The 69,949-nt window shown below is 46.8% G+C and overlaps 5 protein-coding genes across 5 annotated transcripts; all 5 read left to right on the top strand.

The window, feature by feature from the left end:
- Positions 1-25,155: 25,155 nt before the first annotated feature.
- On the top strand, positions 25,156-29,157 carry LOC140455004 (tumor necrosis factor-like). Its single transcript, XM_072549681.1, has 4 exons — positions 25,156-25,607; positions 26,318-26,378; positions 26,818-26,883; positions 27,408-29,157. The coding sequence occupies exons 1-4, from the start codon at positions 25,431-25,433 to the stop codon at positions 27,818-27,820; spliced, it is 717 nt and encodes a 238-aa protein (XP_072405782.1). The 5' UTR covers positions 25,156-25,430; the 3' UTR covers positions 27,821-29,157.
- A 7,544-nt stretch (positions 29,158-36,701) lies between these two features.
- LOC140455003 (tumor necrosis factor-like) lies at positions 36,702-40,698 on the top strand. Its single transcript, XM_072549679.1, has 4 exons — positions 36,702-37,153; positions 37,868-37,928; positions 38,356-38,421; positions 38,949-40,698. Exons 1-4 carry the CDS (start codon positions 36,977-36,979, stop codon positions 39,359-39,361), a joined length of 717 nt encoding a protein of 238 aa, XP_072405780.1. The 5' UTR covers positions 36,702-36,976; the 3' UTR covers positions 39,362-40,698.
- A 5,684-nt stretch (positions 40,699-46,382) lies between these two features.
- LOC140455234 (tumor necrosis factor-like) lies at positions 46,383-50,356 on the top strand. The gene is made up of 4 exons (XM_072549959.1): positions 46,383-46,856; positions 47,569-47,629; positions 48,060-48,125; positions 48,652-50,356. The coding sequence occupies exons 1-4, from the start codon at positions 46,680-46,682 to the stop codon at positions 49,062-49,064; spliced, it is 717 nt and encodes a 238-aa protein (XP_072406060.1). The 5' UTR covers positions 46,383-46,679; the 3' UTR covers positions 49,065-50,356.
- Positions 50,357-56,091: 5,735 nt separating this feature from the next.
- LOC140455233 (tumor necrosis factor-like) lies at positions 56,092-60,065 on the top strand. Its single transcript, XM_072549958.1, has 4 exons — positions 56,092-56,565; positions 57,278-57,338; positions 57,769-57,834; positions 58,361-60,065. Exons 1-4 carry the CDS (start codon positions 56,389-56,391, stop codon positions 58,771-58,773), a joined length of 717 nt encoding a protein of 238 aa, XP_072406059.1. The 5' UTR covers positions 56,092-56,388; the 3' UTR covers positions 58,774-60,065.
- Positions 60,066-66,036: 5,971 nt separating this feature from the next.
- Positions 66,037-68,472, top strand: LOC140455002 (tumor necrosis factor-like). The gene is made up of 4 exons (XM_072549678.1): positions 66,037-66,260; positions 66,975-67,035; positions 67,463-67,528; positions 68,056-68,472. The coding sequence occupies exons 1-4, from the start codon at positions 66,084-66,086 to the stop codon at positions 68,466-68,468; spliced, it is 717 nt and encodes a 238-aa protein (XP_072405779.1). The 5' UTR covers positions 66,037-66,083; the 3' UTR covers positions 68,469-68,472.
- Positions 68,473-69,949: the final 1,477 nt, after the last annotated feature.

Genomic DNA, 69,949 nt, shown 5'->3' with positions numbered 1-69,949 from the left:
CAGGCTGAGGAAAGCCCACCCCCCCACTATATTTTTACAGAGGGTTCATTGCGAGCCTCCCTGCCTGTTTCGGGAATTGCACTGTCTCGGATCGTAAGACCCTACAGCGGATAGTGAGGACAGCTGAGAAGATCATTGGGGTCTCTCCTCCCTCCATTACAGATATTTACACCGCATGCTGCATCTGAAAGGCAAACCCCACACACCCCTCACTCAAACTCTTCGCCCTCCTGTCATCCAGCAGGAGATACCGGAGCATTCAGTCTCTCACGGCCAGACTGGGCAACAGTTTCTTCCCCCACGCCATCAGGCTCCTTAGAACAGTATGGTCGGACTCTTTCCTGTCTGAAATTCTTCACACGACTTCGAATTGCTGCTAGAAAAATGTCTGTTATGGATCATTCTTCAATGACACTGTAACCTGCGTGGTTTGCATTTCTTCTGCACTTTATGCCGTGTACGATTGTGTAGTTTGTGCTGCCCATGTCTCACCCTCGGCCCTGGAAGAACGCTGTCCCGTTTTTACTGTATCAGTTGAATGTGGTAGAAATGACAAATAAAAAGCTACTCTACTTTGTGGCCCATCAATTCTCGTTGGCTATTTGCTGTAACATTGCAGACCGTGCTGTAATTTCCACATCTCATGAGCAGATTTGAATAACAAAACCTCACTACTTTCACCAAGTTATTGATACTTTGCATAGAAAGATTAGTGAGAAGGTTAACATGGTGCGTGCCCCCTGGGTTTTTCTGGTAAGGTACAAACACCCACCAGTTTGTTGGAACAAGAACTAACCCCAGAAGGAAAAATAATTTGTGACAATAACCATATTTTACATCTAGCAGGGTTTGCCATTTGGATTTTCCAGTTTAATGTCACCTCTGCTGACTCACTGACCCAAGAATTTGTTAATATTTCCTTGTCGAGCAGTTTAATTTATTCAGTCCTACCTCAATTTACAAATAGAGGACTGCATTTATTAAGAGGTCAAATGAGGTCAGTGTTTCCTATATTAACATTTGGAAAATTCTAAGATTAAATTGCGTATGTGGCACTGGAAGGGAAGTCATTCAGTGTTTCAGCTGTGCTTGAGACTCCCCACCCCATCTTTCCCCAAACTCGCTTTGTCACTGCCACTGCACCCCTCTCCAAAGTCCTTGTCTAGATTCCCCTTAAAAAACATTAATATTATTTGTTTCAACCCTCTCTGTGTGGCCGAAGTGATATTTCCTGTTCCTCGGATACTGCCTGACCTGCTGTGCTTTTCCAGCACCACTCTAATCTTGACTCCCGTCTCTGTGTGTACTGTTGAGAGCCGTATGTCATTACAGAACATGGAACAATACAGCACAGGAAGTGGCCATTTGGCCCGTGACATAGTGCCAAACATGACACCAAATTAAACTAATCCCTTCAACCTCCCCTTGGTCCAGATCCCTCCATTCCTTGCACATTCATGTGTTTATCCAAAAGCCACCTAATCACCCCTATCGTATCTGCCTCCACCACTACTTCTGACAACTTGTTCCAGACTCTTACCAGTCTCTGTGTAAAAAAACATGCTCCTCGTATCTCCCTTGAATATTCGCCCACTCATCTTAAATGCATGCTCCCACGTCTTAGGCATTTCATAAATGATTACATAAATGATTTGGATGCGAGCATAAGAGGTCCAGTTAGTAAGTTTGCAGATGACACCAAAATTGGAGGTGTAGTGGATAGCGAAGAGGGTTACCCTCAGATTACAACAGGATCTTGATCAGATGGGCCAATGGGCTGAGAAGTGGCAGATGGAATTTAATTCATTTTGGGTAAGCAAATCCTAGCAGGACTTATACACTTAATGGTAAGGTCCTAGGGAGTGTTGCGAACAAAGAGACCTTGGAGTGCAGGTTCATAGCTCCTTGAAAGTGGAGTCGCAGGTAGATAGGATACTGAAGAAGGTGTTTGATATGCTTTCCTTTATTGAGTATTTAGTACAGGAGTTGGGAGGTCATGTTGCGGCTGTACAGGACATTGGTTAGGCCACTGTTGGAATATTGTGTGCAATTCTGGTCTCCTACCTATTGGAAATATGTTGTGAAACCTGAAAGGGTTCAGAAAAGATTTACAAGGATGTTGCCAGGGTTGGAGGATTTGAGCTACAGGGAGAGGATGAACAGGCTGGGGCTGTTTTCCCTGGAGCGTCGGAGGCTGAGGGGTGACCTTATAGAGGTTTACAAAATTATGAGGGGCATGGATAGGATAAATAGACAAAGTCTTTTCCCTGGGGTCGGGGAGTCCAGAACTAGAGGGCATAGGTTTAGGGTGAGAGGGGAAAGATATGAAAGAGACCGAAGGGGTAACTTTTTCATGCAGAGGGTGGTACGTGTATGGAATAAGCTGCCAGAGGATGTGGTGGAGGCTGGTACAATTGCAACATTTAAGAGGCATTTGGGTGGGTATGTGAATAGGAAGTGTTTGGAGGGATATGGGCCAAGTGCTGGCAGGTGAGACTAGATTGGGTTGGGATATCTGGTCGGCATGGCGGGTTGGACCAAAGGGTCTGTTTCCGTGCTGTACATCTCTATGACTCTGTGACTCTATTTCAACTCTGGGAAAAAGATGCTGACTGTCTATGCACTACATAATTTTATATCTATCAAGTCTTCTCTCAGTCTCTGCCACTCCAGAGAAAACAACCAGAGTTTTTCTTGCCTTTCCTTATAGCTCATACCCTCTAATGCATCCTGGTAAACCCCTTCTGCACCCATCCAAAGCCTCCATAATCTTTCTGTAATGTGGTGACCAGAATTTAACACAACATAAAGTGTGGCCTAGCCAAAGTCTTTTGAAGCTGCAACATGATGTCCTGCCTCTTGCACTCAATTCCCCGACCAATTAAGGCAAGCGTGCCAGTCGCCTTCTTTATCTCCCTATCTCCTTGCATGGCCACTTTCAGGGAACTATGGCCTTGAACCCCAAGTTCCCTCTGTCTGTCAATGCTCTTCATGATCCTGCCCTTATCTTTGTAGTTTTAACTACTGACCTAAGTTACAAATTTCTTTTTACAATTCTGTATTTGTCAATCTCTAACCCTTCATGATTGATTCAAAACATAAAATTCGTTTATGCAACCTCTTGATTCCTAGTATGCCATTTATTTATGAGGCAATGGGTTTGGCAATTTCTCAGTTTCCATCGTATAGAAAGTTCTGCAAACTTGCCACGCCACTCACATAGAATACAACTGGAATAATTCACACTGAATGTGTAGAATTATGATCGGTATTTACTCCTCCATGAGATGTGGGTGTTGCTGACAAGCCCAGCATTTATTGCCCAATCCTATTGATGGTGAGTAGGATGTCTTGTTCAGCCATTTTGGAAGGCAGGACCTGTGGATTGGTAGTCACATGTACACTCGTTTGGGTAAGGATGATAGACTTCCTTCCCTAAAGGATGGGCATTAGTGAGCTGGATGAGTTTTGACAACACTCAGTGATGATTTCATGAGGACAGAATCTTCCCAGGCCACAAGCAGTATGGGCTTTGGGGAGAAATTTGGGAAAATCAGGTGTGATTCTAAGAGATACCCTTCTTGACATTGAGACCAAACTATCATGTTTTCTAACCAAGAATTGGACTTTGAGATGAGATGTTCACTACCTTTGAGCGCAGGAGTTGGGACGTCATGTTGACGTTATACGGGACAGTTGCAAGGCCTCTTTTGGAATATTCCACCCTATTATAGGAAGGACATTATTAAGCTGGAAGGTTCATTTCCAGACGTTTCGTCACCATACTAGGTAATATCTTCAGTGAGCCTCCGGACGAAGCACTGCTGCTGATTCCTGCTTTCTATTTATATGTTTGGGTTTCTTTGGGTTGGTGATATCATTTCCTGTGGCGATGTCATTTCCTGTGGTGATGTCATTTCCTTTCTTTTCCTCAGGGGTTGGTAGATGGGGTCCAACTCGATGTGTTGTGCATATAGTTCTGGTTGGAATGCCATGCTTCTAGGAATTCTCGTGCGTGTCTTTAGCAGGGTGCTACCTAGCAGGGTGATGGAGTGTCTGGAAATGAACCTCCCAGCTCAGTGAGCAAACCTACATCCAGAACCTCAAGCTGAGCTACATATCTTCTCAAAACTCGCTAGAATATTACGAAGCTGGAGAGGGTTCAGAAAAAGATTTACCAGGATGTTGCCAGGAATGGAAGGTTTGAGTTAGAGGGAGAGGTGGGATAAACTTGAACTGTTTTCACTAGGGCGTAGGAGGTTGAGGAGTGACCTTGTAGAAGGTTATAAGGGGTATTGATAAGGGGAGTGGAAGGTGTCTTTTGCCTAGAGTTGGGGATTTCAAGAGCAGGAGCTTTTATTTTAAGGAGAGGGGAGGAAGATTTAAAAACGATATGAAGGACAAATTATTTTTACACTGAGGGTGGTTGGTGTGCAGAATGAACTAGGAGATGTGGGGCCAGTTACAGCTTTTAAAAGACATTGAGGGAAGTACATGAATGGGAAATGTTTGGAGGGATGTGGGCCAGGCGCAGGCAGGTGGGACTAGTTTAGTTTGGGTTGGCTGGGCCGAAGGGTCTGTTTCCATGCTGTAGGCCTCGATGATTCAGTGAGTATTAACCGGGATTAACGGTCACCACCGCCCTCTTTGTCTGACACTTGCGGAGAGCACACTGGGCCAGTGGTCTCGGGAGTTGGGGTGGGGGACCGTGAGTGAGGGAGGATGTTTGCAGGCGATTGGTCAGGAGTGAGTCTTGGTGGGAGGTGGGGGTGCAGCAGCAGAGGGACAGAGAGTGCGAAGTAGCTGGGGGGAGCAGTGTGACACCTTCCCTGGTGGAACACAGATGGTGGTGGACCTTGCTCCGATTCTGCTGCATCCTTCGTTCAGACACCCGAGACTGCGCTAACCCAGGCTACAACCTTGGACCAGGCTGGCAGGGTCTGGGATGGTGGTCTGGTCCTAAGCATAAGGCGGCATCTGTCCTCTGTGCCATGCCATCCAGCATAAACCTGTCTGTGAAGCGGAGCTCCAATTTCTCTTTATCTGCCATGCCTCAGGTGGAAGGCATAAACCCTGCAGTGCACTGACAGCTCTGACAGCACTGGGAGCAGCCTTTTAAAGAAGGCCAGGATGCCAGGGTCCTAGAGGTAATGACTACTTCTATCATGGGGAGAGCCAGACATTAGCATCGGGCGATGGGGGCACCACGCAGTGGGTGGTACAGCTTGGATGTGCCAACTTAGGGACAATAACATGAGAAAACTCCCTCAGCCTTAGGGAGAGAAACCTCCCCTCCGCCCCACTCCCTCAGGACGAGAGTGACACTTTACCAATTCCGGAAAGGTGGAGTCTGCAACCTGTCGCCCAGTCTCACGGTGAATCCCAGATTTTATTATTCAAACATAAATGCCACCAGCAGCCAGGGTGAGATTTGAACCCACGCCTCCTAAAAGCTGGGCCTGGGGATTGCCAACCCAGTGAGCACTCTGCTACTCTCGCCCTCGAATTGCGTTTGTTTGTCCCACCGTAGAGAGAATACAAGAGGTTAATTCCCTCCGGTTACACCCTGACATTTCATGCGCAGAAATTTCCAGTGCATATTGGCACCAGTCCCACTATTGTCTCTGGGCTTTCAGCAATTTGTTTCTGTGCTTTAAGCAATTTATCCAAAGTCTGCAGCTCGCCTGAAGCTGTGATCTTACCTGCTATTGCTTCACTTTCTGGTTTCTATTTATAGTGGCTTCCTATTCCAGTTCAAAGCTTATCTCATCAGACAGGTGTCCGTATTTACCTGGCTCTGATTGGATCTTTAGTCATGCTGCATACTTGCCAGATTAGACTGCCGTGTTGACCCAGGTTTAAGTGCGCAGCCTCCAGAATGTGATCACATCTCCGTTCTCACAGTCTGAAGGTCAAGGGTTAACGCCTCACCTCAGAGACTAGAGGAAATGGCCAAGGTCTTTTCCCCAGGGTAGGGGGAGTCCAGAACCAGCGGGGCATAGGTTTAGGGTGAGAGCGGAAAGATTGAAAGGAACCTGAGGGACGACCTTTTCCCGCATGGAATGAGCTGCCAGAGGAAGTGGTGGAGGTTAGTACAATTACAGCATTTAAAAGGCATCTGGATGGGTGCATGAATTGGAATGGGTTTGGGCCAAGTGCTGGCAGGTGGGACTAGATTAATTTCAGATACCTGGCCGGCATGGACGGGGTGGACCGAAGTGTCTGTTTCTGTGCTGTAAATCTCTCTGACTTGTGTATTGAGTCTGGGATGATAAGGGAGTTCTGCACTGTCCCGTGAGTAGGAATTATCTGCTGTCCATCACTTTCATCCCAAGCCAGTTTATCCAAGTGGGAGGCAATAGCCCAGTGGTACTGTTGCTTGGTTATTAACCAAGGCACTCAAGTAATGTTCTGTGGACCCAGATAGATATCTGCTGTGAGAGAGAGAGGATGGCTTTGAATTCGTATTAAGAGGAGTCTGGAATTAGAGTCTAATGAGGTCCATGAAACTACTGATTGTCGGAGGAATCCATCTGTTTCACTAATGTTCCTTCAGGAAGGAAACTGTTGTCTCTATCTGGTTTGGCCTACATGTGACTCCAGACCCAAGCAATGAGATTGACTCTTAGCTGCACTCTGAGCAATTAGGGATGGGCAGTTGACCAAGCCAGTGATGTCCATATCCCAAACATCAATGTACAAAAACACAGTGGCATGTATAATGAAGGACTTTTGCCCGAAACGTCGATTCTCCTGCTCCTCGGATGCTGCCTGAACTGCTGTGCTTTTCCAGCATCACTCTAATCTGGACTCTGGTTTCCAGCGTCTGCAGTCCTTGTTTTTACCTCTGCATAAACAGCCAGTGAGTGGGTCAGATTCACACCAGGAACAGTGTATACCTGGGCAGATAGGAGGGCAGCAGCACATCTCGTTAAGTCCCTCCTCCCTATTTGCTCCTTGTTCTCTCGTTGTGTCAGGGAGTGAGAGATGACAGGGGAGGAGCACCTTACTCCAGCAGCAACTGAATACATAACTGATACTCTGTCGTTAAGTGATGCAGTCCTTGGGGGCATGCGCTTTGTGGGGGAGTCAGTGCAGACTCGATGGGCTGAATGGCCTCCTTCTGCACTGCAGAGATTCTATGATTCCTTAACGATGGAGGAGTCCAATACACCAGAGTAAAAGATAAGGCTGAAGCACTGTCAAACATCTTCAGCTAGCAAGGCTGAGTGGATGGTCCATCTCAGCCTCCACCACTGGGTCCCCAGCATCACAGCCTTCAGCCAGTTTGATTCACGCCTTGTGTGTCAACAAATAACTGAGGGCACTGGATCCTGCAAAGTCTGCGGCTCCCAGCAACGTCCAAGCATTAGCATAGAAGACATGTTGCAGAACAAGCCACGTTCCTTGGAAAGCTGTCACAGTTCAGAAACAAAACTGACACCTACTCAACACGTGGAAAATAGCCCAGGCAGACCATGTAGACAACTGCTCAGTTACTGGCCCATCAGTCTACTCTTGACCATCAGTAAACTGTTGGAAGGGGTTGGACAGTGCTATCAAGCAGCACTTACTCAACACGTGGTGACATGGTGGCTCAGTGGTTAGCACTGCTGCCTCACAACACCAGGGACCCGGGTTCAAGTCCTACCTCAGCTTGCTATCTGTGTGGAGTTTGCACATTCTCCCCGGGTCTGTGTAGGTTTCCTCCGGGTGCTCCAGTTTCCTCCCACAATCCAAAGATGCTCAGGTCAGGTGAAGTAGTTAGACTAAATTGCCCATACTGTTAGGTGCATTAGTCAGGGATAGGGGAACGGGTCTGGGTGGGTTACTCATTGGTGGGTTGATGTGGACTTGTTGGGCTGAAGGGCCTGTTTCCACAGTGTAGGGGTTCTATGATATAAGGGTTAGCCCCTAACCTCAACATAGCCTTGGTTCAAACATGAGCAAGAGAGATGATGTCCAGCGGTGTGGTGAGAGTGTCTGCCCTTAACATCAAAGTTGCATTCCACTGAGTGTGGCATCAAGGAGCCTAAGAAAAGCTGGAGTCAGTGGGTATCAGGGTTAGAGCAATACCGGGCAGGTAGGAAAATAGTTGGAGGTCAGTCATCTCAGCTCTGCAGGAGTCCCTCAAGTCATGTCATAGGCCTAACCATCTCCAGCATCTTCATCAATGACCTTCCCTCTGTCATTATGTGAAAAGTGGTCATTTTCACTGACGCTTGTGTTATGTTTAGTACCCTTTGCAACTCTTCAAATGCTGAAGTGGTCTTTGTTTTCATTCACCAAGATCAGGCCGTACTCTGACTTGGGCTGATAAGTGACATGAACATTTGTGTTATCTGAGTTGACCATTGTCAATTGGAAAGAATCTAAGTATCTTCCTTTGACATTCAACAGTATTACCATCACTAAATCCCTCATGATCACCATCCTTATATTGAGCATGAAACTGAACTTGGACTAGTCATATAAATACTGTTGCTAGAAGACCAATCTAGAAGCTTGGAATTTTAGATTAGATTTAAGATGAGATTCCCTACATTGTGAAAACCGGCCCTTCGGCCCAACAAGTCCACATCGACCCTCTGAAGAGTAACCCACCCAGACCCATTCCCCTCTGACCAACACACCTAACGCCATGGGCAGTTTAGCACGGCCAATTCACCTGACATGCACATCTTTGGATTGTGGGAGGAAACCGGAGCACCCAGAGGAAACCCACGCAGTTTCAGCAATGAACTCATGTTCTGACTCCCCAGAGGCAGGAATCTGAGGAAATACAGTAGTGCCTCGACATACGAATGACCCCGTTCACGAACAAATCAGTTTACAAACAAGATTGCATGTAAAAGTTTGCTTCAACATACGTACGAAATTCAAGGTACGAACAGAGGTACGAACGCAAAAAGCCCGTGTGCGACCACATGGTTTCATTGTTCTGCTTTGCTACGCACTTGTTGAATGCAAAAGCTCTTGAGCCCTGCGTGATCTCATTCAGTTCATCTTTGGTGCTTGCGCTGTGAACAGTGTTCATTGCTACGTCTAAGCATTCTTACGCTATCTGAACAATGGGGAAAATTGATTCAGTTCGCGAACTGAAAAGTTCGCGAACCGGGTCCCAGAACAGATTAAGTTCATAAGTCAAGGCGCTACTGTACTCTCCTGTTGCCTGGATAAATACAACAGCATCAAGAAGCTGAAGGCCAATTGGAACAAACTAGTTCACTCTCCCACCATCCCATCCACCATCTTCAACACTGACATAACGTGGCAGGAATGGGGTGGACTTGTTGGGCTGAAGGGCCTGTTTCCACAGTGTAGGGGTTTCTATGTTATTAGGGTCAGCTCCTAACCTCAACACAGCCTTGGTTCAAACATGAGCAAAAGAGATGATGTCCAGCGGTGTGGTGAGACGCAAATCCCCAACCCATCAAGGTTTCTTTCACAGCACATTCTAAATCTGCAACCTCTACCATCTAGAAGGACGAGGGCACTGGATAGACAGATGACTACCTCCTGCAAGTTCCCCTCCGAGTCCCTCACTGTCCTGACTTGGAATTATAGCTCCATTCCTTCTGGAGCTCCCTCCTCAAGGGCATTGTGAGTCTACCGACATGGACTGCACTGGTTCAAGAAGGCAGCTCAACACTATCTTCTCAAGGGGTAACTAGGGACGGGCAATAAATGCTGGGCCCCAGCCTGCAAAGCTTACACTCTTGCTAACCATTCAAACAAAAAGACCAATTTAAGGCTGCGCGCTGTCGTCCTGGGGAAGGGGATGGGCTGGCCTATAGGTGGCCGGAAGGTGTGTCAGGGTAGCCCACAGGCCGGATGGTGACCAGGATGGGTGAGCGCCCGATGGTACGTAGAGTCAGAAGGAGGGCAGGCCGTCCTCAGTGATGTCACCCCGGGCAGGTACCGGGCCAGGCTGGCCTAGAGGCGGCTGGAAGGTGTGTCAGGGCAGTTAGGGAAGCCGGAGGGTGGGTAGGCCGTCCTGACCGCTGTCGTCCTGGAGATGTTGGCGAGCAGGATGGGCTGTCCGAGAGGTGGCCAGAAGGTGAGTCAGTGCGGACTGAGAATTGGAAAGGGCATGGGGTGGACCGAGAGCCAGAAGGGGCATAGGGGCTGACTGCCTTAGAGTGGCCGGGAGGTGGGAGAGATGGTAGCTCGCTGGGGGCCTGTATTTTATGCACTGTTCTTATGTAATTAGACTGTCTTCTATGGACTTACTGTTTTGTGATGATGGAAAGTGGGATTTGAGGTTTGTCCTTATTCTCTGAAAACTGGTCGAAGAGTAGGGTTCGGGGCCTGGCTTTGCCGATCCTCTCCCTGTAAACTTGCTGTTTCCCTGTAAACGGCTGCTAATGCTAATTGCTTTGTAAATTGTGTATTGTTTAATAAAGAAAGAAATTAAGGCAAAGGTTAAAGGATTGAACGGTTTCATTTTTGAAAGGTGGTGGGGGTGGGGTGGAGGGGGATGGTGGAATCAGTCAGTTCAGTTCAGAGCTGGGAAAACCCAGTGGAGAAACTGGAATTTTTCTTCAATAACTCCTCTGCTTGTGGTCACATAGTAAATGCTCACTTCCTTGGTTACCAAGTGAGAAACAACAAGTGGGTCAGGTTTAGCACCTTCTCAAGTCGTCTGTGAGTGCTTCTTAACATGAGCTTCTACTTATCGACCTCTTCCACAATCAGTACAATGAAGAGACCCAATCTAATCCCTATCATGGTGAAGGAACTGAAACCCCTTTTGTATCCTCTCAATGGAGCCCATTACTTCCCTCTTCTTTCTTTCCCCCTCCCCTCAGCCTCTCTCTCTATCTTGTTGTCTCCTGTCAACTCCAACCCCCCCTCCCCCAGTCTGTGTCAGATTCCATTTCTCCCGCTGCCACCCATACTTTCCTCCTCCACTCCTGAATTGCCCCTGACTGAGCCCACCGTTCTTCCCTCCCCGCCTTTCCTGCCAATCCCTGAAAATAATGCCCTCTCCATGGCCATGCTTCGGGTAAACGCTGACCGGAATGCGTGGGCTTACCCAGAATCTCACAGAGAGCGGGGTTACTCTCACCAAACACTGTCTCCGTCCCATTCACTCCAGCTGCCTCAGCAACCCTGGCTCTGCTCAGTACTCACTGCCCTGTTTTGCTATTGCCCTCAGAAGGTCCTGTCACATGACCAAGGCCCACATTCTTCATCTATTGACAGCGCAGCTTTGATTGGTCTTTGATGTTGCCTTGCCCCCTTAGTCCCTTGTCTTCCTCATTTCCATATTATTCTTCAACAACACTATTCAAGGACTTGACACCATGACTTCCAGCTCCACACCAATGATAGTCAGTCTCACCCTTCCACCTGCTCCCCTGATTCCTGTATAACTTCACTACGGCAGATTGCTCATCCAAAGTCCAGGCCTGGGTCTAACACCATTTCCCCCACTTAAGAATGATGGAAAACCAGGACGCTTGTCTTTGAACATCGCTGCAAACTCCGGAAGTCATCGCTGATTCTACCACCCACCTTTAACCCCTGACTGCTCACCCACTTCATTGTGGGCAGCCTAACTCAGGCTTGAGTTACTGACACTACATTCTCATAATCACCCAGACCATCTCCATTATAACCCTCCCTTCCCACAGACTTTGCTCCTGACTCACTCATCCTACAACTTCCTACTTAATCATTCCAATTGTCTGTCTTTAACCTGATACCATCCAAGGCTCGCTGGCCCAATCCTAGCCATTGCCAATTCTTCCCCTCACTCCCAACCCCCCATGTAGCTCCCATCCCTACAATGCTTCCAAGTTTAAAATTCTCATCCTGATGTTTTAGTCACCTTGGTACCCTAATGGGTGTCAGCCTCCTTGAGGTTAATAGTGTAATTACGCTTTGCTGGGCCAGTAAGAGAGAATGATCACTTAGACCCATGTTGGATATGGCTGAGCAGAGATTGTGGATCGGATAGTGAAGGCGGCATTTGGTATGTTTTCCTTTGTTGGACAGACAATTGAGTACAGGCGTTGGGAAGTCATGTTACGGCTGTACAGGACATTGGTTCAGCCACTGTTGGAATATTGTGTGCAATTCGGGTCTCCTTCCTATCAGAAAGATGTTATGTAACTTGAAAGGGTTCAGAGAAGATTTACAAGGATGTTGCCAGGATTGGAGGATTTGAGCTACAGGGAGAGGCTGAACAGGCCGGAGTGTAAGAGGCTGAGGGGTGATGTTACAGAGTTTTATAAAAACATGAGGGACATGGATAAGGTAAATAGACAAGGTATTTTCCCTGGGTTGGGTCAGTCTAGAACTAGAGGGCATAGGTTTAGGGTGAAAAGGGAAAGATTTAAAAGGGACCTAAGGGGCAACTTTTTCAAGCAGAGGGTGGTGCGTGTGTGGAATGAGCTGCCAGAGGAAGTGCTGGAGGCTGGTATGAGTACAGCATTTAAAAGGCATCTGGATGGGTACCTGAATTGAAAGGGCTTAGGGGGATATGGGCCAAGTGCTAGCAAATTGGACAAGATTAGGATATCTGGTCGGCATGGATTAGATTACTTACAGTGTGGAAACAGGCCCTTCAGCCCAACAAGTCCACACCGACCTGCCTAAGTGCAACCCACCCAGACCCATTCCCCTACATTTACCCCTTCACCTAACACTATGGGCAGTTTATCAGGGCCAATTCACCCGACCTGCACATGTTTGGACTGTGGGAGGAAACCGGAGCACCCGGAGGAAACCCACACAGACACATGGAGAACGTGCAAACTCCACACAGACAGTCGCCTGAGGCGGGAATTGTACCCGGGTCTCTGGCGCCGTGAGGCAGCAGTGCTAACCACTGTGCCACCATGCCGCCCACAAGGACCAAAGGGTCTGTTTCAGTGTTGCACACCTCTATGACTCGATGACATGTGGTGAACTGTCATCGGGCAGGGGATGAGGAAGAACCAAAAAAATACAATGATAGTTGCTGCCTGTTAGACCAGCGAGCTCAGTGGGAGCTCACTCGGATTGGTCAGTGTAGAGGGCATTCTGAGGTCAAGGGTATTCCACATTTCCTGTCCCACATCCACCTCACACATCTCCCACAGAGCTGGGACATGAAGAGGCAGAAAGCAGGAGATCCAAAGGTGTATTGACACCCAAAGGGCAATGTAAAACAGACCCAAAATGGAAAGAACGGTGAAGAGTGAGGTGGAGGGGGTCTTGCCTTGATAGCACGGGCTAAAGCAATTAGAAATGTTTTTTAAGGTTGTACCTGGTCTCCCATTGGCTCCTGGATGTATGTCTTGAGGAGGTACTCTCTCTGTGCCTCATTTGGAGAGTTGTATCCAGTAAAACTATGGGCCTGAGGCAATGGTGATGAAACTTGGACACTGACTTCAACATCAAACAGGAAAGGCTTATCACTCATCTCAAACACATCACTCACACATTGCTTCACTCTCAACCAACCTAACACACACTCATGACTCCTCCAGTTCAGCTCCTTGAGTGACTTCACCATCACTCACTGGTCAAACAGAAATAGCTCAATGTTCACAAATGACACAATGCTTTCAGAATCTTCTGTTCATCTACGTTCCTGTCTGAGATCTGACTTGGACAGTCACAACACCAGCTGGGTCATAACAATATTTACATTCTTTAGTTAACCCATTCAACCTTAATCCCAGTTGAGGAACAGTAGTGTCCTCGGACATCTAGGGCTGCTTCATCAATGACTTTCCCTCCATTACCATAAGGTCAGGAGTGGGGATGTTTGCCGATGATTGTACAGTGTTCAGCACCTATTCACATCTCCTCAGATACTGAAGCAGTCTATCTTCAAATACAAGATCTGGATAATATCCAGGCTTGAGCTGATAAGTGGTAAGTAACATTTGTGCCATACAAATGCCCAAGCAATGACCATCTCCAATAAGAGACACTCTAACCACCACCCCTTGACATTCAATGGTGTCACTATCACTGAATCCCCCACTATCAACGTCCTGGGGGGTTACTATTGACCAGAAACCCAAATGGACTTACCACATAAACACAGTGGCTACAAGAGCAGATCAGAGGGTAGGAATACTGCGGTGAGTAACTTACCTCCTGACTCCCCAAAGCCTGTCCACCAGGCACAAGTCAGAAGTATGCCTGGGTGGGTGCGGCTCTAACAACACTCAAGAAACTTGACACTATCCAGGAGAAAGTAACCTGTTTGATTGGCATCACATCCACAAACATCCACTGCCTCCACCACTGATGCTCAGTAGCAGCAATGTGTACCACTTGCATAATGCACTGCAGAAATTCATGTAAGATCCTTAGACAGCAGCTTCCAAACCCATGAGCACTTCCATCGAGAAGGACAAGGGCAGCAGATACATGGGAACACCATCATCTGCAGGTTCACCTCCAAGCCATTCACCATCCTGACTTGGAAATATATCGCGGTTCCTTCACTGTCGCTGGGTCACAATCCCGGAATTCCATCCTTAAGGGGATTTGAATTTACCTGCGGATTGTCGCAGTTCAAGAAGGCAACTCACCACCACCTTCTCAAAGGGTAACTAGGGATGGGCAATAAATGCTGGGCCCACCCAGTGACACCAATGTCCAGAGGTGAAATGATCATATTCCAGATGCAGGTGAACTGCCTCTTGGGAGTATTTGAAATGGGGACATGGTTAATAAAATTTGACATGCAAATGTGTAATTGCAAATTTTCTCTCGAGCGATGCTGCCAGACTTGCACCAGCAATTTCTGCTTTTGTTTAAGATCTCCAGCATGGCCAGCTCTTTGTTTTACATTACCATGTTATCTATCCATTTATTTCCAAAGATTGGATTCATAGAGACAGGATGACACCAGCCAGCTCCACTAAAACTCTTTCGATGTCCAACTCAATGGCTGATCTGTATCTTTATCACACTGACCAAACTCTGCTCCATATCATGCGCATAGAGTCATACAGCGCGGAAATAGACCTTTTGGCCCAACCAGTCCATGCCGAACACAATCCCAAGCTAAACTAGTCCCACCTGCCTGTTCCTGGCCCAAATCCCTCATTCCCATTCATGTATTTACCTAAATGTCTTTTACACATTGTAACTGAACTCACATCTCTAACTTCCTTTGGAGATTCATTCTACGCACCAACCACCTCTGTAAAGAAAAGTTGTCCCACATGTCATTTTAAAATCTTTCTCCTCTCACCTTAAAAATGTGCCCCCTAGCCTTGAAATCCCTCACCATAGGGAAAGCCACCTTACCTATACTTCTCATGATTTTTAAACCTCTGTTAAGTCACCTCTCAACATCCTACGCTCCAGTACAAAAAAGCCCCAGTCTATCCAACCTCTCCTTATCACTCAAACCCTCTCTTCCTGGCAGCATCCTGGTGAATCCCTTCTGAATCCTCTCTAGTTTAATAATATCTCCAACAGGATGAGCAGAACTGGACACAGTACTCCAGAAGAGGCCTCACCAATGTCCTGTACAACCCCAACATGATATCCCAACCCCAAAGTCATAGGACTGAGCAATGAAAGCCAGCGTGCTAAACACCTTCTTAACCACCCTGTCTGTATGTGATGCAAACTTCAAAGAATTATGTACCTAAGCCCTTTTATCTTTAACTCTATATCGTTCACACTCTTAAAGAAAAATTTGGCAGGCAGAGTTCTGACCCCAAATCTTCAGTCTTTTGAGGGTGTGAGTTCCAGACTTGTGCACAGAAGTGTTTTCTATTTTCATTCCCGAATAATTTGCTCAAACATTAAAACAGTATCCTTTGTTCGTTGATTCCACAACCTGGAGGCAATAGTTTCTTTACAAGGTTCCTTCACCCGGAAGTAATTCTCCTGTGTGTAAAGTGTCAACAAATAAACTCCCATGAAATGGAAAGGTAGGACAATGCCAGAGCTCCCAGGATGATAACAAAAAAAAGATTGACAGACTTGAAAAATGTGGTCCTGGAAAAGCAGAGCAAGGAGCAGGAGAATCGACGTTTTGGGCATAAGCCCTTCTTCAGATAAAGACTTGAGAGTCAAACTGAGCAGAAAAAAGGAGTGTATGGGATAGGTTTCAGGTTGATAAGTGAGAACTAAGGTAACAAGGAATAAGTCCTGAGGGACTTTGTTAAAACAAAATTCAGGTGCTTTGTCTTTGCTGAGGAAGAAGCTGCTACACTAAATCAGAGCGAAAGAGACAGTTGATGTGTTTAAAATGGATATGACAGAAAGCCCGGCTGGAGTTAACATTGACGAGGCACCTTGTCCAGGTGAAATGCATCCCATGAAAGTAAGGGAGGAATGGGAATTGCAAAGGCATCTGCTTTAACGTTCAATTTCTCCTTGGAGGCGCCAGAAGACTGGGGCATTGCAAATACTCTGCTCCTGCTCAAGAAAATGCATAAAACTAAGCCCAGCAACAATAGTCCAGTGGCGTTAACCTCCGTTGTGGAAAAACGTATCAGCAATGATCAATAATCAAACACATTTAACAGTTCACTCGGGCAAACGTGAATTTAGATTCAGTAAAGTCAGCCCGGATTTGTCAAAGACATCATTAAGTCACAGAGTTACATGCCACGGAGTCTGCACTGGTCAAAAATAACCCCCTAACTGTTCTAATGCCTGAATAACTTGCTTGAATTTTTTTGGAGAGGGCTTAAAGTTAGATTAATGAGGACAGATGGAACTGCCAGGGACCTGGGTTCGATTCCAGCCTCGGGCGACTGTCTGTGTGGAGTTTGCACGTCGTCTGTGTGGGTTTCCTCCGGGTGCTCTGGTTTCCTCCCACAATCCAAAGGTGTGCAGGTCAGATGAATTGGCTGTGCTAAATTGCCCCTAGTGTTAGGTGCAATAGTCAGAGAGAAATGGGTCTGGATGGGTTACTCTTCGGAGGGTTGTTGTGGACTTGTTGGGCCAAAGGGCCTGTTTCCACGCTGTAGATAAGCTAATCTAATTACAGATTCACCAATGAAGGTAAAACCCCCAGAATAAAAGGGATGGTAGCAGCACAATGGAGCTACGGGGAACATAGTGGCTGGTAACTTTTTATGGAGGAGCTCTGCCAGGGTCAGTGTGAGATCCTCTGCTTTTCCTGTTGTATATTAACAGCAGGGAGGGCAAGACATCACACTTGAAAGAGTCATGAAGGCTGAGGAAGACAATATTGCACTTCCAATGGACGATTGATGGAAATGAAGACAGAGAGGCGTGAAACAGTTTGTTGTAGTGTGAAGACTGGGAGAAGCAAAGAGCAAATGAAAGGAGTGATTGTAAAGAGGATGCAGAGGCGGAGGTAACCAAGGGTATAACTGCACAGATTGTTAAAATTGTAGGGCAGGGTGAAAACAGTGGTCAATAAACCCATCAGTGTCCTGGGCTTGATGAACAGGGGTTATCTATACAAGAATAAGGAAGACAGGGTAATACTGAGAGTTAGCTTGGAGGTCATTGGCATCTCAAGTTAGGAAGGATTTGAAGGCAGCAGAGCAGGTGCAGAAACCTTGTGTGAGAAAAGTTCAGTTGGTGAGAGGTTTCAGTTCTGAGAGTAGACTGGTGGTGCAGGGACTGTTCTTTGTCGGGAAGGGGAAGTTCAGAGCAGACACATTGCAGATTTTCAAAACAATGAGGGGCCTGGACAGCAGAGAGTTGGAGGAAACGTTCGACTTGGCGGTTCGGATCTGGAAAGCACTGCTTGAGAGTGTGGCAGTGGAAAATTCAAAGATAGCTTTCCGAAGGTAATTGGATAATGTCCTGAAGGGACTGTTTTGTGGAACATCAGCAGGAAGTGGGAGCGACGGAATATCTCTCACAGAGAGGCATTGTGGGCAGAGTGGCCCAGAGTGCAGGAACCACTTTATGATTCATTCTGCAATCCTATGTTTAAGTTAGTTCCTGTTTTGGAGAAAGCAAGATGAAGAACATGGTTTTGAGGAAGAGCAGGGCAATGAATCAAAGCAGCACCCATTGAGGTGGATGAACCATAGATGGAATGACATGTCTTTCCAGGAAGTTGCAGTGTCGTCTGCATCAAATGGAAGTAAACCCCAAGGCGAACTCCTAAACAGGTGGAGTCCATTCAGCCCTATCAGTCTGCCCCACCATTTCATTAGGCCACAACTAATCCACACCTCAACTCCACTGCCCGTAATATCTTTGCTGAACAAAAGTAAAACAAAAGCCTTTAGCCTTGAAAGCGCCAACTGTGCACCCAGCAGCTTAAATCTTTTGGGAACGAGAGGGAATCTAAGATTTCTCCAACCGCCTGTGTGATGAAGCATGTCTGCCTGGGCTGGAAAATATCCTCCAACACTCTGTTCAATTGCACGCCGATCACCCAGTGTGTTTATTTTCAGTATATTAAACCCTTTCACATGGAATAAAGCCCATTAAACATGAATCAATGCTGAAACCATTCAATAAAATTGCAAATATGATATTATGTATTTTTCATAAGTTCTCATCTCTCTTTAAATGGACTAAAGGATCCTAAAATATAGCTGACAGAAGTCACAAGACTATCTATTGATTCAGGCAGCAGAGTGAGCAGGCCAGTGTATTAGCTCAGTATCAGACACCAAGGGAGTACTTGGTTTTTATTTCACCCTTTGACAATGATGACACAAAGCTAGGTGGTAGGGTGAAATGTGATGAGGATGTTAGGGGATTACAGGGTGACCTGGACAAGTTAGGTGAGTGGGCAGATGCATGGCAGATGCAGTTTAATGTGGATAAATGTCTGGTTATCCACTTTGGTGGCAAGAACAGGAAGGCAGATTACTACCTCAATGGTATCAAATTAGGTAAAGGGGCTGTTCAGAGAGATCTGGGTGTTCTTGTCCACCAGTCAATGAAGGCAAGCATGCAGGCACAGCAGGTCGTGAAGAAGGCTAATAGCATGCTGGCCTTCATAACAAGAGGGATTGAGTATAGAAGCAAAGAGGTGCTTCTGCAGCTGTACAGGGCCCTGGTGAGACCACACCTGGAGTACTGTGTACAGTTCTGGTCTCCAAATTTGAGGAAAGACATTCTGGCTATTGAGGGAGTGCAGCGTAGGTTCACGAGGTCAATTCCTGGAATGGCAGGATTGCCTTACACGGAAAGACTGAAGCGACTGGGCTTGTATACCCTTGAGTTTAGAAGACTGAGAGGGGATCTGATTGAAACGTATAGGATTATGAAAGGACTGGACACTCTGGCAGGAGGGAACATATTTCCGTTGATGGGGGAGTGCCGAACCAGAGGACACAACTTAAAAATACGGGGTAGACCATTTAGGACAGAGATGAGGAGAAACTACTTCACCCAGAGAGTGGTGGCTGTGTGGAATGCTCTGCCCCAGAGGGCAGTGGAGGCCCAGTCTCTGGATTCATTTAAGAAAGAATTGGATAGAGCTCTTAAAGATAGTGGAGTCAAGGGGTATGGAGATAAGGCTGGAACAGGATACTGATTAGTAATGATCAGCCATGATCATATTGAATGGCGGTGCAGGCTCGAAGGGCAGAATGGCCTACTCCTGCATCTATTGTCTATTGTCTATTGTCTATTGTCTAATGCGATGTGTCCTTCCGAAACTGTGAGAATTCAAAGCTTCTGTGAGAAAAAAAAGCAGGAGGCTGAAAGAGCTCCACGGAGAATTTCAATGCAATTTGTTTTGATTTGTGGAAGCAATGTCCATCAAAAGATAACATCACATCTTACATTCTGATCTGTGCAGGACAGGCTGCACTATAGGCTGGGGAGGTAATAGCCCAACAAGTCCACACCTACATTCTGATCAGTAACCCACCCATACCCATTCCCCTTACCCTATATTTACCCCTGACTAATGCACCCAGCCTACACATCCCTGAACACTATGTGCAATTTAGCATGGCCAATCTACCTAACCTACAAATGTTTGGAATGTGGGAGGAAACCAGAGCACCCGGAGGTAACCCACGCAGACACAGGGAGAATGCGCAAACCCCGCACAGCCACCCCGAGGCTGGAATCAAACCCAGATCCTTGGCGCTATAAGGTAGCAGTGCTAACCACTGAGCCACCGTGCCACCCTAGACTAATAATCAAGAGACCCTGGTAACGTTTGACCTGGGTTCAAATCCCACCATGACAAATGGTGCAACTGAATTCAATAAAAATCTGGAATTAAGATTCCAATTGTTGGAAAATCCCATCTGGTTTACTAATGCCCTTTAGGAAAGGAAACTGCCATCCTTACCTGGTCTGGCCCACATGTAACTCCAGACCCACAGCAATGTGGTTGAATCTTGATGCCCCTCTGGGCAATCAGGGATGAGTGATAACTGCTGGTCTGAATGAATGAATTGCCATGAATGAATTGCCATGAATGAATTGCCTCCCTCCTCTTCACCTGATGACGGACCAATGTTTGCAATTTTAAATAAATCTGTTGGACTATAACCTGGTGTCATGTGACTTTTATGGCAGGGGAAACAGAATTTTCAAACAAGTAACAGTCCTGTAACAGTAATAAACTGATCTTATTCTCGTATTTTATGAGTTCTTTTATCTATATTTGCTTTCAGTCTTTGTATCTGTACTTTATTTGCTGTGATACTGTAAACTTCTGAATTTTAGCAACTGTTTGTGGGCTGGAAGAATCTACAAAGGTAAAGTGCTACAGAATAGCCAAGCAATTACTAAACTGTGAAAAAGACAAAGGCGAGCTGCTGCATAGGGAATTAAAAGCAATTAGCCATTCCTGGGAAAAGAAGGAGTCGAGGCAACATGACCAACACTGTTTTGAAACCTGCTTGATAACTGGTTGTCTTGTGGCACTGCTGAAGAATTTAAGGAGTTAATTGGAAAAGAGGTTGGGCCTTCAAACAGATAGGTAAGGTCAAATGCAATGAGGAGCAGAAGATTACTTCTGGTAAGGAATCAAGTTGCAGTCTCAAGGACTCCAGAAGAGTAATTACCAATAATGTAGAGCTGAAGGACTAAAAATTGTATAAGAGTTCAACTCCAGAACTCATCTACAGTCGACTTCAAAGAACAACACTGGACGATGATCTAACTCTGGACATCCACTGCTGGTTGGGCTGATAGCCACTTTTAATCAGTGAATAGCTAAGTTGTGTTATGAGGCTTAACGTGCTTAGTTGATTAGTCTTACTTGAGCTGCTACATGTAATACACTTGAAATCATTGTTTCATTATTTGATTGTGAGATTTCTTAATGAGTAGCCGAATTAAAGGCAACTTGTGGTGATTTACCCACAAATCTACCAGCTGAATTCCTGTGCAACTCAGTAACTTTCAGCAATGTTTGTGTGATAACTAGCCTTCAATCTTGTTTAAAACTAAGACTTTGCTGTTGACTTACATGGGCAAACTCAAAAACAAATCTGAAAGGTGTGTAAATGAGCTGTACTCATTCACAGCTCATGGGTCATAATGCCTGGGGTGGTCATGACATATCGTTGGTGAATCCGGGTCCCTGCTAACACTCATCCTTCAAACAAAAAGGAACAAAAATAAAAACACACATCAGCTGGTCATTTAGTTAGTGGGATCGTGTGTGTCAGTTGCCTGTTGGTTTCGTGTGTGGTTAGAATTATAATTAGTCAGATCACAGCGGCATTCACCACAGGCTTGTTGAAGTGCAGCCTCAGGGTAGGTAGAGAATCCCCTCGCTGATTCGACTTGATCACTCTCACACTGTTCATCACAGGGAACGAGAACATAGCTGCACATTAACTATGTGAAACTTACAATTACAAGGCCTGGCATGCACAGAGAGAAGGTGTTGAATGACATTAGGAATTATCTCTGGAAGTATTTTGTCATGTTTGTTTGTGGAGTATGCTAACTCCTGATGGGTACCACACCAGAGAGCATGACTGGAGTTGGCCATGGTGGTGGGAAGGAAGAATGGTTTTCATTTCCCTCTTCACAATGGTTTTCTTCTTTATTTTACTCATTTACAGGATGTGGGCACCACTGGCTGGGCCAACATTTACTGTCCACTCCTAAGTACCCAAATAGCAATTCAGGGTAAAGCACATTGCTGTGGGTCTGGAGTCACATGAAGGCCAGACTGTGAAGGATGGCAGATTTCCTACCCTAAAGGTCATTAGTGAGCCAAATGGGGTCTCCCTGACAATGGATTCATGGTCATCATTAGACTCTTAATTCCAGATTTTTGTTGAATTCAAATCCCACCATCTGCTGTGACGGGACTCGAACCTGGATGCCCAGAACCTTGCCAGAGTCTAGTTGATAACATGAAAAGGTATTGGCTCTCCATGTTATAACAAACTTCAATTTGTTGCCAAAGGACAATATGCATGGGTAATGAAGTCCAGACAGAGGGGGCTAGAGGAAGATAGGAAACTTGGATGGGAAGAGAAACAGTTAATGTCTAGAGTCTGACCTAACTCTCCTCCTGAACTGAAAGAGGTCAGAAAATGATGGTCTTCATGTCAGAGACAGAGGGAGAGTAAGAGCAAGGGGCACAGTTGGTGAGGATGTCCACAGCCAAAGGCAGAGGTTGCAAATGGTGGTGAAGGAGCGATTGAGATGTCAAATGGGTGTTAATGACATCTCTGCACCTGCACCCCTAGATTGCGTTATTCAGCAGAACACCCAGGACCCAACTGCTAACTGTGTAAATCCTGGTTTGCCTCCTCCAGTTTGCTCCTGTTAATCCATGTGGCCATGTCTTGTTGACTCTGAGTAGTGTGGACATTTTCTCCCTTTCGCACCTCCTTGAAAGTGGATTCGCAGGTAGATGATTGCTTTCATTGCTCAGTGCATTCAGTGCAGGAGTCAGGAGGTCATGCTGTGGTAGTACGGGACATCGGTTAGGCCCCACGGTAGAATACTGTGTACAGTTCTGGTCACACTGCTGCAGAAAGGATTTTGTTCAGTTGGAAAGGGTGAGAAAAGATTTGCAAGGGTGTTATTGTGACTGGAGGGTTTGAGCTATAGGGGCAGGGTGAATAGATGGGGCTGCTTTCCTTGGAGTGTTGGAGGCTGAGGGGAGGTCTTATAGGAGCTTATAAAATCTTGAGGAGTGTGGTTAGTGTGATTAGCCAAGTTCATTTTCCCCAGGGTAGGGGAGTTCAAAACCCGAGGGCATAGACTTAAGGTGAGACAGGAAAGATTTGAAAGGGACCTGAAGGGTACCTTTATCACACAGCTAGCGGTACGTGTATGGAATGAGCTGCCAGAGGAAGTAGTGGAGGCTGGTTCCATTACAACATTTAAAAGGCATCTGGATAGATATATGATTGGAAGCATTAAGTGGGATATGGGCCAAATGCTGGCAAATGGGACTACTTCAGTCTAGAACATCTGGTCAAAAAGTCATAGAGATGTATGACACTGAAACAGACCCTTCGGTCCAACCCGTCCATGCTGACCAGAGATCTTCAATTAATCTAATCCCAATTGTCAGCACTTGGCCCATATCCATCTAAACCCTTTTTATTCATATCACCATCTGGATGCCTTTTCAATGCTGTAATTGGTACAGCCTTAACCACTTCCTCTGGCAGCTCATTCCATATGTGTACCACACTCTGTGTGAAAAGGTTGCCCCTGGGGACCCTTTTACATCTTTCCCCTCTCACCCTAAACCTATCCCCTCTAGTTCTGAACTCCCCCAACCCGAAAAAAGACTCTGTAAATAGTCCCATCCATGCTCCTAATGATTTTATAAACTGCCTAAAGGTCACCCCAAAGCCACTGACTCTCCAGCAACATTGCTGCACAGATGAGTTGGTCCAAAGGGTCTGTTTTTGTGCTGTATGACTCGATGTGGAAATTCCATGCAAGTTCAGACACTTGTTGCCAGGGTTGGAGGATTTGAGCTATAGGGAGAGGCTGAACAGGCTGGGGCTGTTTTCCCTGGAACGCCGGAGGCTGAGGGGTGACCTTACAGAGGTTTACAAAATTATGAGGGGCATGGATCGGATAAATAGACAAAGTCTTTTCCCTGGGGTCGGGGAGTCCAGAACGAGAGGGCATAGGTTTAGGGTGAGAGGGTGAAAGATATAAAAGAGACCTAAGGGGCAACTTTTTCACACAGAGGGTGGTACGTATGGAATGAGCTGTCAGAGGATATGGTGGAGGCAGGTACAATTGCAACACTTAAAAGTCATTTGGATGGGTATATGAATAGGAAGGGTTTGGAGGGATATGGGCCGTGTGCTGGCAGGTGGGACTAGATTGGGTTGGGATAACTAGTCAGCGTGGATGGGTTGGACCGAAGGGTCTGTTTCCATGCTGTACATCTCTATGACTCTATGACGTGTGTAGAGTTTACATGCCCTTTCGTAGAGAGATCAGAATGTTAAACAAACAGTTTGTACCTCAGTTGTTAGCCTCAGTCACCTGACCATTGTACAGAAACTTGGTTGGTCTGGAGTTCCCAATCAGGAAGTTTGGTTTATCAATCACACCCACTGAATTGGATACTTGATTCTGCCAATATTGGAAGGCTAGTATGCCCCCACCAACAAATAATTAGGTTTTCTGCTGTTTCACTGCATTACAACAGTGTCTATAGACCAAAGGATTCCCTGATATTGTGAAAGGTGCTACACAAATGCAGGTGATTTAGTTCTGTTCTTTCTCTTTGGTCTGCCTGAGATGTGCTGGTCTTCCAGAAGAAGGAGTTGAACCTGCCCGAGTGTTCCAGACTGGCACGTTCCAAGGTCCCGGACTATGTGCTGAGGGACACACTAAAGGGCAGGGTAGCTGCTGCCAAGGGGCAGTGGGGAAAGACCATTGTCTGAGGGCTTCCTGCTGAAGGGAAATGGGGGCCCATTCCTGGGTCCTCCAGGTGCATCAACTGTATGTAAATACAACCAGGTCCAAATACCAAGGACCTTTGGGTTGGCTGTTGCATAGAATCAAACTCCAATGTTTGTTTGATTCCGCATTTGCTAATGTAGAGAGCACAGCTCCTTCAAAGACGGTGTATGCAGGTGATGAGATTTTTTCAAGAAAGCATTTACTTGAAGTAAGAAAAAAACATCTCACCCCTCGCCTGCCCAAGATATGAGCCCATGGGGGAGACATGGAGAGACTGGGGAATTGCTGGGACCCACTTTGGGTAACCGACAGGATGTCCCGGTTTTGGGAGAAACTGCTGTCGTTCCACGTTGGCTGAGAGTTAGACAGAGCCAGTCCCACATTCGATCTGGAGAGTGATCGCTTTCCAATCGCTGCTGTTTCTGCCTGGGGATTTCCCATTCCATTTCATCACAGCCAGCAGTGACTGTGCTGCTGCTGCTGGTTATAAAGAGGTTTTAGTGAGGAGCAGCAGCAGTTATAGAGCAGGCAGCTCCCTCCCTGAGAGAGAGAGAGAGAGAGAGAGACAGAGACCCTCAGACAGAGCCTGAGTGGACCCGAGAGAGACTGAGCCCAGCGAGTTCCCTCTGCCCCCTGACAGCATGGACACTGAGGCCAAGTTCTTGGAGCTGGAGAATGGGGGGCTGCTGCCCATCAGGGAGTCAGGCTCCAACACAAGCTGTTTCTGGCGGGCTCTGTGTACACTCGCTGTCCTCGGCTTGTTGCTGCTATCGACCTTTCTCTTCCTGCTTCAGTTTGGAGTGTTCCCTTCAAACCAGGTGAGGATCTGCCTTGGGGAGGGTGTTCTTGGAGACGAGCGCTCGCCTTCCACTTGCCGCTTGCATTGCCCCCGGGGACAGGGACTTGTTTGGAAGCGGGCACTTCAAGCTGTTGAAGGGATTTCACTCTCAGTTCGTGCTGCAACTCTGCAGCGAAACAGCAAACTGGCCCCCAGCGCTTCAGCCAGGCCGGCCCTTTAACTGCAGTCTCTCCAACAGCGAGAGTGATTTTCCCCCAGGACCCTGCTCAGTGCCCAGCCTGAGCTGAGGGAACTGTTGGAACTGCTCCCTGTTCTATGGGAGCCGCCGGATAAAGGCGGCTCTCTCAGTCTGTGCTGCCGGCGCTACTAAAGGACAAGCAGAGTCTGGCAGCTGTCCCTCTGAGAGTGACGGGGGGCTGGGGGGGGGTCACTCAGCCAGTCTGTATGGGGTCAGCGTGTGTCTGTACACAGTGGGGATGGGGAATAGGCTGGCTGGGTCACTCCGGCTCTCCAGGGTATCCTGTCTGTCCTGGACAGTGTCCAACACAGGGACTCCAACCGAGTCAGTGTCTCCAATCGCCTGGATCACATTGTGTTTCTGTCCAACACCGGGTGGTCCCTAAAGCCCACCCAGCCGCAGCCCTGGGTTGGGCACCAACTCCTGTTCGGTGGAGCGGAATCTCGAGTCAATTTCACATCTTAACCCTTGTTCTTGTTGAATTCCTTCAGGGTTCAAGATCAAAGCTGGAAGTCTCCCATCCCTCACTGACAACAGCGGCTCAGACCAGCGGTAAGTGCTGTCAGGATCAGTGCTGTTTCTCGGACCCATCTCTCCCTCACCCTCTGGGACATTCCTCATTAATATTTTCATCAATATCTTTCCTAACATTGCTGCACCAATCTCCCTTTATCATTGTTGTCCTTGAGCGATTTGTCTGTTTTCCTGACTCCCTCTCAGTCTTTCCCACAAACTCTCTCAGATTGCAGCAATACTGGACTCGAGATGTTCTCTCGGAGTCTCCTCCCACACATGCTGCCAGACCTGCTGAGTTTCTCCAGCCTTTTCCATTTGGATCTCATACACTCTTTCCTCTCATGAGCCCACCTGTCTATCTGTCCCTCCTTCACCTCCCTCCCTCCCCCCCTCCCCCCACCCCTCTCTGTGTCTGTCAGTCTGTGCTCTGTGGGTGATCCAGCAGGGTCTGAGTTTTTGTCTTTTCCATTTCCAGGTTTGCCCCTTCTCATGAAGCAGGTGGGGAGTGACCCCCGGCCGAGAATCGCAGCTCACCTGACAGGTACAGAACTGTTCTCAATGTGACAGCATCCTCTAGAGTATAGGCCCCAGCAGCTGGGAGGGTGCAGGGGTGGGTTGGGAAGGTGCTAACTCTCTTTATTAATAATGTAATGTGGAGAGAGCATTGGAGGAGGAGAGTGGGAGATAACAGGGTCCTGGGCAAAGAGAAGGGGTTGTGGTGTGAATTGGTTCATCTGAACACAGAGACAGCAGCACAGGCATCAGAGATGAAATCCTACTGTGACCGGCCTCTCTATGGGTCAGGGTGACAAGGGAGCTCAGTTTCCAATTAAGATGCAGACCGTCCAGTTTCTTTCCCATGGTAAATCGTGGGATCTTACTGTGCACAAAGTGATGGCTCCATTTCCTGAAATAATACAATTGCTCCTTCAGTAACACCTCCTTGGTTGTAAAGTGCTTTACCGTATCCACCATATCCTGGTGCTACATCAATGTGGGCTAGTTATTTCTCTTTGTTTGATCCTCATGGTGTCTTCCCTCTCTCTCCCACCCCTGCCCCCTCAGCTTCCCCAACCAGCAAAGGAGGGACCGTGATTTGGCAAAATGAGAGTGATTCCACCTTCACCGAGGGCCTGGAGTTCAGGGACAACAGGCTCATCATCAAGAGGCCTGGACAGTACTTTGTCTACACCCAGGTGGTCTTCCACAGCATGGAGTGTCAGCCCCAGGCTGTCTACCTGAGCCACGAACTCACCAAGCTGTCGCCAAGTTATCCCGAGGAAGCCATTCTACTGAAAGCCACCAAATCCGCCTGCCACTCTCACCAACGCAAGGAGCCCTGGTACAAAACCTCCTACCAGGGAGCCATCTTTGAGTTCCTGGAGGGAGATCAGATCTTCTCCAGGGTTAACGAGGAGACAACGGGATATGTAGACACGTCCGAAGGGAAGACTTTCTTTGGAATATTTGCTGTATAATTTTCCTGGAACATGCACATTGATTATCAATGACTGATCAAGAATTTCAAATTGAAATTCATCGCAAACTGACAAAGACACATTGTCTTCTTATTGTTAATTGTGCACAAACTAGATTAATTTCTGTTGTATTTGATTTCAAGAGTTTGCAACAACAGAATGTGTCAGATGTGTGTGGCTTTGAGGATTGGTGGTGCAGTGAAGTATCAGAGTAAATTTTCAGTGATGCAATTTCAGCTTTGTACAAAGCACAGAATGGTATTGGTCAGGGAATCTGTGCTTGTCTCCAGCTAACATCTAGGTTTGATGGATTTACTGGCCTCCACCTGTCACTATAATGTCCCTGCTTCTAACATCCCTTTAACACTGGGCCCAGGTGGAGGTGCTTCACTGCTGTGTAACATTGATCCTGTTGGGTGAGTGAATTCGATTGGAACAATGTGAAGAGAGTTGTTCAGAAATTGCATTCCAAATCTGCTGTTTCTGATTGATATGAACACAAAGCCTCACAGATCGTATAATTTATTTCCTATTTAAATTGTGTTTTCTGTTGCTCACTTTATTTGAATTTGTCCTCCTCAGGTAGAAATTTGTTTGTCTATCCCTGGAGTGAAAATGAAATCCAGGATCCTGGGTCTGATATTCAGACTGATTATTCCCTGAGACCATGTACTGGTCCTTGTAGAGTATGGTCTATTCCTCATTATTGATTTACATTCCAAAGGATCACTGCTATCTTTGTGAAAAATGAAGCAAGTTGATTGAGTTCGCTGTTGGGTGAGGAATGCCAAAGCACGTTCTCAGCTGGGCATTGGCTTTCTTCCTCGAACAATGTGATTGGTCAAATCTTCACAGAATCTTCCCTCCCTTGAGTCCATATGGTCAGCACTGCAATTCAAATGGTGACAGAACATTCAGCAAACACCAAGATGTTGGCTCACTAAATGTTGGCCTGTTCCTGATCTGATGGGACGATATTGTGCTCCTACAGCTTCGTCCTAGTCAATGTTGGAGGGGATTGTTTGCTGCTCTGATCCAAGGGGAATGGTTGAGATTGTTCCTTCATGGCAATGTTACCTTCCCTTTGTACCTTGTACTCTCCATTGGTCACCCTTCAGAATGGGCAATGCACAGTAAGATTCCAGTAATAAATCTGATTGTCGCTGCATGCCGAGAGATTCTCTGTCTCGAATGAGGGACCACTGAAATTTAATTGCAGCTCATAGACCAACCTGAGTGTTTGTGTAAAACTGTAACATCTGTTCTATAGGTGTCCTTTAGTGACAATGATATTGTCAATGTTAAGATATTTCAGATTGATATAAGTTATTATTTAATTCTATTTATCAATGGTTGTATTTATATTATTTATATTAATATTTATGTCTGCAAACATAAAGAGGAATTAATAAAATTATTTGAAGATTGTCTAATGTTTCCTTCTGGCTGTTGTACATTGGTTTGGGTTTGGAGATGTTCCTGGACAGTGTTTAAATGAGAGGGTCCACTTTCTACTCTGTTCCAACTGACTGTTTGATTGATTATCACACTGGGAATTTGGGATAGACAGTTTAGAGCTGGGCAACTTTATGGGATTGCGAGATTGTAAATCTGAGATAACTAAACCAGATATTGGTAATCTTGTCGGGAGAGGAGATTGGGAATCTGAGGGAGGGAGTCCAGAGTTTGAAAGAAGAAATTATAAAGAGAAAGTCATGTGACCTACCCATAAGCCTCCTGTCTCTTTCAATGAGATGTGGATGACAAATTGAAAATACCTGAACAAATAAACTGGCTCATGTTTCTCCCACTTTCTGCACATAGGCATTTCTCCCCATCTCTGTCTGAAATGGCCATCCCCCTAATTCTGGGACTGTAGTTACACATCCTGTCCAACCTGGGTGGAACCACCTGCCTCTCAGCATCTCTCCTGATGAGCCATTAGAATTGGGTCTGTTTCAAAGAGATCACATTGTACACAGTTCAACTCCAATGACCATCTCTCCAGTCTCCCACACATTACTGCAGGAACCAGAAGATTAAAGCAAGTGTGTGAGGATGGGATTTCAGACAGAGTGCAGTCGGTGCCTGACATGCCCAGCCAGGGGAGGTGACACAAGCAGATACGAAAGCAACAGTTTAGAGATATTTGAGCAGACACAAGAAACAGGCAGAAACTGAGGGATATAGGATTAGTTTATATGAGCATCATAACTGGCACAGAGATATTGAGCTGAAGAATGTGTTTCTGCTCTGTAATATTCTATGTCCCATGTTTGAAAAATGCCCAAATTGCTCGAAACAGTGACAGGAAGGTAACGTCTAAGTGTGGAAGGAAGAAGCAATACTTTCCCTCCCAGATCGGTTCTCGATAAAACACTGAGAAATTTTCAATTTGCAATCCAGTGTCACTAAACCATATCCACTGAAAAACCAACAGGCTGGCAGAGTGGTTTTTTGGAAGATGATAAATTAGTGAGTTTGTTGTAAAAGTACTCAGGCCAACTGTAAGAACTGTTTAAAAGTTAAAAGTATGTGGTGTATTTCAGAAAGCAAAACACTTACTGCAAATCTCTGAGCCACAACCACAGACATCCAGCACTCAATGTCAGAACGGCTCACATGTTCACAAGAGAATAGAAGTTTTTCAAAGGGAAACATTTAAACATCCGACAGGACAGCCAATACTTAAATGTTTTCTGTGTCTTGAAGGAGATGCAGTAAAGCTGCAGCTCATGGATTAACTCTTGTTTGGGAGTTAACCCTTTCTTTACCTTTGTTGTTTTCCAGGGAACTGTTCAAACACTTTATATGCAACATGTCATGCTCTCATCAAACTCGGCTCATGCACTCATCTTTGTGCTCCCAGGAAATCAAACGTTCCTGTCCATGGAGTCAGCCTGTGAGAATCTGACCGTCAGGCACAGCTTGTTTTCCTGACTGTTTCCATCGGTTCCCAGCCATCCCTGTAGATACACCATTCTCAGCTGAGCACAGCTCACACAAATAACACGCTTAACCCACTGTTTGGCCAAACACTTGCAGAAACTTAAATTTCACTTCTAGCCAACAGGAATTGCCCCACACCCTGTTCTGTCATGAGGAATGGTGTGTGAATGAGAAACTATCACCCACTCTGCCTCAGACAGATGCACTCTGAGAATGTCTCCTCTCTCGACAAGAATGCCTTGAAGAAGTTTTCCTCCTCACTCTACAAGAATACTCTATGCTACTCTCTCCCAACCCCCATCCTCCTCTAGCTTATGTCTCCATGCTTCAGGCTCACTGCCTTTATTCCTGATGAAGGGCTTTTGCCCGAAACGTTGATTTCGCTGCTCGTTGGCTGCTGCCTGAACTGCTGTGCTCTTCCAGCACCACTAATCCAGCACTCTGAGAATGTGTCAGGCTAACTCAGACTAACACGGCTCCATTATGAGAAATTATTCCTGTCCAAGATAGCTCGGCTTTTGACTTACCTTCCCCATTTCTAGAAAGGCACTTGCAGAATACTGTTTTACAGGAAGGGGTGTTCAGTGAATGGAAATACATACTCATCAAGGTCAATCTGACCAGGGTTGGGATGTAGGGCTTTCCAATTCTCAGGGAAGTAGGGCTTGGGTTCCATCTTGATAAACTCCTTCTCCTCCCATTCACGAATGGGCCTTTGTCTGGATCCAAAGCAGGACTCACCTCTCACTCTCAGTGAAAGCAGGTTCAACCTGAACAAGCGATATTCAGACAACAACCTGTTCATTCCAGGTATCAGTCTCACAGCTCCTCCAACACATTCTAACTCGGTATGAAGATTTATTTTTAATTTCAAAATATACTTTATTCATGTAAATAAATCTTTGGTACTTGTACAATTTTCCATGTCGTTCATAGTTATATACATTGCATGTCTTAACATTACAAAGACCAAATTGAATTAATCGAATTCACAGTTATCCTATTAACAGTTACCTTTATTAACTTTCCAGTCTCTTGGTATTTGGCTGTGGCTTCAGCGGAACCCACCTACTGAGTGGGTGCCCTGCAAATGAAACTTCTTTAACCCCCAGCTTATGGGGTTACCATTGTCCATATGACTGTCCTGTCTCTGGGGTGGCTGTCTACATCCCCAAGGTAAGCACGAACTGCTGGACCTTCGCTGGGCTGAGGTAGCTATCCAGCTCCTCACTGCGGTCATTTACCCGCTCTGGTGTCATTGAGCCAAGGCAAGGGTCCTCACTGTCCAGTTCTGTGTCTGACAATGGGACTGTCAGAGGATCACAGCTCTCGGTTGCCTGTAGTTGTGGGGCAGTGGGTACCCCCCTGGTTCTCACTGGGTGGAGGGTGGACTTCGGGGGGTCCGTTGTTTCCTGGTTGGGAGGAAATGCCCTCCTCTTTACCGACGGCGCTCTGTCTCTTCTTCTGGTGGTGATGGCCTTCTTTGCGTCCATCTTCCCCCTCCGAAGAGCTGGCCGTTCCTCCCTCGTGCAGCTGTCTTTTCCCCTTTTGCTGGGAGGCTTTGGGGGCCTGGCAAGATTTCCTCTTCCTGTTTTTAACAGGTATCCACTCCTCCGCCTGCTTGATTACCTCCTCCTCCATTTCTTCCATCTGCCCGGCTAGAGCTAGGATCAGCTGCTGTGTCTCCCCGCTGGCTGCCGCCTCCTCCAGTCCAGCCTGTTCTTCTTTCTGGGTGCTACCAGACTCCGTTTCCCTGCTGTCCGGGTGGACCTTACTGGTCTTTGGGGGTCCACAGCTCACATTGCCACCTCCAGCCCTCTGTGCGTAAGTGGGGCACCCCCCCGTCTTGGGCAGGTCTTATACATGTGGCCCGCCTCTCCGCACAGGTTGCAGCTCTTTTCTTCCTGACAGTCCTTAGTCAAGTGACCCTCCTGTTTGCAGTTCCTGCAGATGGTCACTTTGCAATCCGCCGCCACACTCAGTATGAAGATTGTCCGACGAGAGGGGAGGCCATATTGGATTTGGTACTTGGTAACGAGCCGGGACACGTGATCGGCTGACTGTTAGTGGTGAATATTTTAGTGATGGTGACCACAATTCTGTGACTTTCACCTTGGTTATGGAGAGAGATAGGTGCGTGCAACAGGGTAGGATTTACAATTGGGGGAAGGGCAAATATGATGCTGCAAGACAGGATCTGAGGAGCATAAGTTGGGAGCACAGGCTGTCAGGTAAGGATGTCGATGAAATGTGGAACTTTTTCCATGAACAGATATGACGTGTCCTTGATATGTATGTACCTGTCAGGCAGGAAAGAGATGGTCGTGTGAGGGAACCTTGGTTGATGAGTGAGGTTGAGTGTCTAGCAAAGAGGCAGATGGAGGCTTACATAAGGTTGAGGAAACAAGGTTCAGACAGAGCGTTGGAGGGCTACAGGATAGCCAGGAGGGAGCTGAAGAAAGGGATTAGGAGAACTAAGAGAGGGCATGAAAAATCTTTGGCAGGTAGAATCAAGGATAACCCCAAGGCCTTTTATGCGTATGTGAGAAACATGAGAATGACGAGAACGAGGGTAGGTCCGATCAAGGACAGCAGTGGGAGACTGTGTATTGAGTTAGAAGAGATAGGAGAGGTCTTGAATGAGTATATTTCTTCAGTATTTACAAATGAGAGGTACTGTATTGTTGAAGAGGAGGGTATGAAATGGACTGGCAATACTTGTTAGGAAGGAAGATGTGTTGGGCATTTTGAAAAACTTGAGGATAGACAAGTCCCCCGGGCCTGACGGGATATATCCTAGGATTTTGTGGGAAGCAAGAGAGGAAATTGCAGAATGGTTGGCAATGATCTTTTTGTCTTCACTGTCAACAGGGGGTGGTACCAGGGGAATGGAGAGTGGCGAATGCTGTGCCCCTGTCCAAAAAAGTGAATAGGGATAACCCCGGGAATTAGAGGGCAGTTAGTCTAACTTTGGTGATAGGCAAAGTAATGGAAAGGGTACTGAGGGATAGGATTTATGAGTATCTGGAAAGACACTGCTTGATTAGGGACAGCCAGCAGGGTAGGTGAAGGGTAGGTCTTGCCTTACAAGTCTTATTGAATTCTTTGAGGAGGTGACCAAGCATGTGGATGAGGGTAGAGAAGTGGATGTAGTGTACATGGATTTTAGTAAGGCATTTGATAAGGTTCCCTATGATAGGCTTATGCGGAAAGTCAGGAGGCATGGGATAGAGGGGAATTTGGCCAGTTGGATAGAGAACTGGCTAACCGGTCGAAGTCAGAGAGTGGTGGTAGATGGTAAATATTCAGCCTGGAGCCGAGTTACAAGTGGAGTTCCGCAGGGATCAGTTCTGGGTCCTCTGCTGTTTGTAATTTTTATAAATGACTTGGAAGAGGGAGTCGAAGGGTGGGTCAGTAAATTTGCAGACGATACGAAGATTGGTGGATTTGTGGATAGTGAGGAGGGCTGTTGTTGGCTGCAAAGGGACTTAGATATGATGCAGAGCTGGGCTGAGGAGTGGCAGATGGAGTTCAACCCTGTCAAGTGTGAGGTTGTCCGTTTTGGAAGGCCAAATAAGAATGCGGAATATAGGGTTAACGGTAGGGTTCTTAGTACGGGGAGGAGCAGAGGGATCTTGGGGTCGATGTTCATAGATCTTTGAAAGTTGCCACTCAGGTGGATAGAGCTTGTAAGAAGGCCTATGGTGTATTAGTGTTCATTAGCAGAGGGATTGAATTCAAGAGTCGCGTGGTGATGTTGCAGCTGTACAGGACCTTGGTAAGGCCACATTTGGAGTCCTGTGTGCAGTTCTGGTCGCCTCACTTTAGGAAAGATGTGGAAGATTTGGAGAGGGTGCAGAGGAGATTTACCAGGATGTTGCCTGGAATGGAGAATAGGTCGTATGAGGATAGGTTGAGAGTTCTCGGCCTTTTCTCATTGGAACGGCGAAGGAAGAGGGGTGACTTGATAGAGGTTTATAAGATGATCAGGGGAATAGATAGAGTAGACAGTCAGAGACTTTTTCCCTGGGTACAACAGAGTGTTACAAGGGGACATAAATTCAAGGTGAAGGGTGAAAGGTTTTGGGGGGATATCAGAGATAGGTTCTTTACTCAGAGAGTGGTTGGGGCATGGAATGCACTGCCTGTGGGAGTGGCAGAGTCAGAATCATTGGTGACCTTTAAGCGGCAATTGGATAGGTACATGGGTAGGTGTTTAAGCAAGAACACATGATCGGCACAACATCGTGGGCCGAAAGGCCTGTTCTGTGCTGTATTGTGCTATGTTCTATGTTCTATTTACATTCTCCTTTCAATACAGAGACTGAAACTGTACACATTATTCCAGATTGGTCTCACCTAAGAGGCCGGTCTCACTGAAGAATAGCATTTTTACTTGGTTTTACAGTGTACCGAATTGATTTTGCCCCAGCCCTATATGCCTGAGCCCTTTATCATGCACTGCGATCAGTCTCAATCACATTGATGTGACACCAGTTGTGGATATAGCCCAGACCCTCCCACAAACCACCCATCCATCCATTGACTCCATCGACACTTCTCATCTCTGTGAAAAGGCAGCCGGTATCAAAGAGCCCTCCCATCCCAGTTATCATCACTCCCAACTTCTTCAGTCACCCCGGAGATTCAAAGGTGAAAGGTTAGTGCCAAAAGGGTCAAGGACATCTTCTTTCCCGCTGTGAATAGACTGCTGATTGGACCTCTCATATGTACGTTAGTTCGCTCAATGAGCTGGAAGGTTTGTTTTCAGATGTTTCATCACCATGACTAGGCAACATCATCAGTGAGAGTATTCACACTTTTCATTGCACTCAGGTACATCTGAAAAGAATTAATCAAATTAACCCAAATCAGCATTCTGTCTAATCCAGGTACAGTGCGTCAGGGACCTCCCCTTTACCCACTGCCCAATGTACTCCTTCCACTAATTCGAAGACACTGACTAAACTTTCTTTCCCTTTCACAAACCCCTTGCTGGCTCTTCCTCACTATCTGGAGTATTTCAGATACACAGCGAGAACCACTTGAGTCATCGATTCCATCAGTGTTCCCATGACAGATATCAGGCTAACTCTCCAATACTTTCCCTTCTGGAATACAGGCAGGACATATGCTGCTTTGCAGTCTGATGGAACACTTCCAGAATCTGGGGAATCCTGGAAAATTCACACCAACAAATCTCCTGCTGTATTAGTGCTGCTGTGAGGACCTTGTTGTGAAGTCCATTAGGAACTAGGAGTGTCCCTCCCACAGCTCTCTCACTGTGTTCAGTATCACTTCCCTCCTGATGATAATCTCCCCAGGTTCCTCCACCCATTGCCCACCCTGATGTCCATCTCCCAGTGGAAGGTGTTTGTTTCCCCCACAGTAAAGATGGAAGGTGAATGAGCTGCTGTGTTATTGTTCCATGTTCCTTATTCTGTGTGTTGAACTCCCCATTCTCACTCTCTGGGTGATCAACACTGATGGCCCTCGCTCTGCTGCTGTTTCATGACCCGGAGAACTTTCCTTGGTTTGATCAGAGAGTCTCATTTTGTCCACCTGAGAGATCTGTTCGTTTTTCACTTTGCTGCTGCTTTCGGGTTTTGTCCCACCATCTGACCAGTCACACATCTTTCAGCATGGTATGTTTCTGTTCAGCTTGATCTTTCTCTCATTTAATTCGTTATCCACTGTCGGTGGGTCTGCCCCACACTATGACAGAACCGATTATTTCTGTAATAAAGTTAGTGCTGTGCTCTCCCTCCATCTCTCTACCTCCTCCCTCTGTCATTGTTCCCAGTGAGAGCCAGGAGCCCATGGGGGAGACATGGAGAGACTGGGGGAATTGCTGGGGCCCACTTTGGGTAACCGACAGGATGTCCCGGTTTTGGGAGAAACTGCTGTCGTTCCACGTTGGCTGAGAGTTAGACAGAGCCAGTCCCACATTCGATCTGGAGAGTGATCGCTTTCCAATCGCTGCTGTTTCTGCCTGGGGATTTCCCATTCCATTTCATCACAGCCAGCAGTGACTGTGCTGCTGCTGCTGGTTATAAAGAGGTGTTAGTGAGGAGCAGCAGCAGTTATAGAGCAGGCAGCTCCCTCCCTGAGAGAGAGAGAGAGAGAGAGAGACAGAGACCCTCAGACAGAGCCTGAGTGGACCCGAGAGAGACTGAGCCCAGCGAGTTCCCTCTGCCCCCTGACAGCATGGACACTGAGGCCAAGTTCTTGGAGCTGGAGAATGGGGGGCTGCTGCCCATCAGGGAGTCAGGCTCCAACACAAGCTGTTTCTGGCGGGCTCTGTGCACACTCGCTGTCCTCGGCTTGTTGCTGCTATCGACCTTTCTCTTCCTGCTTCAGTTTGGAGTGTTCCCTTCAAACCAGGTGAGGATCTGCCTTGGGGAGGGTGTTCTTGGGGACTAGCGCTCGCCTTCCACTTGCCGCTTGCATTGCCCCCGGGGACAGGGACTTGTTTGGAAGCGGGCACTTCAAGCTGTTGAAGGGATTTCACTCTCAGTTCGTGCTGCAACTCTGCAGCGAAACAGCAAACTGACCCCCAGCGCTTCAGCCAGGCCGGCCCTTTAACTGCAGTCTCTCCAACAGCGAGAGCGATTTTCCCCCAGGACCCTGCTCAGTGCCCAGCCTGAGCTGAGGGAACTGTTGGAACTGCTCCCTGTTCTATGGGAGCCGCCGGATAAAGGCGGCTCTCTCAGTCTGTGCTGCCGGCGCTACTAAAGGACAAGCAGAGTCTGGCAGCTGTCCCTCTGAGAGTGACGGGGGGCTGGGGGGAGGGGGGTCACTCAGCCAGTCTGTATGGGGTCAGCGTGTGTCTGTACACCGTGGGGATGGGGAATAGGCTGGCTGGGTCACTCCGGCTCTCCAGGGTATCCTGTCTGTCCTGGACAGTGTCCAACACAGGGACTCCAACCGAGTCAGTGTCTCCAATCGCCTGGATCACATTGTGTTTCTGTCCAACACCGGGTGGTCCCTAAAGCCCACCCAGCCGCAGCCCTGGGTTGGGCACCAACTCCTGTTCGGTGGAGCGGAATCTCGAGTCAATTTCACATCTTAACCCTTGTTCTTGTTGAATTCCTTCAGGGTTCGAGATCAAAGCTGGAAGTCTCCCATCCCTCACTGACAACAGCGGCTCAGACCAGCGGTAAGTGCTGTCAGGATCAGTGCTGTTTCTCGGACCCATCTCTCCCTCACCCTCTGGGACATTCCTCATTAATATTTTCATCAATATCTTTCCTAACATTGCTGCACCATTCTCCCTTTATCATTGTTGTCCTTGAGCGATTTGTCTGTTTTCCTGACTCCCTCTCAGTCTTTCCCACAAACTCTCTCAGATTGCAGCAATACTGGACTCGAGATGTTCTCTCGGAGTCTCCTCCCACCCATGCTGCCAGACCTGCTGAGTTTCTCCAGCCTTTTCCATTTGGATCTCATACACTCTTTCCTCTCATGAGCCCACCTGTCTATCTGTCCCTTCACCTCCCCCCCTCCCCTCCCCCTCTCTGTGTCTGTCAGTCTGTGCTCTGTGGGTGATCCAGCAGGGTCTGAGTTTTTGTCTTTTCCATTTCCAGGTTTGCCCCTTCTCATGAAGCAGGTGGGGAGTGACCCCCGGCCGAGAATCGCAGCTCACCTGACAGGTACACAACTGTTCTCAATGTGACAGCATCCTCTAGAGAATAGGCCCCAGCAGCTGGGAGGGTGCAGGGGTGGGTTGGGAAGGTGCTAACTCTCTTTATCAATAATGCAATGTGGAGAGAGCATTGGAGGAGGAGAGTGGGAGATAACAGGGTCCTGGGCAAAGAGAAGGGTTTGTGGTGTGAATTGGTTCATCTGAACACAGAGACAGCTGCACAGGCATCAGAGATGAAATCCTCCTGTGACCGGCCTCTCTGTGGGTCAGGGTGACAAGGGAGCTTAGTTTCCAATTAAGATGCAGACCGTCCAGTTTCTTTCCCATGGTAAATCGTGGGAACTTACTGTGCACAAAGTGATGGCTCCATTTCCTGAAATTGCACAATTACGCCTTCAATAGCACCTCATTGGTTGTAAAGTGCTTTACCATATCCACAAGCCATGCCTGGTGCTACATCAATGTGGGCTAGTTATTTCTCTTTGTTTGATCCTCATGGTCTCTTCTCTATCTCTCCCACCTCTGACCCCTCAGCTTCCCCAACCAGCAAAGGAGGGACCGTGATTTGGCAAAATGAGAGTGATTCCACCTTCACCGAGGGCCTGGAGTTCAGGGACAACCATCTCATCATCAAGAGGCCTGGACAATACTTTGTCTACACCCAGGTGGTCTTCCACAGCATGGAGTGTCAGCCCCAGGCCGTCTACCTGAGCCACGAACTCTCCAAGCTGTCGCCAAGTTATCCCGAGGAATCCATTCTACTGAAAGCCACCAAATCCGCCTGTCACACTCACCAACGCAAGGAGCCCTGGTACAAAACCTCCTACCAGGGAGCCATCTTTGAGTTCCTGGAGGGAGATCAGATCTTCTCCAGGGTTAACGAGGAGACAACGGGATATGTAGACACGTCCGAAGGGAAGACTTTCTTTGGAATATTTGCTGTATAATTTTCCTGGGACATGCACATTGATTATCAATGACTGATCAAGAATTTCAAATTGAAATTCAGTGAAAACTGACAATGACACATTGTCTTCTTATTGTTAATTGTGCACAAACGAGATTAATTTCTCTTGCATTTTATTTCAAGAGTTTGCAACAACAGAAGGTGTCAGATGTGTGTGGCTTTGAGGATTGGGTGGTGCAGTGAAGTATCAGAGTAAATTTTCAATGTTGCAATTCCAGCTTTGTACAAAGCACAGAATGGCATTGGTCAGGGAATCTGTGCTTGTCTCCAGCTAACATCTAGGCTTGAGGGATTGAATGGCCTCCACCTGTCACGATAATGTCCCTGCTTCTAACATCCCTTTAACACTGGGCCCAGGTGGAGGTGCTTCACTGCTGTGTAACATTGATCCTGTTGGATGAGTGAATTCGATTGGAACAATGTGAAGAGAGTTGTTCAGAAATTGCATTCCAAATCTGCTGTTTCTGATTGACGTGAACACAAAGCCTCACAGATCGTATAATTTATTTCCTATTTAAATTGTGTTTTCTGTTGCTCACTTTATTTGAATTTGTCCTCCTCAGGTAGAAATTTGTTTGTCTATCCCTGGAGTGAAAATGAAATCCAGGATCCTGGGTCTGATATTCAGACTGATTATTCCCTGAGACCAGGTACTGGTCCTTGTGGAGTATGGTCTATTCCTCATTATTGATTTACATTCCAAAGGATCACTGCTATCTTTGTGAAAAATGAAGCAAGTTGATTGAGTTCGCTGTTGGGTGAGGAATGCCAAAGCACGTTCTCAGCTGGGCATTGGCTTTCTACCTCGAACAATGTGATTGGTCAAATCTTCACAGAATCTTCCCTCCCTTGAGTCCATATGGTCAGCACTGCAATTCAAATGGTGACAGAACATTCAGCAAACACCAGGATGTTGGCTCACTAAATGTTGGCCTGTTCCTGATCTGATGGGATTATATTGTGCTCCTACAGCTTCGTCCTAGTCAATGTTGGAGGGGATTCTTTGCTGCTCTGATCCAAGGGGAATGGTTGAGATTGTTCCTTCATGGCAATGTTACCTTCCCTTTGTACCTTGTACTCTCCATTTGTCACCCTTCAGACTGGGTAATGCACAGTAAGATCCCAGTAATAAATCTGATTGGCTCTGCACGCCGAGAGATTCTCTATCTCGACAGAGGGACCACTGAAATTTAATTGCAGCTCATCGACCAACTGAGTGTTTGTGTAAAACTGTAACATCTGTTCTATAGGTGTCCTTTAGTGACAATGATATTGTCAATGTTAAGATATTTCAGATTGATATAAGTTATTATTTAATTCTATTTATCAATGGTTGTATTTATATTATTTATATTAATATTTATGTCTGCAAACATAAAGAGGAATTAATAAAATTATTTGAACAGTGTCTAATGTTTCCTTCTGGCTGTTGTACATTGGTTTGGGTTTGGAGATGTTCCTGGACAGTGTTTAAATGAGAGGGTCCACTTTCTACTCTGTTCCAACTGACTGTTTGATTGATTATCACACTGGGAATTTGGGATAGACAGTTTAGAGCTGGGCAACTTTATGGGATTGGGAGATTGTAAATCTGAGATAACAAAACCAGATCTTGGTAATCTTGTCGGGAGAGGAGATTGGGAATCTGAGGGAGGGAGTCCAGAGCTTGAAAGAAGAAATTATAAAGAGAAAGTTATGTGACCTACCCATAAGCCTCCTGTCTCATTCAATGAGATGTGGATGACAAATTGAAAATACCTGAACAAATAAACTGGCTCATGTTTCTCCCACTTTCTGCACATAGGCATTACTCCCCATCTCTGTCTGAAATGGCCATCCCCCTAATTCTGGGACTGTAGTTACACATCCTGTCCAACCTGGGTGGAACCACCTGCCTCTCAGCATCTCTCCTGATGAGCCATTAGAATTGGGTCTGTTTCAAAGAGATCACATTGTACACAGTTCAACTCCAATGTGCATCTCTCCAGTCTCCCACACATCACTGCAGGAACCAGAAGATTAAAGCAAGTGTGTGAGGATGGGATTTCAGACAGAGTGCAGTCGGTGCCTGACATGCCCTGCCAGGGGAGGTGACAGAAGCAGATACGAAAGCAACAGTTTAGATATATTTGAGCAGACACAAGAAACAGGCAGAAACTGAGGGATATAGGATTAGTTTATATGAGCATCATAACTGGCACAGAGATATTGAGCTGAAGAATGTGTTTCTGCTCTGTAATACTCTATGTCCCATGTTTGAAAAATGCCCAAATTGCTCGAAACAGTGACAGGAAGGTAACGTCTAAGTGTGGAAGGAAGAAGCAATACTTCCCTATCAGATCGGTTCTCGACAAAACACTGAGAAATATTCAGTTTGCAATCCAGTGTAACTAAACCATATCCACTGTATAACCAACAGGCTGGCAGTGTGGTTTTTTAGAAGATGATAAATTAGTGAATTTGTTGTAAAAGTACTCAGGCCAAGTGTAAGAACATTTTAAAAGTTAAAAGTATGTGGTATATTTCAGAAAGCAAAACACTTACTGCAAATCTCTGAGACACAACCACAGACATCCAGCGCTCAATGTCAGAACGGCTCACATGTTCACAAGAGAATAGACGTTTTTCAAAGGGAAACATTTAAACGTCCGACAGCACAGCCAATACTTAAATGCTTTCTATGTCTTGAAGGAGATGCAGTAAATCTGCAGCTCATGGATTAACTCTTGTTTGGGAGTTAACCCTTTATTTACCTTTGTTCTTTTCCAGGGAAGTGTTAAAACACTTTATATGCAACATAGAACATAGAACATAGAACATAGAACATAGAACATAGAACAATACAGCACAGAACAGGCCCTTCGGCCCACGATGTTGTGCCGAACTTCTAACCTAGATTAAGCACCCATCCATGTACCTATCCAAATGCCGTTTAAAGGTCGCCAATGATTCTGACTCTACCACTCCCATGGGCAGCGCATTCCATGCCCCAACCACTCTCTGGGTAAAGAACCCACCCCTGACATCTCCCCTATACCTTCCACCCTTCACCTTAAATTTATGTCCCCTTGTAACACTCTGTTGTACCCGGGGAAAAAGTTTCTGACTGTCTACTCTATCTATTCCTCTGATCATCTTATAAACCTCTATCAAGTCACCCCTCATCCTTCGCCGTTCCAAGGAGAAAAGGCCGAGAACTCTCAACCTATCCTCGTACGACCTGCTCTCCATTCCAGGCAACATCCTGGTAAATCTTCTCTGCACCCTCTCCAAAGCTTCCACATCTTTCCTAAAGTGAGGCGACCAGAACTGCACACAGTACTCCAACTGTGGCCTAACCAAAGTCCTGTGCAGCTGTAACATCACTTCACGACTCTTGAATTCAATCCCTCTGCTAATGAACGATAATACTCCATACGCCTTCTTACAAACTCTATCCACCTGAGTGGCAACCTTCAAAGATCTATGTACATAGACCCCAAGATCCCTCTGTTCCTCCACCTTACTAAGAACCCTACCATTAACCCTGTATTCCGCATTCTTATTTGTCCTTCCAAAATGGACAACCTCACACTTGGTAGGGTTGAACTCCATCTGCCACTCCTCAGCCCAGCTCTGCATCATATCTAAGTCCCTCTGCAGCTGATAACAGCCCTCCTCACTGTCCACAACTCCACCTATCATCGTATCATTTGCAAATTTACTGACCCACCCTTCGACTCCCTCATCTAAGTCATTAATAAAAATTACATACAGCAGAGGACCCAGAACTGAACCCTGCGGAACTCCACTTGTAACTGAGCTCCAGGCTGAATATTTACCATCTACCACCACTCTCTGCCTTCGACCGGTTAGCCAGTTTTCTATCCAATTGGCCAAATTTCCCTCTATCCCATGCCTCCTGACTTTCCGCATAAGCCTACCATGGGGAACCTTATCAAATGCCTTACTAAAATCCATGTACACTACATCCACTGCTCTACCCTCATCCACATGCTTGGTCACCTCCTCAAAGAATTCAATAAGACTTGTAAGGCAAGACCTACCCTTCACAAATCCGTGCTGGCTGTCCCTAATCAAGCAGTGTCTTTCCAGATACTCGTAAATCCTATCCCTCAGCACCCTTTCCATTACTTTGCCTACCACAGAAGTAAGACTAACTGGCCTGTAATTCCTGGGGTTATCCCTATTCCCTTTTTTGAACAGGGGCACAACATTCGCTACTCTCCATTCCCCTGGTACCACCCCCGTTGCCAGTGAAGACGAGAAGATAATTGCCAAAGGTTCTGCAATTTCCTCTGTTGCTTCCCACATAATCCTAGGATATATCCCGTCAGGCCCGGGGGACTTGTCTATCCTCAAGTTGTTCAAAATGTCCAACACATCTTCCTTCCTAACAGGTATCTCTTCTGGCTTAACAGTCCGTTTCACACTCTCCTCTTCAACAATACGGTCCCTCTCGTTCGTAAATACTGAAGAGAAGTACTTGTTCAAGACCTCTCCTATCTCTTCCGACTCAATACACAGTCTCCCACTACTGTCCTTGATCGGACCTACCCTCGTTCTCATCATTCTCAGGTTTCTCACATACGCATTAAATGCCTTGGGGTTATCCTTGATCCTGTCCGCCAAGGATTTTTCATGCCCGCTCTTAGCTCTCCTAATCCCTTTCTTCAGGTCCCTTCTGGCTATCCTGTATCCCTCCACTGCTCTGTCTGAACCCTGTTTCCTCAACCTTATGTAAGCCTCCTTCTTCCTCATGTCATGCTCTCATCAAACTCGGCTGAAGCAGACATGAATTGAGTGGACCCTATGCAATGTGAAATATTTACACGTGATATTTAAAACAGGGGACCATGCCCACCATCTTTGTACTCCCAGGAAATCAAACGTTACTGTCCATGGACTCAGCCTGTGAGAATCTGACCGTCAGGCACAGCTTGTTTTCCTGACTGTTTCCATCGGTTCCCAGCCATCCCTGTAGATACACCATTCTCAGCTGAGCACAGCTCACACCAATAACACGCTTACCCCATTGTTTGGCCAAACACTTGCAGAAATTCAAGTTTCGCTACGAGCCAACAGGAATTGCCACCACGCTTGTTCAGGTTGAACCTGCTTTCACTGAGAGTGAGCGGCGAGTCCTGCTTTGGATCCAGACAAAGGCCCATTAGTGAATGGGAGGAGAAGGAGTTTATCAAGATGGAACCCAACACCTACTTCCCTGAGAATTGGAAAGCCCTACATCCCAACCCTGGTCAGATTGACCTTGATGAGTATGTATTTCCATTCACTGAACACCCCTTCCTGTATAACAGTATTCTGCAAGTGCCTTTCTAGAAATGGGGAAGTAAGTCACAAGCCGAGCCATCTTGGACAGGAATAATTTCTCATAATGGAGCAGTGTTACTCTGAGTTAGCCTGACACATTCTCAGATTGCATCTGTCTGAGGCAGAGTGGGTGATAGTTTCTCATTCACACACTATTCCCCATGACAGAACATGTTGATTTTGCCCCAGCCCTATATGCCTGAGCCCTTTATCATGCACTGCGATCAGTCTCAATCACATTGATGTGACACCAGTTGTGGATATAGCCCAGACCCTCCCACAAACCACCCATCCATCCATTGACTCCATCTACACTTCTCATCTCTGTGAAAAGGCAGCCGGTATCAAAGAGCCCTCCCATCCCAGTTATCATCACTCCCAACTTCTTCAGTCACGCCGCAGATTCAAAGGTGAAAGGTTAGTGCCAAAAGGGTCAAGGACAGCTTCTTTCCTGCTGTGAATAGACTGCTGATTGGACCTCTCATATGTACATTAGTTCGCTCAATGAGCTGGAAGGTTTGTTTTCAGATGTTTCATCACTAAGACTAGGCAACATCATCAGTGAGAGTATTCACACTTTTCATTGCACTCAGGTACATCTGACAAGAATTAATCAAATTAACCCAAATCAGCATTCTGTCTAATCCAGGTACAGTGCGCCAGGGACCTCCCCTTTACCCACTGCCCAATGTACTCCTTCCACTAATTCAGAGACACTGACTAAACTTTCTTTCCCTTTCACAAACCCCTTGCTGGCTCTTCCTCACTATCTGGAGTATTTCAGATACACAGTAGAACCACTTGAGTCATTGATTCCATCAGTGTCCCAATGACAGATGTCAGACTAACTCTCCAATATGTTCCCTTCTGGAATACAGGCAGGGCATATGCTGCTTTGCAGTCTGATGGAACACTTCCAGAATCTGGGGAATCCTGGAAAATTCACACCAACAAATCTCCTGCTGTATTAGTGCTGCTGTGAGGACCTTGTTGTGAAGTCCATTAGGAACTAGGAGTGTCCCTCCCACAGCTCTCTCACTGTGTTCAGTATCAGTTCCCTCCTGATGATAATCTCCCCAGGTTCCTCCACCCATTGCCCACCCTGATGTCCATCTCCCAGTGGAAGGTGTTTGTTTCCTCCACAGTAAAGATGGAAGGTGAATGAGCTGCTGTGTTATTGTTCCATGTTCCTTATTCTGTGTGTTGAATTCCCCATTCTCACTCTCTGGGGGATCCACACTGATGGCCCTCGCTCTGCTGCTGTTTCATGACCCGGAGAACTTTCCTCGGTTTGATCAGAGACTCTCATTTTGTCCACCTGAGAGATCTGTTCGATTTTCACTTTGCTGCTGCTTTCGGGTTTTGTCCCACCATCTGACCAGTCAGACATCTTTCTGCATGGTATGTTTCTGTTCAGCTTGATCGTTCTCTCATTTAATTCGTTATCCACTGTCGGTGGGTCTGCCCCACACTATGACAGAACCGATTATTTCTGTAATAAAGTTAGTGTTGTGCTCTCCCTCCATCTCTCTACCTCCTCCCTCTGTCATTGTTCCCAGTGAGAGCCAGGAGCCCATGGGGGAGACATGGAGAGACTGGGGGAATTGCTGGGACCCACTTTGGGTAACCGACAGGATGTCCCGGTTTTGGGAGAAACTGCTGTCGTTCCACGTTGGGTGAGAGTTAGACAGAGCCAGTCCCACATTCGATCTGGAGAGTGATCGCTTTCCAATCGCTGCTGTTTCTGCCTGGGGATTTCCCATTCCATTTCATCACAGCCAGCAGTGACTGTGCTGCTGCTGCTGGTTATAAAGAGGTTTTAGTGAGGAGCAGCAGCAGTTATAGAGCAGGCAGCTCCCTCCCTGAGAGAGAGAGAGAGAGAGAGACAGAGACAGAGACCCTCAGACATAGCCTGAGTGGACCCGAGAGAGACTGAGCCCAGCGAGTTCCCTCTGCCCCCTGACAGCATGGACACTGAGGCCAAGTTCTTGGAGCTGGAGAATGGGGGGCTGCTGCCCATCAGGGAGTCAGGCTCCAACACAAGCTGTTTCTGGCGGGCTCTGTGTACACTCGCTGTCCTCGGCTTGTTGCTGCTATCGACCTTTCTCTTCCTGCTTCAGTTTGGAGTGCTCTCTCCAAACCAGGTGAGGATCTGCCTTGGGGAGGGTGTTCTTGGAGACTAGCGCTCGCCTTCCACTTGCCGCTTGCATTGCCCCGGGGACAGGGACTTGTTTGGAAGCGGGCACTTCAAGCTGTTGAAGGGATTTCACTCTCAGTTCGTGCTGCAACTCTGCAGCGAAACAGCAAACTGACCCCCAGCGCTTCAGCCAGGCCGGCCCTTTAACTGCAGTCTCTCCAACAGCGAGAGCGATTTTCCCCCAGGACCCTGCTCAGTGCCCAGCCTGAGCTGAGGGAACTGTTGGAACTGCTCCCTGTTCCATGGGAGCCGCCGGATAAAGGCGGCTCTCTCAGTCTGTGCTGCCGGCGCTACTAAAGGACAAGCAGAGCCTGGCAGCTGTCCCTCTGAGAGTGACGGGGGTGGGCTGGGGGAGGGTCACTCAGCCAGTCTGTATGGGGTCAGCGTGTGTCTGTACACAGTGGGGATGGGGAATAGGCTGGCTGGGTCACTCCGGCTCTCCAGGGTAGCCTGTCTGTCCTGGACAGTGTCCAACACAGGGACTCCAACCGAGTCAGTGTCTCCAATCGCCTGGATCACATTGTGTTTCTGTCCAACACCGGGTGGTCCCTAAAGCCCACCCAGCCGCAGCCCTGGGTTGGGCACCAACTCCTGTTCGGTGGAGCGGAATCTCGAGTCAATTTCACATCTTAACCCTTGTTCTTGTTGAATTCCTTCAGGGTTCGAGATCAAAGCTGGAAGTCTCCCATCCCTCACTGACAACAGCGGCTCAGACCAGCGGTAAGTGCTGTCAGGATCAGTGCTGTTTCTCGGACCCATCTCTCCCTCACCCTCTGGGACATTCCTCATTAATATTTTCATCAATATCTTTCCTAACATTGCTGCACCATTCTCCCTTTATCATTGTTGTCCTTGAGCGATTTGTCTGTTTTCCTGACTCCCTCTCAGTCTTTCCCACAAACTCTCTCAGATTGCAGCAATACTGGATTCGAGATGTTCTCTCGGAGTCTCCTCCCACACATGCTGCCAGACCTGCTGAGTTTCTCCAGCCTTTTCCATTTGGCTCTCATACACTCTTTCCTCTCATGAGCCCACCTGTCTATCTGTCCCTCCTTCACCTCCCCCCCTCCCCTCCCTCTCTCTGTGTCTGTCAGTCTGTGCTCTGTGGGTGATCCAGCAGGGTCTGAGTTTTTGTCTTTTCCATTTCCAGGTTTGCCCCTTCTCATGAAGCAGGTGGGGAGTGACCCCCGGCCGAGAATCGCAGCTCACCTGACAGGTACACAACTGTTCTCAATGTGACAGCATCCTCGAGAGAATAGGCCCCAGCAGCTGGGAGGGTGCAGGGGTGGGTTGGGAAGGTGCTAACTCTCTTTATCAATAATGCAATGTGGAGAGAGCATTGGAGGAGGAGAGTGGGAGATAACAGGGTCCTGGGCAAAGAGAAGGGGTTGTGGTGTGAATTGGTTCATCTGAACACAGAGACAGCAGCACAGGCATCAGAGATGAAATCCTACTGTGACCGGCCTCTCCATGGATCAGGGTGACAAGGGAGCTCAGTTTCCAATTAAGATGCAGACCGTCCAGTTTCTTTCCCATGGTAAATCGTGGGATCTTACTGTGCACAAAGTGATGGCTCCATTTCCTGAAATAATACAATTGCTCCTTCAGTAACACCTCCTTGGTTGTGAAGTGCTTTACCGTATCCACGATATCCTGGTGCTACGTCAATGCGGGCTAGTTATTTCTCTTTGTTTGATCCTCATGGTGTCTTCCCTCTCTCTCTCCCACCCCTGCCCCCTCAGCTTCCCCAACCAGCAAAGGAGGGACCGTGATTTGGCAAAATGAGAGTGATTCCACCTTCACCGAGGGCCTGGAGTTCAGGGACAACCATCTCATCATCAAGAGGCCTGGACAGTACTTTGTCTACACCCAGGTGGTCTTCCACAGCATGGAGTGTCAGCCCCAGGCTGTCTACCTGAGCCACGAACTCACCAAGCTGTCGCCAAGTTATCCCGAGGAAGCCATTCTACTGAAAGCCACCAAATCCGCCTGCCACTCTCACCAACGCAAGGAGCCCTGGTACAAAACCTCCTACCAGGGAGCCATCTTTGAGTTCCTGGAGGGAGATCAGATCTTCTCCAGGGTTAACGAGGAGACAACGGGATATGTAGACACAGCCGAAGGGAAGACTTTCTTTGGAATATTTGCTGTATAATTTTCCTGGAACATGCACATTGATTATCAATGACTGATCAAGAATTTCAAATTGAAATTCATCGCAAACTGACAAAGACACATTGTCTTCTTATTGTTAATTGTGCACAAACTAGATTAATTTCTGTTGTATTTGATTTCAAGAGTTTGCAACAACAGAATGTGTCAGATGTGTGTGGCTTTGAGGATTGGTGGTGCAGTGAAGTATCAGAGTAAATTTTCAGTGATGCAATTTCAGCTTTGTACAAAGCACAGAATGGTATTGGTCAGGGAATCTGTGCTTGTCTCCAGCTAACATCTAGGTTTGATGGATTTACTGGCCTCCACCTGTCACTATAATGTCCCTGCTTCTAACATCCCTTTAACACTGGGCCCAGGTGGAGGTGCTTCACTGCTGTGTAACATTGATCCTGTTGGGTGAGTGAATTCGATTGGAACAATGTGAAGAGAGTTGTTCAGAAATTGCATTCCAAATCTGCTGTTTCTGATTGATATGAACACAAAGCCTCACAGATCGTATAATTTATTTCCTATTTAAATTGTGTTTTCTGTTGCTCACTTTATTTGAATTTGTCCTCCTCAGGTAGAAATTTGTTTGTCTATCCCTGGAGTGAAAATGAAATCCAGGATCCTGGGTCTGATATTCAGACTGATTATTCCCTGAGACCATGTACTGGTCCTTGTAGAGTATGGTCTATTCCTCATTATTGATTTACATTCCAAAGGATCACTGCTATCTTTGTGAAAAATGAAGCAAGTTGATTGAGTTCGCTGTTGGGTGAGGAATGCCAAAGCACGTTCTCAGCTGGGCATTGGCTTTCTACCTCGACAATGTGATTGGTCAATTCTTCACAGAATCTTCCCTCCCTTGAGTCCATATGGTCAGCACTGCAATTCAAATGGTGACAGAACATTCAGCAAACACCAAGATGTTGGCTCACTAAATGTTGGCCTGTTCCTGATCTGATGGGACGATATTGTGCTCCTACAGCTTCGTCCTAGTCAATGTTGGAGGGGATTGTTTGCTGCTCTGATCCAAGGGGAATGATTGAGATTGTTCCTTCATGGCAATGTTACCTTCCCTTTGTACCTTGTACTCTCCATTGGTCACCCTTCAGACTGGGTAATGCACAGTAAGATCCCAGTAATAAATCTGATTGTCGCTGCATGCCGAGAGATTCTCTGTCTCGAATGAGGGACCACTGAAATTTAATTGCAGCTCATAGACCAACCTGAGTGTTTGTGTAAAACTGTAACATCTGTTCTATAGGTGTCCTTTAGTGACAATGATATTGTCAATGTTAAGATATTTCAGATTGATATAAGTTATTATTTAATTCTATTTATCAATGGTTGTATTTATATTATTTATATTAATATTTATGTCTGCAAACATAAAGAGAAATTAATAAAATTATTTGAAGAGTGTCTAATGTTTCCTTCTGGCTGTTGTACATTGGTTTGGGTTTGGAGATGTTCCTGGACAGTGTTTAAATGAGAGGGTCCACTTTCTACTCTGTTCCAACTGACTGTTTGATTGATTATCACACTGGGAATTTGGGATAGACAGTTTAGAGCTGGGCAACTTTATGGGATTGGGAGATTGTAAATCTGAGATAACAAAACCAGATCTTGGTAATCTTGTCGGGAGAGGAGATTGGGAATCTTAGAGAGGGAATCCAGAGTTTGAAAGAAGAAATTATAAAGAGAAAGTCATGTGACCTACCCATAAGCCTCCTGTCTCTTTCAATGAGATGTGGATGACAAATTGAAAATACCTGAACAAATACACTGGCTCATGTTTCTCCCACTTTCTGCACATAGGCATTTCTCCCCATCTCTGTCTGAAATGGCCATCCCCCTAATTCTGGGACTGTAGTTACACATCCTGTCCAACCTGGGTGGAACCACCTGCCTCTCAGCATCTCTCCTGATGAGCCATTAGAATTGGGTCTGTTTCAAAGAGATCACATTGTACACAGTTCAACTCCAATGTGCATCTCTCCAGTCTCCCACACATCACTGCAGGAACCAGAAGATTAAAGCAAGTGTGTGAGGATGGGATTTCAGACAGAGTGCAGTCGGTGCCTGACATGCCCTGCCAGGGGAGGTGACAGAAGCAGATACGAAAGCAACAGTTTAGAGATATTTGAGCAGACACAAGAAACAGGCAGAAACTGAGGGATATAGGATTAGTTTATATGAGCATCATAACTGGCACAGAGATATTGAGCTGAAGAATGTGTTTCTGCTCTGTAATACTCTATGTCCCATGTTTGAAAAATGCCCAAATTGCTCGAAACAGTGACAGGAAGGTAACGTCTAAGTGTGGAAGGAAGAAGCAATACTTCCCTATCAGATCGGTTCTCGACAAAACGCTGAGAAATATTCAGTTTGCAATCCAGTGTCACTAAACCATATCCACTGTATAACCAACAGGCTGGCAGTGTGGTTTTTTAGAAGATGATAAATTAGTGAATTTGTTGTAAAAGTACTCAGGCCAAGTGTAAGAACTGTTTAAAAGTTAAAAGTATGTGGTGTATTTCAGAAAGCAAAACACTTACTGCAAATCTCTGAGACACAACCACAGACATCCAGCGCTCAATGTCAGAACGGCTCACATGTTCACAAGAGAATAGACGTTTTTCAAAGGGAAACATTTAAACGTCCGACAGCACAGCCAATACTTAAATGCTTTCTATGTCTTGAAGGAGATGCAGTAAATCTGCAGCTCATGGATTAACTCTTGTTTGGGAGTTAACCCTTTATTTACCTTTGTTCTTTTCCAGGGAAGTGTTAAAACACTTTATATGCAACATAGAACATAGAACATAGAACATAGAACATAGAACATAGAACATAGAACAATACAGCACAGAACAGGCCCTTCGGCCCACGATGTTGTGCCGAACTTCTAACCTAGATTAAGCACCCATCCATGTACCTATCCAAATGCCGCTTAAAGGTCGCCAATGATTCTGACTCTGCCACTCCCATGGGCAGCGCATTCCATGTCCCCACCACTCTCTGGGTAAAGAACCCACCCCTGACATCTCCCCTATACCTTCCACCCTTCACCTTAAATTTATGTCCCCTTGTAACACTCTGTTGTACCCGGGGAAAAAGTTTCTGACTGTCTACTCTATCTATTCCTCTGATCATCTTATAAACCTCTATCAAGTCACCCCTCATCCTTCGCCGTTCCAAGGAGAAAAGGCCGAGAACTCTCAACCTATCCTCGTACGACCTGCTCTCCATTCCAGGCAACATCCTGGTAAATCTTCTCTGCACCCTCTCCAAAGCTTCCACATCTTTCCTAAAGTGAGGCGACCAGAACTGCACACAGTACTCCAACTGTGGCCTAACCAAAGTCCTGTGCAGCTGTAACATCACTTCACGACTCTTGAATTCAATCCCTCTGCTAATGAACGATAATACTCCATACGCCTTCTTACAAACTCTATCCACCTGAGTGGCAACCTTCAAAGATCTATGTACATAGACCCCAAGATCCCTCTGTTCCTCCACCTTACTAAGAACCCTACCATTAACCCTGTATTCCGCATTCTTATTTGTTCTTCCAAAATGGACAACCTCACACTTGGTAGGGTTGAACTCCATCTGCCACTCCTCAGCCCAGCTCTGCATCATATCTAAGTCCCTCTGCAGCTGATAACAGCCCTCCTCACTGTCCACAACTCCACCTATCATCGTATCATTTGCAAATTTACTGACCCACCCTTCGACTCCCTCATCTAAGTCATTAATAAAAATTACATACAGCAGAGGACCCAGAACTGAACCCTGCGGAACTCCACTTGTAACTGAGCTCCAGGCTGAATATTTACCATCTACCACCACTCTCTGCCTTCGACCGGTTAGCCAGTTTTCTATCCAATTGGCCAAATTTCCCTCTATCCCATGCCTCCTGACTTTCCGCATAAGCCTACCATGGGGAACCTTATCAAATGCCTTACTAAAATCCATGTACACTACATCCACTGCTCTACCCTCATCCACATGCTTGGTCACCTCCTCAAAGAATTCAATAAGACTTGTAAGGCAAGACCTACCCTTCACAAATCCGTGCTGGCTGTCCCTAATCAAGCAGTGTCTTTCCAGATACTCGTAAATCCTATCCCTCAGCACCCTTTCCATTACTTTGCCTACCACAGAAGTAAGACTAACTGGCCTGTAATTCCTGGGGTTATCCCTATTCCCTTTTTTGAACAGGGGCACAACATTCGCTACTCTCCAGTCCCCTGGTACCACCCCCGTTGCCAGTGAAGACGAGAAGATAATTGCCAAAGGTTCTGCAATTTCCTCTGTTGCTTCCCACATAATCCTAGGATATATCCCGTCAGGCCCGGGGGACTTGTCTATCCTCAAGTTGTTCAAAATGTCCAACACATCTTCCTTCCTAACAGGTATCTCTTCTGGCTTATCAGTCCGTTTCACACTCTCCTCTTCAACAATACGGTCCCTCTCGTTCGTAAATACTGAAGAGAAGTACTTGTTCAAGACCTCTCCTATCTCTTCTCACTCAATACACAGTCTCCCACTACTGTCCTTGATCGGACCTACCCTCGTTCTCGTCATTCTCAGGTTTCTCACATACGCATTAAATGCCTTGGGGTTATCCTTGATCCTGTCCGCCAAGGATTTTTCATGCCCTCTCTTAGCTCTCCTAATCCCTTTCTTCAGGTCCCTTCTGGCTATCCTGTATCCCTCCACTGCTCTGTCTGAACCCTGTTTCCTCAACCTTATGTAAGCCTCCTTCTTCCTCATGTCATGCTCTCATCAAACTCGGCTGAAGCAGACATGAATTGAGTGGACCCTATGCAATGTGAAATATTTACACGTGATATTTAAAACAGGGGACCATGCCCACCATCTTTGTGCTCCCAGGAAATCAAACGTTACTGTCCATGGACTCAGCCTGTGAGAATCTGACCGTCAGGCACAGCTTGTTTTCCTGACTGTTTCCATCGGTTCCCAGCCATCCCTGTAGATACACCATTCTCAGCTGAGCACAGCTCACACCAATAACACGCTTACCCCATTGTTTGGCCAAACACTTGCAGAAATTCAAGTTTCGCTACGAGCCAACAGGAATTGCCACCACGCTTGTTCAGGTTGAACCTGCTTTCACTGAGAGTGAGCGGCGAGTCCTGCTTTGGATCCAGACAAAGGCCCATTCGTGAATGGGAGGAGAAGGAGTTTATCAAGATGGAACCCAACACCTACTTCCCTGAGAATTGGAAAGCCCTACATCCCAACCCTGGTCAGATTGACCTTGATGAGTATGTATTTCCATTCACTGAACACCCCTTCCTGTATAACAGTATTCTGCAAGTGCCTTTCTAGAAATGGGGAAGTAAGTCACAAGCCGAGCCATCTTGGACAGGAATAATTTCTCATAATGGAGCAGTGTTACTCTGAGTTAGCCTGACACATTCTCAGATTGCATCTGTCTGAGGCAGAGTGGGTGATAGTTTCTCATTCACACACTATTCCCCATGACAGAACATGTTGATTTTGCCCCAGCCCTATATGCCTGAGCCCTTTATCATGCACTGCGATCAGTCTCAATCACATTGATGTGACACCAGTTGTGGATATAGCCCAGACCCTCCCACAAACCACCCATCCATCCATTGACTCCATCTACACTTCTCATCTCTGTGAAAAGGCAGCCGGTATCAAAGAGCCCTCCCATCCCAGTTATCATCACTCCCAACTTCTTCAGTCACGCCGCAGATTCAAAGGTGAAAGGTTAGTGCCAAAAGGGTCAAGGACAGCTTCTTTCCTGCTGTGAATAGACTGCTGATTGGACCTCTCATATGTACATTAGTTCGCTCAATGAGCTGGAAGGTTTGTTTTCAGATGTTTCATCACTAAGACTAGGCAACATCATCAGTGAGAGTATTCACACTTTTCATTGCACTCAGGTACATCTGACAAGAATTAATCAAATTAACCCAAATCAGCATTCTGTCTAATCCAGGTACAGTGCGCCAGGGACCTCCCCTTTACCCACTGCCCAATGTACTCCTTCCACTAATTCAGAGACACTGACTAAACTTTCTTTCCCTTTCACAAACCCCTTGCTGGCTCTTCCTCACTATCTGGAGTATTTCAGATACACAGTAGAACCACTTGAGTCATTGATTCCATCAGTGTCCCAATGACAGATGTCAGACTAACTCTCCAATATGTTCCCTTCTGGAATACAGGCAGGGCATATGCTGCTTTGCAGTCTGATGGAACACTTCCAGAATCTGGGGAATCCTGGAAAATTCACACCAACAAATCTCCTGCTGTATTAGTGCTGCTGTGAGGACCTTGTTGTGAAGTCCATTAGGAACTAGGAGTGTCCCTCCCACAGCTCTCTCACTGTGTTCAGTATCAGTTCCCTCCTGATGATAATCTCCCCAGGTTCCTCCACCCATTGCCCACCCTGATGTCCATCTCCCAGTGGAAGGTGTTTGTTTCCTCCACAGTAAAGATGGAAGGTGAATGAGCTGCTGTGTTATTGTTCCATGTTCCTTATTCTGTGTGTTGAATTCCCCATTCTCACTCTCTGGGGGATCCACACTGATGGCCCTCGCTCTGCTGCTGTTTCATGACCCGGAGAACTTTCCTCGGTTTGATCAGAGACTCTCATTTTGTCCACCTGAGAGATCTGTTCGATTTTCACTTTGCTGCTGCTTTCGGGTTTTGTCCCACCATCTGACCAGTCAGACATCTTTCTGCATGGTATGTTTCTGTTCAGCTTGATCGTTCTCTCATTTAATTCGTTATCCACTGTCGGTGGGTCTGCCCCACACTATGACAGAACCGATTATTTCTGTAATAAAGTTAGTGTTGTGCTCTCCCTCCATCTCTCTACCTCCTCCCTCTGTCATTGTTCCCAGTGAGAGCCAGGAGCCCATGGGGGAGACATGGAGAGACTGGGGGAATTGCTGGGACCCACTTTGGGTAACCGACAGGATGTCCCGGTTTTGGGAGAAACTGCTGTCGTTCCACGTTGGGTGAGAGTTAGACAGAGCCAGTCCCACATTCGATCTGGAGAGTGATCGCTTTCCAATCGCTGCTGTTTCTGCCTGGGGATTTCCCATTCCATTTCATCACAGCCAGCAGTGACTGTGCTGCTGCTGCTGGTTATAAAGAGGTTTTAGTGAGGAGCAGCAGCAGTTATAGAGCAGGCAGCTCCCTCCCTGAGAGAGAGAGAGAGAGAGAGACAGAGACAGAGACCCTCAGACATAGCCTGAGTGGACCCGAGAGAGACTGAGCCCAGCGAGTTCCCTCTGCCCCCTGACAGCATGGACACTGAGGCCAAGTTCTTGGAGCTGGAGAATGGGGGGCTGCTGCCCATCAGGGAGTCAGGCTCCAACACAAGCTGTTTCTGGCGGGCTCTGTGTACACTCGCTGTCCTCGGCTTGTTGCTGCTATCGACCTTTCTCTTCCTGCTTCAGTTTGGAGTGCTCTCTCCAAACCAGGTGAGGATCTGCCTTGGGGAGGGTGTTCTTGGAGACTAGCGCTCGCCTTCCACTTGCCGCTTGCATTGCCCCGGGGACAGGGACTTGTTTGGAAGCGGGCACTTCAAGCTGTTGAAGGGATTTCACTCTCAGTTCGTGCTGCAACTCTGCAGCGAAACAGCAAACTGACCCCCAGCGCTTCAGCCAGGCCGGCCCTTTAACTGCAGTCTCTCCAACAGCGAGAGCGATTTTCCCCCAGGACCCTGCTCAGTGCCCAGCCTGAGCTGAGGGAACTGTTGGAACTGCTCCCTGTTCCATGGGAGCCGCCGGATAAAGGCGGCTCTCTCAGTCTGTGCTGCCGGCGCTACTAAAGGACAAGCAGAGCCTGGCAGCTGTCCCTCTGAGAGTGACGGGGGTGGGCTGGGGGAGGGTCACTCAGCCAGTCTGTATGGGGTCAGCGTGTGTCTGTACACAGTGGGGATGGGGAATAGGCTGGCTGGGTCACTCCGGCTCTCCAGGGTATCCTGTCTGTCCTGGACAGTGTCCAACACAGGGACTCCAACCGAGTCAGTGTCTCCAATCGCCTGGATCACATTGTGTTTCTGTCCAACACCGGGTGGTCCCTAAAGCCCACCCAGCCGCAGCCCTGGGTTGGGCACCAACTCCTGTTCGGTGGAGCGGAATCTCGAGTCAATTTCACATCTTAACCCTTGTTCTTGTTGAATTCCTTCAGGGTTCGAGATCAAAGCTGGAAGTCTCCCATCCCTCACTGACAACAGCGGCTCAGACCAGCGGTAAGTGCTGTCAGGATCAGTGCTGTTTCTCGGACCCATCTCTCCCTCACCCTCTGGGACATTCCTCATTAATATTTTCATCAATATCTTTCCTAACATTGCTGCACCATTCTCCCTTTATCATTGTTGTCCTTGAGCGATTTGTCTGTTTTCCTGACTCCCTCTCAGTCTTTCCCACAAACTCTCTCAGATTGCAGCAATACTGGATTCGAGATGTTCTCTCGGAGTCTCCTCCCACACATGCTGCCAGACCTGCTGAGTTTCTCCAGCCTTTTCCATTTGGCTCTCATACACTCTTTCCTCTCATGAGCCCACCTGTCTATCTGTCCCTCCTTCACCTCCCCCCCTCCCCTCCCTCTCTCTGTGTCTGTCAGTCTGTGCTCTGTGGGTGATCCAGCAGGGTCTGAGTTTTTGTCTTTTCCATTTCCAGGTTTGCCCCTTCTCATGAAGCAGGTGGGGAGTGACCCCCGGCCGAGAATCGCAGCTCACCTGACAGGTACACAACTGTTCTCAATGTGACAGCATCCTCGAGAGAATAGGCCCCAGCAGCTGGGAGGGTGCAGGGGTGGGTTGGGAAGGTGCTAACTCTCTTTATCAATAATGCAATGTGGAGAGAGCATTGGAGGAGGAGAGTGGGAGATAACAGGGTCCTGGGCAAAGAGAAGGGGTTGTGGTGTGAATTGGTTCATCTGAACACAGAGACAGCAGCACAGGCATCAGAGATGAAATCCTACTGTGACCGGCCTCTCCATGGATCAGGGTGACAAGGGAGCTCAGTTTCCAATTAAGATGCAGACCGTCCAGTTTCTTTCCCATGGTAAATCGTGGGATCTTACTGTGCACAAAGTGATGGCTCCATTTCCTGAAATAATACAATTGCTCCTTCAGTAACACCTCCTTGGTTGTGAAGTGCTTTACCGTATCCACGATATCCTGGTGCTACGTCAATGCGGGCTAGTTATTTCTCTTTGTTTGATCCTCATGGTGTCTTCCCTCTCTCTCTCCCACCCCTGCCCCCTCAGCTTCCCCAACCAGCAAAGGAGGGACCGTGATTTGGCAAAATGAGAGTGATTCCACCTTCACCGAGGGCCTGGAGTTCAGGGACAACCATCTCATCATCAAGAGGCCTGGACAGTACTTTGTCTACACCCAGGTGGTCTTCCACAGCATGGAGTGTCAGCCCCAGGCTGTCTACCTGAGCCACGAACTCACCAAGCTGTCGCCAAGTTATCCCGAGGAAGCCATTCTACTGAAAGCCACCAAATCCGCCTGCCACTCTCACCAACGCAAGGAGCCCTGGTACAAAACCTCCTACCAGGGAGCCATCTTTGAGTTCCTGGAGGGAGATCAGATCTTCTCCAGGGTTAACGAGGAGACAACGGGATATGTAGACACAGCCGAAGGGAAGACTTTCTTTGGAATATTTGCTGTATAATTTTCCTGGAACATGCACATTGATTATCAATGACTGATCAAGAATTTCAAATTGAAATTCATCGCAAACTGACAAAGACACATTGTCTTCTTATTGTTAATTGTGCACAAACTAGATTAATTTCTGTTGTATTTGATTTCAAGAGTTTGCAACAACAGAATGTGTCAGATGTGTGTGGCTTTGAGGATTGGTGGTGCAGTGAAGTATCAGAGTAAATTTTCAGTGATGCAATTTCAGCTTTGTACAAAGCACAGAATGGTATTGGTCAGGGAATCTGTGCTTGTCTCCAGCTAACATCTAGGTTTGATGGATTTACTGGCCTCCACCTGTCACTATAATGTCCCTGCTTCTAACATCCCTTTAACACTGGGCCCAGGTGGAGGTGCTTCACTGCTGTGTAACATTGATCCTGTTGGGTGAGTGAATTCGATTGGAACAATGTGAAGAGAGTTGTTCAGAAATTGCATTCCAAATCTGCTGTTTCTGATTGATATGAACACAAAGCCTCACAGATCGTATAATTTATTTCCTATTTAAATTGTGTTTTCTGTTGCTCACTTTATTTGAATTTGTCCTCCTCAGGTAGAAATTTGTTTGTCTATCCCTGGAGTGAAAATGAAATCCAGGATCCTGGGTCTGATATTCAGACTGATTATTCCCTGAGACCATGTACTGGTCCTTGTAGAGTATGGTCTATTCCTCATTATTGATTTACATTCCAAAGGATCACTGCTATCTTTGTGAAAAATGAAGCAAGTTGATTGAGTTCGCTGTTGGGTGAGGAATGCCAAAGCACGTTCTCAGCTGGGCATTGGCTTTCTACCTCGACAATGTGATTGGTCAATTCTTCACAGAATCTTCCCTCCCTTGAGTCCATATGGTCAGCACTGCAATTCAAATGGTGACAGAACATTCAGCAAACACCAAGATGTTGGCTCACTAAATGTTGGCCTGTTCCTGATCTGATGGGACGATATTGTGCTCCTACAGCTTCGTCCTAGTCAATGTTGGAGGGGATTGTTTGCTGCTCTGATCCAAGGGGAATGATTGAGATTGTTCCTTCATGGCAATGTTACCTTCCCTTTGTACCTTGTACTCTCCATTGGTCACCCTTCAGACTGGGTAATGCACAGTAAGATCCCAGTAATAAATCTGATTGTCGCTGCATGCCGAGAGATTCTCTGTCTCGAATGAGGGACCACTGAAATTTAATTGCAGCTCATAGACCAACCTGAGTGTTTGTGTAAAACTGTAACATCTGTTCTATAGGTGTCCTTTAGTGACAATGATATTGTCAATGTTAAGATATTTCAGATTGATATAAGTTATTATTTAATTCTATTTATCAATGGTTGTATTTATATTATTTATATTAATATTTATGTCTGCAAACATAAAGAGAAATTAATAAAATTATTTGAAGAGTGTCTAATGTTTCCTTCTGGCTGTTGTACATTGGTTTGGGTTTGGAGATGTTCCTGGACAGTGTTTAAATGAGAGGGTCCACTTTCTACTCTGTTCCAACTGACTGTTTGATTGATTATCACACTGGGAATTTGGGATAGACAGTTTAGAGCTGGGCAACTTTATGGGATTGGGAGATTGTAAATCTGAGATAACAAAACCAGATCTTGGTAATCTTGTCGGGAGAGGAGATTGGGAATCTTAGAGAGGGAATCCAGAGTTTGAAAGAAGAAATTATAAAGAGAAAGTCATGTGACCTACCCATAAGCCTCCTGTCTCTTTCAATGAGATGTGGATGACAAATTGAAAATACCTGAACAAATACACTGGCTCATGTTTCTCCCACTTTCTGCACATAGGCATTTCTCCCCATCTCTGTCTGAAATGGCCATCCCCCTAATTCTGGGACTGTAGTTACACATCCTGTCCAACCTGGGTGGAACCACCTGCCTCTCAGCATCTCTCCTGATGAGCCATTAGAATTGGGTCTGTTTCAAAGAGATCACATTGTACACAGTTCAACTCCAATGTGCATCTCTCCAGTCTCCCACACATCACTGCAGGAACCAGAAGATTAAAGCAAGTGTGTGAGGATGGGATTTCAGACAGAGTGCAGTCGGTGCCTGACATGCCCTGCCAGGGGAGGTGACAGAAGCAGATACGAAAGCAACAGTTTAGAGATATTTGAGCAGACACAAGAAACAGGCAGAAACTCAGGGATATAGGATTAGTTTATATGAGCATCATAACTGGCACAGAGATATTGAGCTGAAGAATGTGTTTCTGCTCTGTAATACTCTATGTCCCATGTTTGAAAAATGCCCAAATTGCTCGAAACAGTGACAGGAAGGTAACGTCTAAGTGTGGAAGGAAGAAGCAATACTTCCCTATCAGATCGGTTCTCGACAAAACGCTGAGAAATATTCAGTTTGCAATCCAGTGTCACTAAACCATATCCACTGTATAACCAACAGGCTGGCAGTGTGGTTTTTTAGAAGATGATAAATTAGTGAATTTGTTGTAAAAGTACTCAGGCCAAGTGTAAGAACTGTTTAAAAGTTAAAAGTATGTGGTGTATTTCAGAAAGCAAAACACTTACTGCAAATCTCTGAGACACAACCACAGACATCCAGCGCTCAATGTCAGAACGGCTCACATGTTCACAAGAGAATAGACGTTTTTCAAAGGGAAACATTTAAACGTCCGACAGCACAGCCAATACTTAAATGCTTTCTATGTCTTGAAGGAGATGCAGTAAATCTGCAGCTCATGGATTAACTCTTGTTTGGGAGTTAACCCTTTATTTACCTTTGTTCTTTTCCAGGGAAGTGTTAAAACACTTTATATGCAACATAGAACATAGAACATAGAACATAGAACATAGAACATAGAACATAGAACAATACAGCACAGAACAGGCCCTTCGGCCCACGATGTTGTGCCGAACTTCTAACCTAGATTAAGCACCCATCCATGTACCTATCCAAATGCCGCTTAAAGGTCGCCAATGATTCTGACTCTGCCACTCCCATGGGCAGCGCATTCCATGTCCCCACCACTCTCTGGGTAAAGAACCCACCCCTGACATCTCCCCTATACCTTCCACCCTTCACCTTAAATTTATGTCCCCTTGTAACACTCTGTTGTACCCGGGGAAAAAGTTTCTGACTGTCTACTCTATCTATTCCTCTGATCATCTTATAAACCTCTATCAAGTCACCCCTCATCCTTCGCCGTTCCAAGGAGAAAAGGCCGAGAACTCTCAACCTATCCTCGTACGACCTGCTCTCCATTCCAGGCAACATCCTGGTAAATCTTCTCTGCACCCTCTCCAAAGCTTCCACATCTTTCCTAAAGTGAGGCGACCAGAACTGCACACAGTACTCCAACTGTGGCCTAACCAAAGTCCTGTGCAGCTGTAACATCACTTCACGACTCTTGAATTCAATCCCTCTGCTAATGAACGATAATACTCCATACGCCTTCTTACAAACTCTATCCACCTGAGTGGCAACCTTCAAAGATCTATGTACATAGACCCCAAGATCCCTCTGTTCCTCCACCTTACTAAGAACCCTACCATTAACCCTGTATTCCGCATTCTTATTTGTTCTTCCAAAATGGACAACCTCACACTTGGTAGGGTTGAACTCCATCTGCCACTCCTCAGCCCAGCTCTGCATCATATCTAAGTCCCTCTGCAGCTGATAACAGCCCTCCTCACTGTCCACAACTCCACCTATCATCGTATCATTTGCAAATTTACTGACCCACCCTTCGACTCCCTCATCTAAGTCATTAATAAAAATTACATACAGCAGAGGACCCAGAACTGAACCCTGCGGAACTCCACTTGTAACTGAGCTCCAGGCTGAATATTTACCATCTACCACCACTCTCTGCCTTCGACCGGTTAGCCAGTTTTCTATCCAATTGGCCAAATTTCCCTCTATCCCATGCCTCCTGACTTTCCGCATAAGCCTACCATGGGGAACCTTATCAAATGCCTTACTAAAATCCATGTACACTACATCCACTGCTCTACCCTCATCCACATGCTTGGTCACCTCCTCAAAGAATTCAATAAGACTTGTAAGGCAAGACCTACCCTTCACAAATCCGTGCTGGCTGTCCCTAATCAAGCAGTGTCTTTCCAGATACTCGTAAATCCTATCCCTCAGTACCCTTTCCATTACTTTGCCTACCACAGAAGTAAGACTAACTGGCCTGTAATTCCTGGGGTTATCCCTATTCCCTTTTTTGAACAGGGGCACAACATTCGCTACTCTCCAGTCCCCTGGTACCACCCCCGTTGCCAGTGAAGACGAGAAGATAATTGCCAAAGGTTCTGCAATTTCCTCTGTTGCTTCCCACATAATCCTAGGATATATCCCGTCAGGCCCGGGGGACTTGTCTATCCTCAAGTTGTTCAAAATGTCCAACACATCTTCCTTCCTAACAGGTATCTCTTCTGGCTTATCAGTCCGTTTCACACTCTCCTCTTCAACAATACGGTCCCTCTCGTTCGTAAATACTGAAGAGAAGTACTTGTTCAAGACCTCTCCTATCTCTTCTCACTCAATACACAGTCTCCCACTACTGTCCTTGATCGGACCTACCCTCGTTCTCGTCATTCTCAGGTTTCTCACATACGCATTAAATGCCTTGGGGTTATCCTTGATCCTGTCCGCCAAGGATTTTTCATGCCCTCTCTTAGCTCTCCTAATCCCTTTCTTCAGGTCCCTTCTGGCTATCCTGTATCCCTCCACTGCTCTGTCTGAACCCTGTTTCCTCAACCTTATGTAAGCCTCCTTCTTCCTCATGTCATGCTCTCATCAAACTCGGCTGAAGCAGACATGAATTGAGTGGACCCTATGCAATGTGAAATATTTACACGTGATATTTAAAACAGGGGACCATGCCCACCATCTTTGTGCTCCCAGGAAATCAAACGTTACTGTCCATGGACTCAGCCTGTGAGAATCTGACCGTCAGGCACAGCTTGTTTTCCTGACTGTTTCCATCGGTTCCCAGCCATCCCTGTAGATACACCATTCTCAGCTGAGCACAGCTCACACCAATAACACGCTTACCCCATTGTTTGGCCAAACACTTGCAGAAATTCAAGTTTCGCTACGAGCCAACAGGAATTGCCACCACGCTTGTTCAGGTTGAACCTGCTTTCACTGAGAGTGAGCGGTGAGTCCTGCTTTGGATCCAGACAAAGGCCCATTCGTGAATGGGAGGAGAAGGAGTTTATCAAGATGGAACCCAACACCTACTTCCCTGAGAATTGGAAAGCCCTACATCCCAACCCTGGTCAGATTGACCTTGATGAGTATGTATTTCCATTCACTGAACACCCCTTCCTGTATAACAGTATTCTGCAAGTGCCTTTCTAGAAATGGGGAAGTAAGTCACAAGCCGAGCCATCTTGGACAGGAATAATTTCTCATAATGGAGCAGTGTTACTCTGAGTTAGCCTGACACATTCTCAGATTGCATCTGTCTGAGGCAGAGTGGGTGATAGTTTCTCATTCACACACTATTCCCCATGACAGAACATGTTGATTTTGCCCCAGCCCTATATGCCTGAGCCCTTTATCATGCACTGCGATCAGTCTCAATCACATTGATGTGACACCAGTTGTGGATATAGCCCAGACCCTCCCACAAACCACCCATCTATCCATTGACTCCATCTACACTTCTCATCTCTGTGAAAAGGCAGCCGGTATCAAAGAGCCCTCCCATCCCAGTTATCATCACTCCCAACTTCTTCAGTCACGCCGCAGATTCAAAGGTGAAAGGTTAGTGCCAAAAGGGTCAAGGACAGCTTCTTTCCTGCTGTGAATAGACTGCTGATTGGACCTCTCATATGTACATTAGTTCGCTCAATGAGCTGGAAGGTTTGTTTTCAGATGTTTTATCAGTAAGACTAGCCAACATCATCAGTGAGAGTATTCACACTTTTCATTGCACTCAGGTACATCTGACAAGAATTAATCAAATTAACCCAAATCAGCATTCTGTCTAATCCAGGTACAGTGCGTCAGGGACCTCCCCTTTACCCACTGCCCAATGTACTCCTTCCACTAATTCGAAGACACTGACTAAACTTTCTTTCCCTTTCACAAACCCCTTGCTGGCTCTTCCTCACTATCTGGAGTATTTCAGATACACAGTAGAACCACTTGAGTCATCGATTCCATCAGTGTCCCAATGACAGATGTCAGACTAACTCTCCAATATGTTCCCTTCTGGAATACAGGCAGGACATATGCTGCTTTGCAGTCTGATGGAACACTTCCAGAATCTGGGGAATCCTGGAAAATTCACACCAGCAAATCTCCTGCTGCATTAGTGCTGCTGTGAGGACCTTGTTGTGAAGTCCAATAGGAACTAGGAGTGTCCCTCCCACAGCTCTCTCACTGTGTTCAGTATCACTTCCCTCCTGATGATAATCTCCCCAGGTTCCTCCACCCATTGCCCACCCTGATGTCCATCTCCCAGTGGAAGGTGTTTGTTTCCCCCACAGTAAAGATGGAAGGTGAATGAGCTGCTGTGTTATTGTTCCATGTTCCTTATTCTGTGTGTTGAATTCCCCATTCTCACTCTCTGGGTGATCCACACTGATGGCCCTCGCTCTGCTGCTGTTTCATGACCCGGAGAACTTTCCTTGGTTTGATCAGAGAGTCTCATTTTGTCCACCTGAGAGATCTGTTCGTTTTTCACTTTGCTGCTGCTTTCGGGTTTTGTCCCACCATCAGACCAGTCACACATCTTTCTGCATGGTATGTTTCTGTTCAGCTTGATCTTTCTCTCATTTAATTCGTTATCCACTGTCGGTGGGTCTGCCCCACACTATGACAGAACCGATTATTTCTGTAATAAAGTTAGTGCTGTGCTCTCCCTCCATCTCTCTACCTCCTCCCTCTGTCATTGTTCCCAGTGAGAGCCAGGAGCCCATGGGGGAGACATGGAGAGACTGGGGGAATTGTTGGGACCCACTTTGGGTAACCGACAGGATGTCCCGGTTTTGGGAGAAACTGCTGTCGTTCCACGTTGGGTGAGAGTTAGACAGAGCCAGTCCCACATTCGATCTGGAGAGTGATCGCTTTCCAATCGCTGCTGTTTCTGCCTGGGGATTTCCCATTCCATTTCATCACAGCCAGCAGTGACTGTGCTGCTGCTGCTGGTTATAAAGAGGTTTTAGTGAGGAGCAGCAGCAGTTATAGAGCAGGCAGCTCCCTCCCTGAGAGAGACAGAGACAGAGACCCTCAGACTGAGCCTGAGTGGACCCGAGAGAGACTGAGCCCAGCGAGTTCCCTCTGCCCCCTGACAGCATGGACACTGAGGCCAAGTTCTTGGAGCTGGAGAATGGGGGGCTGCTGCCCATCAGGGAGTCAGGCTCCAACACAAGCTGTTTCTGGCGGGCTCTGTGTACACTCGCTGTCCTCGGCTTGTTGCTGCTATCGACCTTTCTCTTCCTGCTTCAGTTTGGAGTGTTCCCTTCAAACCAGGTGAGGATCTGCCTTGGGGAGGGTGTTCTTGGAGACGAGCGCTCGCCTTCCACTTGCCGCTTGCATTGCCCCCGGGGACAGGGACTTGTTTGGAAGCGGGCACTTCAAGCTGTTGAAGGGATTTCACTCTCAGTTCGTGCTGCAACTCTGCAGCGAAACAGCAAACTGGCCCCCAGCGCTTCAGCCAGGCCGGCCCTTTAACTGCAGTCTCTCCAACAGCGAGAGTGATTTTCCCCCAGGACCCTGCTCAGTGCCCAGCCTGAGCTGAGGGAACTGTTGGAACTGCTCCCTGTTCTATGGGAGCCGCCGGATAAAGGCGGCTCTCTCAGTCTGTGCTGCCGGCGCTACTAAAGGACAAGCAGAGTCTGGCAGCTGTCCCTCTGAGAGTGACGGGGGGCTGGGGGGAGGGGGGTCACTCAGCCAGTCTGTATGGGGTCAGCGTGTGTCTGTACACAGTGGGGATGGGGAATAGGCTGGCTGGGTCACTCCGGCTCTCCAGGGTATCCTGTCTGTCCTGGACAGTGTCCAACACAGGGACTCCAACCGAGTCAGTGTCTCCAATCGCCTGGATCACATTGTGTTTCTGTCCAACACCGGGTGGTCCCTAAAGCCCACCCAGCCGCAGCCCTGGGTTGGGCACTAACTCCTGTTCGGTGGAGCGGAATCTCGAGTCAATTTCACATCTTAACCCTTGTTCTTGTTGAATTCCTTCAGGGTTCGAGATCAAAGCTGGAAGTCTCCCATCCCTCACTGACAACAGCGGCTCAGACCAGCGGTAAGTGCTGTCAGGATCAGTGCTGTTTTTCGGACCCATCTCTCCCTCACCCTCTGGGACATTCCTCATTAATATTTTCATCAATATCTTTCCTAACATTGCTGCACCATTCTCCCTTTATCATTGTTGTCCTTGAGCGATTTGTCTGTTTTCCTGACTCCCTCTCAGCCTTTCCCACAAACTCTCTCAGATTGCAGCAATACTGGACTCGAGATGTTCACTCGGGGTCTCCTCCCACCCATGCTGCCAGACCTGCTGAGTTTCTCCAGCCTTTTCCATTTGGATCTCATACACTCTTTCCTCTCATGAGCCCACCTGTCTATCTGTCCCTTCACCTCCCCCCCTCCCCTCCCCCTCTCTGTGTCTGTCAGTCTGTGCTCTGTGGGTGATCCAGCAGGGTCTGAGTTTTTGTCTTTTCCATTTCCAGGTTTGCCCCTTCTCATGAAGCAGGTGGGGAGTGACCCCCGGCCGAGAATCGCAGCTCACCTGACAGGTACACAACTGTTCTCAATGTGACAGCATCCTCTAGAGAATAGGCCCCAGCAGCTGGGAGGGTGCAGGGGTGGGTTGGGAAGGTGCTAACTCTCTTTATCAATAATGGAATGTGGAGAGAGCATTGGAGGAGGAGAGTGGGAGATAACAGTGTCCTGGGCAAAGAGAAGGGGTTGTGGTGTGAATTGGTTCATCTGAACACAGAGACAGCAGCACAGGCATCAGAGATGAAATCCTCCTGTGACCGGCCTCTCCATGGGTCAGGGTGACAAGGGAACTCAGTTTCCAATTAAGATGCAGACCGTCCAGATTCTTTCCCATGGTATATCGTGGGATCTTACTGTGCACAAAGTGATGGCTCCATTTCCTGAAATAATACAATTACTCCTTCAGTAACACCTCCTTGGTTGTAAAGTGCTTTACCATATCCACAAGCCATGCCTGGTGCTACATCAATGCGGGCTAGTTATTTCTCTTTGTTTGATCCTCATGATGTCTTCCCTCTCTCTCCCACCCCTGACCCCTCAGCTTCCCCAACCAGCAAAGGAGGGACCGTGATTTGGCAAAATGAGAGTGATTCCACCTTCACCGAGGGCCTGGAGTTCAGGGACAACCATCTCATCATCAAGAGGCCTGGACAGTACTTTGTCTACACCCAGGTGGTCTTCCACAGCATGGAGTGTCAGCCCCAGGCTGTCTACCTGAGCCACGAACTCACCAAGCTGTCGCCAAGTTATCCCGAGGAAGCCATTCTACTGAAAGCCACCAAATCCGCCTGCCACTCTCACCAACGCAAGGAGCCTTGGTACAAAACCTCCTACCAGGGAGCCATCTTTGAGTTCCTGGAGGGAGATCAGATCTTCTCCAGGGTTAACGAGGAGACAACGGGATATGTAGACACAGCCGAAGGGAAGACTTTCTTTGGAATATTTGCTGTATAATTTTCCTGGAACATGCACATTGATTATCAATGACTGTTCAAGAATTTCAAATTGAAATTCATCGCAAACTGACAAAGACACATTGTCTTCTTATTGTTAATTGTGCACAAAATAGATTAACTTCTCTTGTATTTTATTTCAAGAGTTTGCAACAACAGAAGGTGTCACATGTGTGTGGCTTTGAGGATTGGGTGGTGCAGTGAAGTATCAGAGTAAATTTTCAGTGTTGCAATTCCAGCTTTGTACAAAGCAGAGAATGGTATTGGTCAGGGAACCTGTGCTTGCCTCCAGCTAACCTCTAGGCTTGAGGGATTGAATGGCCTCCACCTGTCACTATAATGTCCCTACTTCTAACATCCCTTTAACACTGGGCCCAGGTGGAGGTGCTTCACTGCTGTGTAACATTGATCCTGTTGGGTGAGTGAATTCGATTGGAACAATGTGAAGAGAGTTGTTCAGAAATTGCATTCCAAATCTGCTGTTTCTGATTGATATGAACACAAAGCCTCACAGATCGTATAATTTATTTCCTATTTAAATTGTGTTTTCTGTTGCTCACTTTATTTGAATTTGTCCTCCTCAGGTAGAAATTTGTTTGTCTATCCCTGGAGTGAAAATGAAATCCAGGATCCTGGGTCTGATATTCAGACTGATTATTCCCTGAGACCAGGTACTGGTCCTTGTAGAGTATGGTCCATTCCTCATTATTGATTTACATTCCAAAGGATCACTGCTATCTTTGTGAAAAATGAAGCAAGTTGATTGAGTTTGCTGTTGGGTGAGGAATGCCAAAGCACGTTCTCAGCTGGGCTTTGGCTTTCTACCTCGAACAATGTGATTGGTCAAATCTTCACAGAATCTTCCCTTCCTTGAGTCCATATGGTCAGCACTGCAATTCAAATGGTGACAGAACTTTCAGCAAACACCAAGAGGTTGGCTCACTAAATGTTGGCCTGTTCCTTATCTGATGGGACTATATTGTGCTCCTACAGCTTCGTCCTAGTCAATGTTGGAGGGGATTCTTTGCTGCTCTGATCCAAGGGGAATGGTTGAGATTGTTCCTTCATGGCAATGTTACCTTCCCTTTGTACCTTGTACTCTCCATTGGTCACCCTTCAGACTGGGTAATGCACAGTAAGATCCCAGTAATAAATCTGATTGTCGCTGCATGCCGAGAGATTCTCTGTCTCGAATGAGGGACCACTGAAATTTAATTGCAGCTCATAGACCAACTGAGTGTTTGTGTAAAACTGTAACATCTGTTCTATAGGTGTCCTTTAGTGACAATGATATTGTCAATGTTAAGATATTTCAGATTGATATAAGTTATTATTTAATTCTATTTATCAATGGTTGTATTTATATTATTTATATTAATATTTATGTCTGCAAACATAAAGAGGAATTAATAAAATTATTTGAAGATTGTCTAATGTTTCCTTCTGGCTGTTGTACATTGGTTTGGGTTTGGAGATGTTCCT

This window comes from Chiloscyllium punctatum, chromosome 30 (assembly GCF_047496795.1).
Source record: "Chiloscyllium punctatum isolate Juve2018m chromosome 30, sChiPun1.3, whole genome shotgun sequence".
NCBI classification, from domain to species: Eukaryota; Metazoa; Chordata; class Chondrichthyes; order Orectolobiformes; family Hemiscylliidae; genus Chiloscyllium; species Chiloscyllium punctatum.
The sequence above is the reverse complement of the archived record's forward strand: the minus strand, read 5'-3'. Positions and strand labels throughout refer to the sequence as shown.

Excerpts from the sequence above, each read along its gene's own strand:
- LOC140455003 (XM_072549679.1), top strand. The coding sequence starts at position 36,977 with ATGGACACTGAGGCCAAGTTCTTGGAGCTGGAGAATGGGGGGCTGCTG. Across the intron at positions 37,929-38,355 it reads AACAGCGGCTCAGACCAGCG|GTTTGCCCCTTCTCATGAAG; the intron begins GTAAGTGCTGTC and ends TTCCATTTCCAG. Across the intron at positions 38,422-38,948 it reads AATCGCAGCTCACCTGACAG|CTTCCCCAACCAGCAAAGGA; the intron begins GTACACAACTGT and ends CTGACCCCTCAG.
- LOC140455002 (XM_072549678.1), top strand. The coding sequence starts at position 66,084 with ATGGACACTGAGGCCAAGTTCTTGGAGCTGGAGAATGGGGGGCTGCTG. Across the intron at positions 66,261-66,974 it reads GAGTGTTCCCTTCAAACCAG|GGTTCGAGATCAAAGCTGGA; the intron begins GTGAGGATCTGC and ends GAATTCCTTCAG. Across the intron at positions 67,036-67,462 it reads AACAGCGGCTCAGACCAGCG|GTTTGCCCCTTCTCATGAAG; the intron begins GTAAGTGCTGTC and ends TTCCATTTCCAG.
- LOC140455234 (XM_072549959.1), top strand. The coding sequence starts at position 46,680 with ATGGACACTGAGGCCAAGTTCTTGGAGCTGGAGAATGGGGGGCTGCTG. Across the intron at positions 46,857-47,568 it reads GAGTGCTCTCTCCAAACCAG|GGTTCGAGATCAAAGCTGGA; the intron begins GTGAGGATCTGC and ends GAATTCCTTCAG. Across the intron at positions 48,126-48,651 it reads AATCGCAGCTCACCTGACAG|CTTCCCCAACCAGCAAAGGA; the intron begins GTACACAACTGT and ends CTGCCCCCTCAG.
- LOC140455233 (XM_072549958.1), top strand. The coding sequence starts at position 56,389 with ATGGACACTGAGGCCAAGTTCTTGGAGCTGGAGAATGGGGGGCTGCTG. Across the intron at positions 56,566-57,277 it reads GAGTGCTCTCTCCAAACCAG|GGTTCGAGATCAAAGCTGGA; the intron begins GTGAGGATCTGC and ends GAATTCCTTCAG. Across the intron at positions 57,835-58,360 it reads AATCGCAGCTCACCTGACAG|CTTCCCCAACCAGCAAAGGA; the intron begins GTACACAACTGT and ends CTGCCCCCTCAG.
- LOC140455004 (XM_072549681.1), top strand. The coding sequence starts at position 25,431 with ATGGACACTGAGGCCAAGTTCTTGGAGCTGGAGAATGGGGGGCTGCTG. Across the intron at positions 25,608-26,317 it reads GAGTGTTCCCTTCAAACCAG|GGTTCAAGATCAAAGCTGGA; the intron begins GTGAGGATCTGC and ends GAATTCCTTCAG. Across the intron at positions 26,884-27,407 it reads AATCGCAGCTCACCTGACAG|CTTCCCCAACCAGCAAAGGA; the intron begins GTACAGAACTGT and ends CTGCCCCCTCAG.